Source organism: Anopheles marshallii, chromosome 2, assembly GCF_943734725.1.
Source record: "Anopheles marshallii chromosome 2, idAnoMarsDA_429_01, whole genome shotgun sequence".
Taxonomy (NCBI): domain Eukaryota; kingdom Metazoa; phylum Arthropoda; class Insecta; order Diptera; family Culicidae; genus Anopheles; species Anopheles marshallii.
The window spans coordinates 58016951-58089039 of record NC_071326.1 but is presented as its reverse complement, the minus strand read 5'-3'; the positions used below and the strand labels follow the sequence as shown (position 1 = coordinate 58089039).

Below are 72089 nucleotides of genomic sequence, written 5' to 3'. Positions count from 1 at the left end.
GAACGTCCGTTCCTTATACTTCTCGATCTCTGGCTTACTCATGGTACAGCAATCATCGTTCGTAATGAGAACGTCATAACCATACTGACGGGAAGCCAGCAAATAATTCGTCCAGCTCTTATCAATCTATTAGCATTATAGGCTGCTTCGATGGTCAATCACTGTTTAAAAAAGTTTTTTTAGTGCATGACGCACCATGACCGTCATGATCTGGATTATATTCTTCGAGTCCGGCCGTATCAGTGTCTTCCACTTGCCATGTTCTTCATCGTTGATACAGTAAAATGCTTCGGATATATTCGCAACGTCGTTCTAAGGATCATGCTTCAAACTCGAACGTTTGTCAGTTAACACACTGAACTCTCGAAAATGCGACATGCATGTGATTTCTCCTTTTATTTATACACCAGATTTAGCTACATACGGATCGCATACCAACTACACCGCCTACTTTGAAGGTTTTTGAACCGGCTTTTCTTGTTGAGACGGCTCAATTGACTGAGATATAAATAAGGTTAATTATTATAAGTATCTATGTATATAAAAAATGTAGATACAATTTTAAACTAAAATAAAAAAATAAATATCCTGAAAATCTCGGTACAGAATACCTAATGTCATTCTTAATGTCAAAAATCTATGTCCATATGTGATTGATGCAACCCGTTACCGCTTCGCCGCTCGAAATCTGCTCGATTATTTGACACATACCGGCTTAAGCTTAAGCTTTCTAACTTTTGGGATGATCTACCTCAATGTTAGTGGAAACTACCTCCTGAATCGGAAACCGTCCAGTCGGTACTATAGCTGCTGTCTTGTCATCGCTATACAAGTAGTTTCCGTTCCCGCAAGATCCATAATACGGGTCCGCTACAAGTAAAGCCTCGGCTTGTTGCTCTGCTGACAGCTGCCACAGCAATTGCCTTGCTGTGGCACAATGGTTCTGGTTTAGTTGCAGAACCTTAAGCATTCAAAGCCCCACGAGTTGTCTTCACACGCCGGTTGGGACAACGGATTGACCCGGTGGCATGATTCGACGCGTTTGGACCTTTACAGTCCAAACACTTCGCAGGGTTAGGGCACTGTCCACGCTTGTGCCCTTCGCTGCCGCAGTTACTACACAGTTTGCTCCGATCGGGGCCTGTGCAGTATTTCGCCACATGTCCCACGCGCAAGCACTTGAAACATGATGGCGATTGCTCCACCGCGTGAAGTTGGCAAATACACCAACCGATGCGGATTTTCCCGGAATGCAGCAGAGAGTTGGCCGAGGAAAGCGGGACACGGAACCTCGCGTTCTGTGTACCCGGAGAGAATCCCTTTCTCACCTTGACGGTGGAAGGGCAGATCGACACGTCGAACTGCTCCTTAAGTGCTTCACAGACCTCATCCGGCGTTGATACCTCATCGAGGTATTTGCACTCAAACATTGCTGTCGGTGCCAACGCCTTCGCCGTCCCTTTGGTGCCGAGGGTCTCACACACCGACTCGAGGTGTTCGCTGGCCTTGCGGCCAGGAACGAGTTCGATGATCAGCGACCCTTTTAGCGTCCGCCGGATGCGCTTGACACTTTTGCCGAATTCTTTCAGGGAATCCGCCCCGCGGAGACCCTTCAGAATGTCGGCATATGTCTGCCCCTCAGATCCTGCACTGATCAGAATTGCTTCTGGGCGGGGCTTTGGGATGCGCTTGGGTTGCTGGGTCTGTTGACTGTTAGAGGCAGTCGGTCGACCCCTTGGCCCAGCAGCTGTAGACTGCTTCGGCGGCGCCGTACCCTTCGAGGTCCCGGCCATTTTCACTGCCTTGACGGCGGTTTCCGGCTTGGACTTGGGTTTCCGGCCCTTCTTCGTCTGGACTGCGAACCCCTGTTCCGCAGATGGCTCAGCGCTTGCTTGGCCTGCTTTTTTGCGGGTGTCAGCTGCCACCCTAACAGACGGCGTAGCACCATTGCTCTGTTGAGCGCCTGTCTTACTGGCCTTGCCTGTTGTTGGCTGGGTTACAGCTTTAACCCCAACAGGTGGCTTTCGGGACGTCTGTGGTGCCACTGCCTTTTTCACGGTCTTCTGCTTTTTGGGAGCGGTCGCCGGGAGTGGTGCTATTTGTGTGCAAGCACACACGGCCTCCATCCTTTTATCGACCCCCTCAGACCGCTTAGATAAAAGCTCGCTTCCCGCTTCTGTCTGTGTCTCCTCTGAGACCACGACAGTGGGTCTAGCAAGCTGCTGTTTGAGGTTATTTATCTCCTCAAACAGCGCCTCCATCACGGTGAGGGTTTCACGCAGAAATATAGCGTCGGCAATGGCGAGGGAATCATCCTTGGCGGACTCCACGTAAGTCCGAAACAGCTCAAGGTAAGACACCTCGTGTGTCTGCCCCTGAGGTTCGGCCTCAACCTCGCAGCTCAGAACCTCCTGACCCTCCTCCGCCGGAGCGGGGGAGGCCGGCTCACTAGACTCGATCGCCCGAGAGGCGGACCGAGTCATCGGTTTTTGGATTGGAGGAATTTGGTCACTCATTAATGAATGGGTCCAAACTGCAATCCGCTATCACTGCCTGTAAGTTAAAGTTCCCATAATGACCTCGTGGTTATCTATGCAAGCAGGGAGGCCACGCGAGGGTTGTCGTGCTGCCCTCATGAGGCAGCACGATCAGAGCCAGGTCGGGATAAAGAGGGCGTGAGCACACCTACACCTTCAGCTTGGCCGAGCGGTCATTCCCGGCGACAGAACAGTGAGCGCTATTGCAGACTTGCTAAGTTTTAATAGGACGGAGACGGACGCACCATTAGCCTTCACGCCGTTTCAATTGGGTATCACCCCAATTTACTAAGGGATCAGATTGGATTGTCCGCCAGCCCCGAGAACAAACAACGAACGTGCGAGCCTTGTCGATATCGGTTTGGAGCAACGTGATCGCGTGGACAACCACGTTAACTCCGGACTGCCACTACCCAATTTAGTATGCAAACTCTAGATAAATCTAGATGGATCTAGAGTGTAGCTCCGCCCGGGGCCGCGAGGAGGTATGGGATTGGTCTTTCCCCGGGCAAAGGTCTTTTAGTGCTTGAGTTTTACAAGTGGTGTATGAAGTCGCAGAGTGTGTTCGACGGGGTACATTTAAGATTAACCGTAGCAATCTGTTTAACGCTATTTGTAATCGATGAATGTTGGTTTTGGCGCAGGTACTCCATACAGGCATTGCGTAGGTGGCAACTGGCAACACAATCTGCTTGTAGATGGCTATTTTGTTGCTAGTGCATAGCCTAGATTTTTTGTTGATTAGTGGGAACAGCATTCTCAGCAGGACTGCAATTCGATCGGTGATTTTTTGAAGATGGTGATGGAACAGCATTTTGTTGTCGAAGGTGATGCCCAGGTAGCGTGCATTCGATAGCCAGGGTATGGATGCTTTTACTATCTTAATGTGATGTCCCTGAGGCTTTAGGAGGTGCTTCGAGAGTCGGTGCGGGAAGATAACAGCTTGTGTTTTGGCCTCATTGATTTTGATTTTCCAATCCGAGGCAAATTTAAGGATAACATCCAGGGAACGCTGAGCACAGGCCCTGATGTGTATCATAGTTCTCCCTTTTGTGGCGATCGCTGTGTCATCAGCATACAGGAATAGTTGAGCTCCCGTCGGCAGACGCGGAAGGTCAGCAGTGTACAGCAGGTACAGCAATGGTCCCAGTATGCTACCTTGGGGGACACCTGCAGGAATGTTGTGGACGATCGAAGATGTAGTTCCAAGGACGACGCGGAATGTTCGGCACTGCAGGTAGTTTTGCAGGAGTTTCACCAGATGTGCTGGAAGACCGGACAAGAGAAGCTTGTGGACAAGGCCATCATGCCATACGTTGTCAAACGCCTTCGCTACATCAAGCAGGACAACAGCAGTAGACGACGATAACTGCTTGTTGCTATTGATGGTTTTCACTAGTCGTAGGAGCTGGGTGGTGGTGGAGTGTCCGGAACGGAAACCAAACTGGTCAGGTGGCAGAAGCTGAAGATCCTCAACTGCATCTCGCAATCTCAAGTAAGTTAGTTTTTCGAACAATTTGCCTAATGCACTGAGCAGGCTAATTGGTCGATAGCTGGAGGATGATGTCGGATCCTTACCCGGTTTGAGAATCGGAATCACCTTAGCGCATTTCCATGCCTGTGGGAAGTAAAGCTCCATGCAGCGATTGATGATGTTAACTAAAAGTTCTAGTGCCCGATGTCCAAGGTGTTTGATGAGAATGTTGAGGATGCAGTCAAAACCCGGAGCCTTCATGTTTTTTAGGTATCTCAGTGCATCCTTTAGTTGTCCAGCGGTGAAACGGTCATCAGCAGTCATGGAAGAATGACAACTTTTGAGCCGATTGATGTTCGCAGTCACCGTGGCGTCAAAAGGGCTGTTCATGGAGAGCCCAATTTTGTGTGCATCCGCAAACTGCTGGGCAAGAGTGTTGGCCTTCTCTGCTGGAGTAAACATCAGCGCGTTGTCAGTTGATTTTAATGGTGGTACGGGCCTGGGCTTCTTACGAAGCACTTTAGCCACCTTCCAGAAGGAGCTTTCGTATGGATGTAATCGCTGCACCATCTCATTGAACGTGTTGTTGCGAATTTCCTGGACACGCTCATGGATGACACGAGAGGTGTGTGCTGCTTCGGCTTTCAGTTGTGGATCTCTGGAACGATGGTATTGGCGTCTAAGCTGGTTACGATGCGAGATGAGTTGTCGGGTGTGGTCATCCAGGACGAGCACCTGATCGCGTACAATCACCTCAGGGACACAAGCAGCTTCAGCAGAAATGATGGCTCCTTCAAGTCTGGCAATAGCTGCATCGATGCTATCTCGGGATGGTTCCACATCGCTGGTGATGATGAGCTCGTCGACCATACGGCCAAAGCGATTCCAATCGACAAGGTGGTAGTTCTTTTTCCTCGCAGGAGGAACCAAGATGGTGTTCAGGTTTACTTTCGTAACCACGGGAAAGTGATCGGAGTTCAGCTCTTCAATGGTGGCGGGTTTCTCGATCATCACGTTGGTGAGGAACAGATCGATGGTGGAAGAGCCATGACGATGGATACACGTAGGTCTATCTGGGAATTCGACAATAAAATTGCCGTGTTGAGCGACGTTTGCAAGTGATATGCCATTGGTGTTGCTTCGCATGTTGCTCCATAGTATGTGTCGAGCGTTGAAGTCAACCCCGATCACCGTACGAGTAGTGCTGTTTAAGATGGTTTTTACATCATGTCGAAATAGAGCTGCATCTGAGCGGGTGCACATGCATTAAGCTGCAAAGAGGTTCAACAGTCCAATACTGGGGTAGATCACGCTCTAAGCCAGTTTTTTGTATGCGTTTTGACGTTTCCAGGCTTATCCGCTTACAGCTTGCCATACAAATAGCAAGCCAAGTTAAGCCTAGGAAAGAAGGATTAGAATGGTTTCTCAATGAAAGTACCCAAGTACCTAAAACCCAAACTCGACAAATGTCAAAACAAAGAATTTTGCTAGCTGGTCTAAGCCAGGTTAGGCCATGTTTCCCGTGTGCGAAAAAGGTAAACAAATTTTTTTTAACGAAAACAACTGAAAAAGGATTATTTTAATAATCAGGCTTATGTATTATTTCAAATTAATTGAATTTGAAATTAAATTTCTAAACTTAAATCGATTTTTCTCAAATTTTATTTTCACAAAAATGATCCCTTGTGTCATTCTTTATGTCAAAATGCTATGTCCTTTACGAATTTGTACAGAATGATACAGCCCGGTACCTGGATTATTTGGCAGATACAGGCTTAAAGCTTAAGCTTTCTAACTTTTGGGATGATCTACCCCACCGGAAGAAAGCTGGACTCCAATTGTCTCTGTAACGGAAGTGTTATAATGTTGGAGCAGTGAGTGCTGAATCCGTTTACGAACAGCAACACCACCACCGCGGTTGTTAGAGCAGTGTCTACCCTGTCAGAGCTTAGGGCATGGCATTATTATTAATTATTAGTTATTTTACGCAGAAAGGTATATACTGTTTTAGGGGGATTTTCCGTTGTTCGGAGCCCTTCTTTTATTCCTCCTTCCTTCTTTGTTGGGACTTAGCCACTCTTCGGTCCTCCTTGGGGTTGCAGCGAGATCTTCGTCGGTTGACGGGGAAACGATAACTACTTTTCGTTCGGACATGCTACCGCTTTTATACTGTGCTGGCCATGTCTCGAACTTTCCTGTCTTCTTACAATTCGTGTTTGATCCTGTCTGTTTTTCGTTTGTTCGCCTATTCTTTCGTTTCTCGATCCTTTGTTCTAGTCTTGGTGATTCTCCTACAAACAAGGATCTTATTGTTCTTTTTCGCACACGGTAGCTGTCTTGCACCATATGTTATCCAATTAACGATTTTGTTCGTTTTCCCTAACCCCCTAGATTAGACCCCCTAGGTTAAAACCCTAGATGGCGCTTCTCTGTGTCCTGACTTTTTGCCTAGGACGCCACACTGTATTTCGATTGATATTCAATGTTACAGAAATACCTGTTACAATTGAACCTCGTTCGTAGTTCGCTACTACTCTTATCCGGTCTTCGGTACTTATTGTAGTACGTTTCAGCCGTGAAATCGTATCTCGTCCTCCTCCACAACGTTTTTATAAGGTACATTTTCTTCTGCCATTCTTTTAAGAAGCATAACATTTTTAGATGCCATTGAGGACATTTTAGAGGAACATTGAGGAGTTAATGATTACCTGTACTTTAAATTTGTTTCCAAACTTTAAACTTAACTTTTAAAATTTTAGAAAATGTAAAAAAACCACTGCTTATTTCTTTTCTTTTAGTTGCTCGTATACTCGTATCGCAAAAATGGCCAAAACGTCAGAGCTTTGCGTACGTTTATGTAAGTGGTACATTTCTTGACATGTTCTTGAACTTCATTCAGAAACAAACTTTTCATAAAGCTCAATGAGCAATAACGAAATCGAAGTATTCACCTTGGCACCATAAACACTGCAAAGCGGTGTAGACATGATTGTGTGCATAACATAATTGTGGCAACTAAATCAAACCGAGCAGAATGTGACGTTTGTTCAAGCCAATGTGACAGTTGTTTTATTGAAATGGACACTTTGGCATGGTTTACGGCGAACGATTGCTCACGAGCTATCGTTCGTGATGAACTCACATCCCAGTTTGCATGCTATATAGCATACCCTAAGGTTTGTGTTCCACAATTTTAAACGAACGTCAATACAACGGTTGCAAATCATTCAATGTGTTATATGATGTGCAAAAATTGTTTTCTTGCATAGAAGTCGGTAGTGTTTTATAATGAATCAAATTGCTCAGGTATTTAATATTTTTCTAAGTTATAAATATATTAAATCCCCTCAGCTGTCAACGCATATCATCCCTAACTTGGAACAATAACAAAACAAACCAATCGATCGATCGATCGGTACTCTCCAGTTACTCTTGGAGTAACTGGAGAGCTCCATACAAACCTGTATCGATCGATCGTGGTACACTGTAAAAAACAAACATAAAAAGAATACCAACTGTTCTGGTAGAACAGTTTTCATTTCAGTTTTTTACCTTAACAGTGTTTTATTGCATGCAACTTGAATGAGTTACGTAGCAGATCCAAATGACACAAAATGAACGAAAAATGAGCTCTGATGAACCAAACAACTGACCCAATCGACAAAATTTATACAATTCTGAGGCCAAACCAATTCATTTTTAAAGGGCTTCACATAACGAACGATAACTCGTTCAGCAATAGTTCGCCGTAAACCATGTCTTTATCTTGAACGGCTAAACTTGTGTTCAAATCGTGGACTGTTGTGTTGTTCAAACCGAGCATTGTGTTCAAGAATCGCTTGTTTTCTTAGCTGATAAACTCTGTATCGCGACGGCAAACAATGCCTAACGCAGTGTCTACGCTGTCAGAGATTAGGGCATGGCACCCACCACTGCCACATGAAGCCGCGATGCGCGCTGTGGTCTTCCAATTATCAATCGAACTCCAGTCTAACCTTAGCACAGAAGGAGGTTCCGCAGTTCAAATGTTTAATGTTTATTAAATAATTCGTAATTCGGTTTAACGAGGATCGTACAGAACATTAACGAGGAACTTACAATAAACGCAAAGAACTTTTAAATTGAGACATAGACATCGTAAAATCGAACTGACACGAACATTGATTGAATCGCCTAATCATGGCTATAATTGGAGCGTTAGTACCGTACACTGTGTTAGCGCGAGGTTCATGCAACATTTGTCGGTGTCTAGATACCGATCGCGGGACAGCAAACGAAATGCTACTTACTAACGACGGATCATCTATGGTGCCTAGTAGTAGCCCTGCGGTAAAGATAACCTGAGCTCTATTGCGCAATCTATCTATCTATCTATCTACCGCATATCTATCTAAATGCGTTAATTGTGACGGACCCCACCGTACTAACGATCGTAACTGATTCCCGCAGTACTGGGGGGACGAACACACACGGGAAGTCCACGTCCTGCCCACGTCCACATCGAACTTCGTGCAAAGCCGAACATAAACGCCTATCCTTTACCGTACGTACAAGCGAGACAGCGTTTGTCGTACGATCAGCCCGTATGTTCCGTACGCGTCATTCTAATAGAAGCATATGTAAAGTTCAGAGAGGATCTAGGATCTTTCTCCCTAGTTCCTTTCATAAACATTTTCGTTGCGTTTTGAACTAAACGAATACGTTAATATGCTGACGTTAGACAAAAAAGAGTTGTAGAAATCGATAAACATTTTTCTGCGAAACTAATGGTTGTTTTGGAAATGGTTTATGATAATGAACAAATCTAAACCTTCTATTTCTGCCGGTACATAATATACGTTCATAATTTGTTCATATACAGGTTCATATTTTGCTTTCGGCAGGACCCAATTTTTTGGAATTTTTGTAAGACTTCGTGAATTTCGGACGTACGTGTGTGTCCAGCCATAAAGTTGTGGCGACCAGAGCGTCGTAATTAGCCAAGACACAAAAAAGCGCCACCTAGCCAAAAAAGAGGGTACTAAACAAATTGCTAGTTGGTAAGTTTTACCTGGACAAGACGAATACAATGAGCTATTTGTTCCTAGGTAAACCCAAACTAGACAACCGGTAAAGCTAGGACAATACGACAGGGAATCGAAACGAATATGTCAAGGAAAACAAAAAGAACACATACCAAAACATACGGACGAAAATTGGAATAAAAACGGCACCATGTCCGTACCAAATATCAGTTATCGTTCAGCACTCCGACGAGAAAGTCCTTCTGCTAGTTATCGTTCAGCACTCCGACGCGGAGTAACCGTTCAATCGTCGATCGAACACCGCAGTGGTAAAGCAGTGGTACCGCTGTGCACGGTATCCAACAACCAGGAAGGATCAATAAAAATAGGACCCAACTCCCGTTGGAAACTCTAAAAAGTCAAGCATATAGCAAGTCGTGTCGATATAACAATGGGGATCTTGACATTTTTGGATGTCATCTATCAACATCAACTGACGACGGCCATGGCGATCGCAAACGATTGTGCGCTACCTGGAATTGTTATCGTCTAGTCCTCTCCAACATCGCAGCCAACTTGCTCCTGCATTAGACTGCCGCGGTTGGCTGTGGATCAAGCTCGAGCGGCGACGGTACGGAAGCATAAACACGTTCTCATTTCATACTACGTAGGTGTCGTTTGTTTTTGTGCTCTTACTCCAGCGTTATCGACACTGTTATTGTAATAGAAACGGGCAATAAACCTGCTTTGTTACGAACGTTATCGTAACAGAACGGCTCATAAAACGCGGTGTAGTTTTTAATAGCTTTATTTTCCTCGAGAGAGGGCTAAAAAATTCACTATCGCAATTCGCAATAAATAATGAGCGCTTTTTTCCCTTCGTCGGTCCCCTTTATGCCTTTTTTCTCGTCCTGGCCAGCCAATGACCTCTAATCGAAACGTCATTCGGCCCGATCGACTCCACTTCGTGCTGGGTTAACATCGATGTTAACAACATAAATAATGAACACATTTTTTTAGTGAAGTAAAAAGGCGATTTTCGGCGAAAAGATGAAAGGTGAGGTTGGAGCGGTGAAGGAAAAACCCAATTTGCTATCGGGTCCTTCCACGAACCTTCTCTGATTCCTTCACTGGTACGATCAAGTAAAGATTGTCCATTCCGATTAACATATCCGGTATCGCTCTGTTATAGTCTGTTATGGGTAACTCACTTAAATTGGGAAACTTATTAACCAATTCTGCCTAGCACAAAGACTGCTCGAGAAGATGTAACTGTTTAACCGTTCTCACATCTTTTACATAATATTTTTATTAAGTTGTCTGTATCTTGCCCATTTATCAATATGCATCGATTGTTTTTCGGTTTTCGACTCCTGTCTTGTCCACGTCATGCTCAGCTCCACTTGCTGTCCACTAACGTTTAAATGTTTGACTACGTCCAGATCCAGTAGCATTAAATCAGAACCTTCATCCAAAAAGGCTAACACAGTACCCACTTAGTCCTTATGTTCTAGAGTCACAAGAATTATTCGGAACAGTGATACATTTGTCGATCCAACCCTAGAATGTGACACACAAAATCCTTCATTTGCCGCCACAGGCAACAACAACCACAGTGGTGGTTGTTGAATTTACTAAATGCAATAACGTATGAAGATGAAGGGGACAGTTTGCTATTTCACAGCTCTCGGTTTTTTTTACACGACTGTGCTCTGTGTCTATTAAGACATATTTAACACCAACCAAATTTGTCTGCGGCATCTGATATGCTGGGGCAACTTTTACACCAATTCATCCAATAAGGTTGGATTATTGTTATATTATTATAGCTCACGTTAGGAAGGCCTTCTGTGGTAGCACAGATCCGAAAAACTATCCGAATCCGAATTAAGCGTGTACAGTTAGTGGAGGAGAACCAAAGTAGTAATAAATTAAAATAATATCTTCTTGAGATCCTAGTCAGGCGAACTACATAAGGAACGCGGGCCAAAGAGTCCAGTACATTATGAGTTCACAAAAAAAAATCATTTTTGTAATGTTTATCAGACATTCGCCATCACCAATTCTTTTTGCAATCGGATGGTTTTTTTCGGAAGGTCAAAATTGTGTGTGAATATATACAGGCAGTCCCCGAGATACGCTATTATAGCGGACCACTATAACCCGGGAAAAATCCGCGTATCTCGAATTTCTGCGTAACCTGCACACCCAACACTAAACTAAGTCAAATTTGTTTTTACATGTAATACAATACGAAGACGTAAAAACACAGCTAACAACAGACAATATCACAGATGTAAACCGTTTTACAAAAAAAGCGAAAGGTAAAATAATCCCGACAAATGCGCATGTCGTCACAATGCTATCAACAAAAATCCCGGAATTCATTTATATTGGATTTGGGAAAGTGAATATCCGCGTTTATTACCCGTGATCAATGCGCTGCAATAAATGTTTGCAATTCGGGCACACAACAAAAATTATAAATGAAGTAAAATTTGTGCAACATGTGGTAATAGTTCACATGGACCCTGCACCAAATCACCAAAATGGGCGAATTGCAAAGAAAACCACAATACTTTTGACAAGAATTACCCAGTACATCAAACAATCAGGAATAATAAAAATAAAATTGACAACAACTACTCGTTGCGTGACGCCAGACAAGTTTACAAGCAAAACGATCAAAAACAAACTTCAAATAGCTTTGCACAACAGAGAATCGCCGCAGCACAAGTAGCATATCAAAAAGACAAAATCAGCGAAAATCTTACCCAAACAGTCACATCACAGCTACGTTTTACCAATGTCCAAACTACAAAAATCGCAGTTTGAAGTCAGCTATTACCGACTGTTTACGCTTGGCACGTCACACACTGTTTGTTTTTGCTGTAACGTCTTTTGTTGACTGCCCGCGCACCTGGGTTTAATCTATGAATATTTTCACTGGGGCAGCGTTATCGTTATTTTGGCTGCGTTAGTGCTACGGCCGTTTCGGATGCGTGTATTTATAACTGTACAAACAACCACAAAATAGAGCCACACGTACGCCGAACGGGCAACCCGGAACACTCGTTTAATCACTTTCACTGGTTCGAAAGAAACACAAAACACAACGTAGGGATCGATCGCGAACACCAACCTAGATTTTTATAATACTGTATAAGCAAAATTTTGATATGATTGGTAAATAGAAGGTGTAGGGTACGGCCTACTCCGGAGAGAATTTTTGGTATCGGAAGAGGATGGGAGAGGTAAGAGGAGTGGTCGTTGGACACGCCGAACTGACCGCTCTGGAAAGAGAGGAAATAAGGATGGCCGTTGGACACGCCGAACTGACCGTCCTGGGAAGAATGAAGGAGAAAAAGGGATACGAGAGTGGTTGTTGGACACGCCGAACTAACCAAACCGAACTAACCAAACCAAATATAAATACACCGGGGAACGTGTATGAGTGTCTGTAAGTCGCTACCCGCCAAGGACTCCTTACAGATTCAAACACTAGGTGTTTTAAAGGATGTAGAATTCAAAAAACTCACAAATCTTTGCTTAATCTCTCTATCTCTCTGTATTTTATTCAATTCGCATGGTCTACCCACTGGCCATGGTGGTGCTTTAATAGCGATACATTACATGAAATTCTCTCATTTGTCGTTTTTAAGCCCAACTAGCAATTCTTAATTTAAAACCTTAAAACTGTTTTCTTTAAAAGGTGTCGACGCCGACACCTAGATGGCGCAACTGTATGAATACGAATCCTGAACAGAAGGTTTACCTATGAACTAGAAAGCAGAAAATTAATACATTCAAATCAACATGCATTCAGAGGCGTACATGGTACAGAAACATATTTTGCAAAATTAGACAACATTATTTCAATAGCTAACGAAAATTATAAACACACTAACCTTGCCATAGTAGATCTTGCCAAAGCATACGATTTGACCTGGCACCATGGCGTTTTACAGCAGCTTAAAAAATGTAAATTCAAAGGAAATCGACCATTCATACAAAACTTTTTACAAAACCGGACTTTCACAATTACTTTAGGCAACGTTTTCTCTCAAACCAAAATAGTTGATAATGGAGTCCCACAAGGCGCAATCCATTTCCCTACACTTTTCCTTTTTTAGTATCGAATTCATTTTCGTTTTCATACTCCAGAATATAACCGTATATTACATTAATATACGCAGACGACATAGTCTTAATATCCAACGAATCCTTGGCCGAAGAATCAAGAAAAAATATACAAAAAGGTATGGATAAAATACAACAATGGTGTAGCATTACCGAATTTAAAGTGGCACCGGATAAGTGTAAAATATTACACATTTTTTAACCGTATTAATTTTAACCCGCATAGGAAAATAACAATAGATAACCATCAGATTCCAAATGTAAATAAAGCAAAAATCCTAGGTGTGTTTTTTGATACTAAGTTGTTTTTCAAAGCTCAGATGATACTGAGCCGACGGCTAATGAAAACTTACCGGTCGGCTCCAATGCAGTTTCCTGTGACTGCTGATGGGGATGATGATTCTGTCTCTGATGCTCACGATGAGGACGCTGTTTCTGAAGCTCCTGATGCTCCTGATACTGCACTAGCTACTTTTATTGTTGTTGACCTTTCTGCTGGCTAGTGTTGCTCGGGCAGCCATGACAAGCACAGACATGACTACCGACGTTCTAGGATGACTGGCCAATTCAACGCAGGGTTTTTTTTTCCACGCCGATGTCGATGGGAGTGGAGCTGGAACGAACACTGGTTGTTTCGGTCGCGGGGCTTTGGTCACACTATGCTTATTCCTATAAGCAATTCGCGCAGGGCAGCGCTTATTGTAAGGGCTGTGGTTTTGGTTGCAATTTGCACAAATGCGCTGGTCTTCAAGCTCAACGGCGCATTGTTGAGCTCGGTGCTTTCTGCCGCACTTCGTACAGCGAGGGGTCATCGCGCAATTAATAGCTCTATGCCCAAACTGCAGACAATTTAAGCATTGGAATACATCGCGGCGTCTGGGATAGAACTTTTCCCATTTTACACTAGTGTAGTTGAGGTGCTTGATTTCCTGCACCTGTTCCAGAGCAACAGCACCTTTCGGGAAGGATAGCACAAATAGCTTTGAAGATAGCACCCGGCTATCTCCTCCTTTTTTCTCGCGAACGAGTGTTGGATGCATCTTCAGCATATGGATGACATGCTCTGAGTTACTTTAATCACCTAAAATCCTCTACTAAATCTCACACAAATCTTTTTAAAATGTTAGGATCCCAAAAAATCAAATGAGAGAAATTATGATCCGTTTAATAAATAGCTGGCTCCTTCCCAAAATCCTATTACGTATCCCTAATTATCTTATGCTAACTATTCTATGTTAATAATGTCTATCCCTATCTTTAAGTAACCTATCCCATTCTATCCTATTTCATTATACAACTACCAAGCTCGATCTTCTCTATCAAATATAATCAGAATAACAAATACAGACGAACAACTGCCTAGCTATAATTATTTTACTATAATCTAACATATCGTAATATTCATACATTTCGCATGTGATACAATTGCAGTAACGTAGGCACCACAGGACATTCGATCACGGAGCATCAATATTCACGTTTCTGTCTATGATGCGCTGAAAATTCAGCCACTTCGCTGCACGATAGTTAAGTCGTTCTCTTTTGGCTTAAGTTCCCGATCCATCAAAACACATTAGCACTGGAAGGTGGTGACAGTGCCGTTACTGTGACAGGTTCATCTGCTTCCACGTTGGTTAAAAGAAATCAAGGGTTGAGTAGCTCCCGTCGCTGTAATACGTCGGATGTGGTAGGTATGCTGCTTTATAGTACCCCGCATGCATGTCACTCCAAAGTATAGTACTATTCTTATTGGCAACAGCATTGTCCCAATGGCGATGTCTCACATTTAGGTTCCCAGCTACAATGAAGTGTCCCGGTGACCGAGTGAGAATAGAGCAGGATTAAGCTGGGTCTCTGACAGTGCAATATGGTCGAAGTTGCAAGCTTTAGGATGTTTTGGTGTAATATCTTTAACAGCCTCGATTATGGTGAGAGACGTTCAAAATTTATTACTGCGTTTTTACTAATCTGCAATAGGAATAGGGCTCGATCCTCGAAATGCGCCCCTTTTTATCCCCACTGACTATAGCGAACTGTTCCGTGAATCGTGCGAACAGGTTGTGTCAAAAACTTTGATAGTCGATATTTTCATTTTTGAGAAAATCAATCAGCTCAACAGTGCGATAGAGCGGGTGTTCCACGTAACGCAAACAATCATTGCAAGGCCGTGGCGAGGAAGTCGACCGATGAAGTCGAAAGAATCTGATCTTTGGGGCTTGGTAATGCGTTTAAACTCCAGCCAGAGCTGCACGATCACACAAAACAGCTCTCTTTCATCTTTTTCCACTTCAGCGCTGAGATCATCACGTAGCTGGTTTGTGTTGTGTCTTGTCTTGTGCAGGCTGCCGGTGCATTTTAGTAGTGCCTTCTTGACAAGCAATCTCCATAGGCACATACATTTACTTAGGGATGTGTTGATCGGCTTGACGAGGTTGTTCACTGTTCGCCTGTTGTTGCACTTGCTACTACTGTTGAAGCGGTTGCCGGTTTTGTTGCACGGTCTGATGACGTAGAGTGTATGCCAGTTTGTGTTGTGATGTATGCAGCTACGCAGTGTTGCTAGGGCAGCCGGGACACGAGCAGTTGTGTTGGGCTGGGTTTTGATGAAGCATTTAAGTGGAAGCTTTTTATGCGTGTGCTCATTGTAAAGGTTTTTTCCCAAGCAGATTGCTTCGGAGGAGGGACGGGTACAAAGCGTTGCTTTGTTGGTTGACTTGTGGATGCTTCCCGTTTGCGAATATACGCAATGCGAGTTGGACAGTTTGCATTATGTGGGCTATGGTTTCCCAAGCAATTGCGCATTTACGTTGCCCTTCAACGCATCTTACAATGCTTACATTGTTTTGACGTTGTTGCTCCTCGGCGCAAGGTCTGTGTAGGAACGAGGTCGAGTAAAATAGAGCGATTTGACAAGTAGCCAAATGTTCGTTGGACGTGATTTAACGTTTGGACGCTCTTTTCCATTCGAATGTTTCATGTGTAGTTCTGTTGATTAAACTGGGCGGAAACAAACATGGAAGGACACTAATCAAACGGAAAGCAAATTTGCGTTCCAGTAATGTGGTTATTAGACGGGTCCGATTTTGCCAAAAGATTTTGTCGTCTAGCTGTCAAATCGCCCTTGACAGATAGATGCGGTCCGAAAAATCGGAATTGAGCATGCTCGATTCCGATTTGATTTTGATTTGTGACAATAATTCATGCAATAAAAATTCATCTCAAATAACTTAAACTAATCTAACAACTAAGATAGTGACAATAACTCATGCAATAAAAATTCAACTCAAATTATTTGATTTTAATTTTATTTAACCTAAACTAACTAATAATTAATTAAGTCTGCGAAATTTTTGATCATCCATTATGATTGTTTTTTGTGAATGGCAGCATATGGGGTGGAACATTAGCTAACTCCATGTCCACAAACGTTCCAAACGTTGGAGATGGAGGCATCGGCTGTGCGCTTGGTTGGTTGGTTGGTTGAGGGTTCTCCAACCTTTCCACAACCAAGCGCATTACTTTTTGACGTAAGTTTTTCTCGTTCACCGGTTCTCGACTCCTCTTTTGCGTTTGAGATGTCGACGGAATATCTTCACCATAAGGGTGTTCATCATCCAACACTTCTAAAATTTCCTCTTCGATGATCTAAAAACAAAGTAGATACCATAAACGTTTAGAATCATGTATAACGGACTCTAATTTGTACTTCAGTACCTCTTACCTCTTCGTCGCTCTGCATATTAGAAACGCGAGGAACGTCGGAGCTGGCACGTAGAAATTCCATTTGTTCGTAGTACCAAAGCTTTGGCACACAGCTTTCGTGGCTACCAGTTCCACTCCGTGCTGCCTTTTCTACTTTACCCTTTTCGGTGGCGTAGCCTTTTTTAATTGTTGCTATTTTTTTTCACATCTGCAACCGTCGCACTCGGGATATATTCGTTCATCACTCTTAGTAAATCTTCATAAGCGGATTGCTTAACAAAAATGTTTTTAAAATTAGAATCATCCTTATCCCACAAACAGGGCTTCAATCAGGTCACAGATGAAACTGAAGATGAAACTGAAAAAATAGTTCTGTTGACGGTTGTGTAGCAATACACCTCCGGTACGGGACAGGATCCGACACCTCTCGAAGGTTACATAGGCTCTCCTGCCCCTACTCTTACTCAAATACGTCCCCGTCGTACAGAACGGTAACAGTCTCTATTCTATAGCCGAGCTTGGGTATACGGGGAAACCCAACCCCTTGGGAGGTGGGAAAAGCTGGCTAAATTTGAGAAGGGGAGGGGGTAGGCTGGTCAAGCAGGCATCCCCCTTGTCCTGGCATCCTACAGGACGTTAAACAGCTAGGGTGCGTCGGCCCACCGACGAGACAGGTGGCAGGGGGAGAGGCCTTGCAAGCCACCCCCTGTATTACCGCAACGAACAGCCATCAATATAAAATACCGATTGGACCAAACGATGACCGACCTACGCTACGAAAACGGACTAACGATTGGAAACTCGGGACATGGAACTGCCGATCCCTCACGTCCGCTGGGAGTACCCGAATACTCGCGGACGTGGTGAGGGCCCGTGGCTTCGAAATAGTAGCACTTCAAGAGGTGCGCTGGAAGGGAGTGATGGAGCGTCCGTATCGCAGCGATTGTATGATCTACCAGAGTGGTGGAGATAAGCACGAGCTCGGTACGGCGTTCCTCGTCTTAGGTGAGATGCGCAAGAGGGTGATCGGGTGGTGGCCGATCACTAACAGAATGTGCAGGTTGAGGATACGTGGCCGTTTCTTCAACATTAGCATCATCAACGTGCACAGTCCGCACCTTGGGAGCACTGATGACGATAAGGACGATTTCTACGGGCAGCTTGAGAGGGAGTATGATCGCTGCCCCAAACACGATCGTCATCGAGGACTTTAATGCTCAGGTCGGACGGGAGGAGGTGTATAAACCAGCGATAGGCAACTTCAGCGTCCACCAGCTGTCGAACGACAACGGCCAGCGCCTTGCCAATTTCGCCTCCTCCAAGCACATCATTATCCGCAGCAGCTACTTCCAGCACAAACCTCGCTTCAGCTACACCTGGAGATCACCGCAGAACACATATTCCCAGATTGACCACGTTATGATCGACGGACGACACTTCTCGGACATCATCGACGTCAAAACCCTCAGGGGTGCAATCGTCGAATCGGACCTTTTCCTACTCATGGTTAAGCTTCGCCAAAAACTGTCCGTGGCTAACAAGTCACGGTCACAGCCTACCCCGCGGCTAAACACGGACCGGCTGAAACTAGCTGATGTGGCTGGGGATTACGCGGCAGCCCTCGGGGAGGCTCTGCCGGACGTGGAGCGTGCCATCAGCAAAGCAGCGGAACGACATGTCGGCTACGTGACGCACAGCCAGAGAAAGGAGTGGTTCGATGATGAGTGCAGGCGAGCACTATCCGAGAAGAATGCAGCACGCACCCGCATGCTGCAACGGGAAACTCGTCAGAACGTGGAGAACTACAGACGGCTGAGGAGGCAGCAGACCCGACTGTTTCAGCCCGACTGGAAGAGCAGCAGATGGACCGGCTTACTCAGTCGGAGGAAACTCGTAAGTTCCACAGGGGAGGGAGGGAGGGAGGGGAGTATTCTGGTGGACAAACGAGAGGTGATCGACAGGTGGAAGTGCCTCTTCGACGGACACCTTAACCGAGCACAGGCAGGAGACCTAGAATTGGGGGTGGAATGCAGAATCGAGCAGCACATAAGTCTGGGGGCAGGTGACGAGGTGCCCACGCCATCTTTGGAAGAGGTAATTAGTGCCATCAAGCAGCTGAAGAACAACAAATCTACAGGCAGCGATGGCCTAGCTGCCGAGCTCTTCAAGATGGGGCCGGAGAGGCTTGCCGTCAGTATGCACCAGATGATCGTGAAAGTTTGGGAACAGGAAGAACTACCGGAGGAATGGAGGCTGGGCATCATCCACCCAGTCTACAAAGGGCGACAGGCTGGACTGTGGGAACTACCGTGCCATTACAGTCCCGAACGCTGCCTACAAGATCCTGTCCCGAATTCTCTTCTGCAGACTTGCCCCACTTGCCTCAGATTTCGTCGGGAGCTATCAAGCCGTTTTTGTTGGAGGAAAATCGACGACCGACCAAATCTTTACTCTCAGGCAGATCCTCCAAAAATGCCGAGAGCACCAAATCCCCACGCACCACCTGTTCATCGACTTTAAGGCGGCCTACGACACCATAGATCGGATGCAGCTATGGAACACCATGCAGCGGTACGGCTTTCCGGGAAAGCTGGTGCGGCTGTTGAGGGCCACCATGGACAGGGTGCAGTGCAAGGTGAGAGTATCGAGCATGCTGTCGGATGCGTTCGAGTCTCACCGGGGATTGAGGCAAGGTGACGGACTCTCCTGTCTGCTGTTCAACATCGCTCTGGAAGGTGTTATGAGAAGCGCGGGCTTCGATATGCGGGGCACGATTTTCACCCGTTCCATCCAATTCCTTGGCTTCGCGGATGACATCGACATCATCGGAAGGACATCTGCGGCGGTGTGCGAGGCGTACACCAGACTGAAGCGCGAAGCCTCAAGGATTGGATTGCTGATCAATGCGACGAAGACAAAGTACCTGCTTGCCGGAGGCTCTGACCGTAATAGGGCCATGCTGGGAAGCAGCGTATCGGTCGACGGCGATGATCTCGAGGTAGTAGAGGAGTTCTGCCTGGAGTTTTTGAACGCCATGTGCTAAGGAAGATCTTTGGCGGTATCTTGGAGCACGACGGGTGTAGGAGGAGAATGAACCACGAGCTTGCTGAGCTGTTTGGGGGACCTGACATCCTCACGGTGGCGAAGGCCGGAAGGATACGCTGGTTGGGGCACGTCATGAGGATGCCAACAAAAAGGTCCTCGTCGGCGACCCGTTCGGCACGAGACGCAGAAGAGCGCAGCGAGCCCGTTGGCTGGATCAGGTGGAGCAGAACCTGTCGGTGATCGGGTGCAGCAGAGGATGGAGAGCGGCAGCCCTGGATCGAGTCTCCTGGAAACGTATTGGTGACCAGGCCATGTCAGCACGACGTGCTCAACAATAAGAGCGGACCAAAAAAGAAGAAGAAGAAGATGAAACTGAAGTCCTTTGGCATTTTGATGTGGTAAAATCAAATTGGAGTGACTTGGCTGAACGACACTTTTGAAATGAGCGTGTTATAGCCATCAACTTAAAGGAGGGTTTCATTCCTCATTCCTGTATTATTGAGAAATGCATTGTCTCATATCAGTAATTATCAAGTTGATGTCTCATGCAGTTGCTTCCCAGTAATTCAGTGTCGTTAAAACAGCTAGTATTGAGAAATGGATGTCCCTTGTGTAAAGAACCTAACGAACACATGAACAGGAATCGGTTTGCATATTGGAACACTTTGTAGTCAGTTTAACACGTTGAGCGTCGCGTCAGTCAGACAGTGCAACTTTGATGAGGGTTTTTACCGTCACTGCTTTGTTATTGCGTAAAAAGTCGGTGCGAAGAACTATTGTTCTGGAGGAGTAGCTTTCGATACAGAACAATACTGTCTGGTTTTGCCTTAGTTTTTTGCTTCGCATTTCTACTTTCTTCGTTTCTTTGCAATGCTCTATTTTTTGTGATATATTTGAGCGTCGCTGTGCGCTAGCCGATTGCGACAAATTGCGGGCCGAACGGCAAACAGAATAAAATCGCCTTGGCGCTCAACGTATTAATTGTTCATTATCCACAAAAATACAAATGCTGTTTGTTCTCATCAGTTATTAAGCTTTGCTTTCGGATTGGATAAGTAAATCGTTTTAATACAATTAAATTCCATAATATTTGGTTACAAACATGTCGCCTGCAAGTAGCTCAATTTATATCAGTTTAATATTTTGCAATTTGTATAATCATTCCATTAAACAACGTAATATTTCAATTTATTCTTCATGGATGACAGTGGAAATCACATTTATACATTCCGATATTGATTTCCATCGGGTCGACATTACTACACTGGGAGATGGCATCTATCTGTCTAACACCCTCAGGCCTATTATCTCTTACAAACGGAAAAGTCTCAAGACAAGCTTATCAACACAAACGGAAAAAAAAATTTGCATTATGAAACCATTCTTGTGACAGGCAAGATTCGTTGAGTTATTTTTTTCGTTAAAACTTCAAAATCAATCTGTCAAAGTGATGAAACCAACAAAAACAAAACCAAAAGTGTAAACAACTGTGATTGTTGTGAAGTTGTTTTGTCTTGTAGCTGATTTTAAGATAATCAATATGATTTTCTCGTACTATGTAAGCGATGATAGTAGTGACGATGAAAGAACGGAAGATCTGGCGAAACAACGCCGATTCCTTCGTAGTATTTTCAACCCTTTGGAACTTTCCAGTCAAGCGTGAGTTTAGCCTGTGAAGTTTTAGTGGAAAACATTTTTGATATGTTCTCGTGGTTATTCTTTTCAGATTTAAGAAGAATTTTCGTGTGTCGAAGGAGATCTTCCTCGATATTCTCAATGAGATTGAGCCAAAGTTTCCGCCGGTAAGGGCAAAAGGGCTTACCCCAAAGGAAATGTTGGCTGCTACGCTGCGGTTTCTAGCAGAGGGTAGCTACCAAAATGGAACTGGAAAAGATTTTAATTTAGCTTTTGCTCAGCCAACATTCTCCGTTGCATTTGCTAAATGTTTGACAATTTTGGAAGAAACTTTGGCTCCCAAATATATTTCTTTGCAAATGGAACCAAACGAGCAGCAAGATGCAAGACGATACTTTTTCTCCAAAAGTGGCATCCCTGGTGTTGTGATGTGTGTCGATGGTACACACATCAAAATTATTGCACCAGTGGACAGTAGGGATCAACATTTCAACCGTAAGGGATTTTACAGCTTAAACTTGACGATTGTAAGTAAAGCAAACGTTTTGACCCTTCTTATTCATACTTCAGTGACATTTTTGTGCATTTTGATTTGAAGATTTGCGACCATCTGATGAAAATTCGGTACGTCAATGCCAAATACGCCGGAGCCAATCACGACTCGCATGTTTGGAGTGTGTGCGGAATAGATGACTTTTTCGCTGAAAAACATCACCGTGGAGAAGATGGGTTTAAAGTATTAGGTAAAATACAACAGCAATACCACCGTATTTGACAATGTTTATATCGTATATTTACTTTATAGCCGATGCTGCTTACCCATCAAAGCCATGGTTAGTTACACCAAAACGTAACCCGGCTCCAGACACACCAGAGGCTGCCTTCAATAAAAACCATGCAATGGGCAGGGAAATAGTGGAGCGTACAATCGGCTTACTGAAAAACAGATTTCGATGCTTATTAGGTGCTCGACAGCTGCACTACACACCGATAAAAGCAGCTCAAATCACAAACGTGTGTTGTGCTTTACACAACATGTGCATTGCGCATAACTTAGATGGACCTAGTGAATAAATTGAACAAAAACAATAAGTATTCTTTAGAGTATCTGGATATTTTATTATCGATATCACAATAGTTGCGTAATTCACAGTTCAGTTCAATTCAGTTTTTCAGTTCAATTAATAAGATATTCATGAAATCATAATTCTAAATCACTAATGTATAATACATCTATGGACTAATTCATGTGCATATATGTTAGTCCCTGTTTGCTAGTGCCGCGTTAAAAGCTTTAGTCGCTTCTTTTAATGCTGCCGTTGATTGTTGTTGTGCCTAAATTTGAGCCTTAGAAGCTATAGTAGCTTCTTTCAATGCTGCCGTTGATTCTTTCTGCACCTCTATTTGGATTTTTATCAGGTTAAGTAGCTCCTGATTTTGACGCAGCACTTCTTCCGTATTTTTACGCTTGATGCGTCTTTTTTTAGCTTGGGGCACTGTCGCGATCTGCTCCTCGGGTTGTTCCTCGGTGTTCGTTTGTTGTTGCTCGCTACTGTTATCGAAGGCTTGGTCGATGCTGGGGGCTGGTATTATGCCAAATGAACGGGCCGAGTTGCCTTCTACAGTTGCATTGAGATTGGTAAGGTTGGCTACTCTCTCTTCTACGTCGTTTAGCGGTTTCTCTTGGAATTTGCCACCTGTCGCCAACAACGACGCTTTATTTGCACGCAGCTTCTTTTTTACCGCGCACTTATAGTCGAACCATACCTTTAAAACAGAAAAAGAATGTTAAAAGCAAACTATAATATTTTTTTTTTTGCACTGTTAAGCTTACCCGTTTCCACGTTGCGCCCGATCTAATCGGCGGTCCAAGAGCATTAAGATGCTCGGCCATATCTTCCCAGAATTTAGTTTGGTCTCCCTTGGACATGGCCCTAGCGATGTCCGGAACACCCTCCAAAAGTTCTACCATTTTATGGTATTGCACCCTGGATGTACGTATTTCTTGTTGTTCCTGTAAAATTGTATGTACATAAGGGTTCATTGAACTATACTGTTCCGATCTCGCAAAGCAATTGCAAGATGCATTCCGCTGATGTTGGTTGACTGCTGTTGCTGTTGGAATAGGATTGGATGTACATGGCCATGCGGCCACAACATTCACAGCTAAGTTTTAAAACACCAACTGCCGTTTCGCACTAGCAACCAGTACAGTTATATATTTATATATATAAAAACATATATATTGTATAAAAACACTTCATTACTTCCTTCAGATCCATTCTGAAGTAAAATACTCACATTTTGGTTGGAACTGCACAAGAAAACGAACTGGAAACACACAGGACCGAGTGAGTTTGGCGCCTTTCCGTTGCGAATAGGTGACGGAAAACAGTTTGACAAATACGAGTCTCCGTTTGTGTTAAAGAATACAAATTCTTGACAGTGGGTTTGTGAGTTTGTGTTTCGTTAAATTTTATTTTTCCAACAGACAACACAAACGGCTGTCATAATTCGAATCTTCCGTTTTTGACAACTTGTCTTGTCAATTTGTATGTGATAATCAGGCCTCCTGTCAGAGCACGACAAGACACAGATAGACGACAAGATCTTTTTGATAAATTCGGACTCGTCTAATAACCACATAACCCGTTAAAGCCATGCTACAAGGAGCGCAAACGCGAAGCGCAAATCCAAGCGTTGTCCCAAAATGTATTAATTTTTTTTTGTGCTTCGTTTGGTCACGATATATTTGTGCACGAATTTACGCTTTCTTTACGATACGATACGAATTTACGATAATGGTTAGCTTATGGTCATGTTCAGTCAAGATTGCATGGCCGTGTGAATTAACACTGTCCTGCGTCACTGTCATTGAATATTTTGTAAACGTTCTTCCCGCACATTTCTTACCAGCGGGTATTGAGATACACTTGCGTCACTGTAAACGTGCTTACCTGCACAGTTCTTACCAACGGGTAACGGGGAACACTCGCATCACACTTTCCGGTGTCTTGGTCAGTTACGCTGACATCGTACGATCGGACGAAAGAACTTCGATCGTTAGGGTGGTTCGTCAGAACTCTACTGTTGGAGACATTGAGGCCTTACCTTGGGTAGGGGGACACTCAAAGCTCTTGAAATGAGAAGACGTAAGGTTTAGCTTTATAAGTGCGGTAACAACTCAACAACCCTTTCCATTGATGCTTTGCATCATCGATAGATAGCTGTAGCTATCTGGAAATTTTCCTCCATGCCGTACATTGCACGGTTTTGTTTTTAAGGTCTTTCTCATCATACATAGAACATTTTTACTCCGTTAAGCCTCGTCCTGTCCAACTGCACTTCTTTAAAAAATCCCGTTCGAAAAATAGGTTAAAAGCAAAGTTCAAGCGTCGTTCAATATCGGTTACTCGCGAAAGCATATAGATAACTTGACAAATAACATCCCCCATATAAGTTGCTTCTTGCAATGCATCGTTGTAACGGATGAGGGTTTCTTCACTGTCAATTTTGTCCATTTGAAAATTACGTGGAGTTGTAAATTCATTTTTGTATACTTGACTTAAAATTACTTCTATCTTAGGCGATACTTTCTCCAGCATTTTCAATACAATATCAACCTTCCTTTCTATTATATCACCTTGCGTTAGTCCTGCATAGAATTTACTCTGTACTGAAGCCAGGTTGGTTGGTTTAGGAGGAAGTGGAGGCTTGGTTGTTACAACAGGTTTGATGGAAATCGGAGGTCGATATGGCAGAAGGGTTTTGAGAGAAGTTGGAGGTTTGGAAATAATTTTCGGTTTAGGTGGAATTGCAGGCTTATCGGAATGGATTGGTGATGGAGAACCAGGTGATATGGATGGTAGATAATGAGCATTCTTTAGATTACAAGGGGCGGGGACACATAGGGTACTGATCGGGATGTGAATGATTGTTCAGATCTGCCTGGAGCTATCAACTTATTTTCCAAAACTCTTATAGATGAGCTGGGTTGTGGAGTCAGTACTGGGAAATTTGATTGTTGGGTGTCTGAAATTTTGTTGTTGTTGTTGTCCTCCATTGCCTGAAATACACAAATGTATCCATCGTTATTATTAGGCAGCAGCAGCTATGCTGGCCCGACACCCGTATAACCGTGAGACAAGCATGCGAGTACCACTCAGTATATAAAAAGCCAGAGTTCTACGCTAAATCTACCTACCCAGCTTCTTATTTGTTCACAGAGCCCCGAAGTAATGAGATGATGCGATGATGATGATTAATGACGCACAACCATACCAGAAAGAAAAGGAGAGGAAAACAAATACGTGAAACTGCCTCCACGAGCAGTCCTATGTTGTGATGCAGGAGTAGCGAAGGAAGAAAGAGAGCAAACATCAACATGCAAGAAAAAAAAACAAATAAATTTGAGCGCGCTTTTTTTCCCTATGACATTCTAAATTCAGAAAGGCTGCTTCACGTTACCTAACGTTTTTGGCCGCCATGACAGTTTTTATTATCGTTATTTTGAAATTTGACATTTTGCGCGGTACCTTTGCATGCATGGTCCAACCATGGCTTAAATAATTTCCTCATAGCTGTTGAGGTGAATTTGGCCGTGGTGAATTGTTACTTGTGTAAAGGATTTTTATAGTCCCCCCCCATAGGGTTCGAAGCTACCCTGAAACGTTTCACGCACATCAAAGGGTGGTTCGGTCATGCGATGTGACAAATTAAATGTCAACATGGTTTGTTTACATTTACGTTTTAATAAATATCGGCGGTTTAAAGCGGAAATTTAAAAGCAACAGAGTGTATTACTTATGAAAATTTTTTGCGTGCCACAAATTACGAGAGGTATTTTATTTTCAAATTGCATGCTCAATTAACGCGGCTTGTGGTGAAAATAAGTGACTCGTTTTTAAGATTGTCGCAGTTCTAACAAAGCAGTAGGACGACCATAATCAACTGTAGTCGGCTAACACTTTTGTAAGTTCAGTACCTGGCCATTCGATTTGAGATGCCAAAACAGAATTATAACATGCTCCTTTTCAGTGGAGGAAGCAAACATCATCAACAAACACCACCAGAACATTGAGATTTGCTAATATACCGTCCATGAAGCGCTCAAATGGCTGGGTTGCGTCGCACAATCCAAATTGTATCATCGTGAATTCGGAAATCCTGAACGGAGTAATACCGGCAATCTTGAGATGGACACTTTCTTCGACCGGAACGAAGTGGTATGTAAATCATGGGTATTTGCAACGGGTCTCGAGTTATTTTTAAGCGTTTTCCAGCGATTGATGGACCAGTGGTTTCAATGTGATGCAGCCTGATGATGTGGCCTAGCATTGGAAATTATTTACTTATCGTAATTCGATTACACACTTCCAGGTTAACGGATGATTCATGCTAGGTTCAAATCTTGCCTGTTTCATATTCCGCATGCACAGGGGACATATACACACAGTAACACTTATTTATACTCTATATGAAGACAGGTCTTTTCGCTTTAGATCGGTCCTCCGATGGCCGACAGGCATCTTATAGCTTGCGTCGGTGTTCCGCCATTTCGCATTGCTCCAAAAAACAGTTGCTGTTTGCTCCAAAAAGAAAACAAACTCGCAAAAAACAAATAATACTCCTTTGCTGTAGGAAACTGATGAAAAACTGTACGCTTGGTTGGAAAATCTTAGAAGGTGTTTTAAAAATTAAAAGTCATAAATGCACGCAAATGGAAGAAAAAGTGATCGCAGTAGTGGTACAATGGTTTACGAAATTGAAGGATGTTTATTATTAGCGTAGTACATGTTTTACTTTTTTTCTCTAAGTGTTCCAAAGCTACAATCTTACTGCTTTATGTTAGCACTAATCTCTTTCGACAATTACAGGTATTACAAATAACAAATATTACATGGCGTAACATCACATTTTTCCTGAAGTGTACCGAGTATCCTTTTTCATTTCATTTCATTCATTCATTTTTTATTCGATCTAGCCATTTGACAGCATAAGGATGTCCAGGGAAGTATCAAAATTGGTCTTGTCCTCAGGAGTGTAAATCAAAGTCAAAGGAAAAAAGGTAAGGAAACACGATTACTCGTTCGGAATGTTGAATAATACTAATTCTTTATTCATGGTTATAAGTAGCCACGCGGTTTAGCTGCGTCGATACTACTGATACGCTGATGGAGAAGAACGGTCTCGACCTTAATCCGATACGATGTACTGGTGCTGCGGATCTTCAACTTGATCTCGATTTCATCTCCATTATCACTTCGTTTATGAATGTCGAAGTATAGCTTTAAAACGGTAGGAAGCTGCTGCTATGTATCTATAGCGTGTAATGTGTTTAAACTATCAGCTACTGCTTGTCTGTAATGTATTGTATTGTATGGACTGTCTTTCCTTGGGATGAAGTTAATAATTAAGCTAAATCTTTAATTGCATTATCAAAAGACAATTTGTAACATGATAATTTGATTTGACCGTTTTTTACCATTTAAATATTAATTTAACAATATTTGAATATATATTTAGCTTGTAGCTATCACTCTCGTGGCTTTGGTACAATGAAATTATTTTTGATATAATCCATAATTCGAATTTGCATTTTACATCCGAAATATTCTAAACTCACGCAATCTTCCATACCATCCTTGATGTAAATTTTTAATCAAAGAGCATATGCAGAATACTACGCAGAGTATAATTTTGCAAATAACATTCATGATGACATGCATTGCAGCCCTGGTTATTCCATCCTTTAGTACTGTCTGGTATGGGAAACATTGTTAGATTTTAAGGATTGAATGTCTTATTTTCAAACTCTACCGCTACATATGGTCCGTCATCGAATAATATGTCTGATATCTCTGGATTGTGCAAATATTGTTATATAAGCGTTTTTTTCTTCATATATCGGCTTGGTTGATAGTGTCACTTATCCGCCCAGTTACCTTGCTCTCTATCGATTGATAGTCCATCGGAAATGCTGCGTCCGCGTGCGTGCTTACATACGTCTACTTTATGGGGATAGCAAACTAGTTCATATGATATTATATGATAGGATTGCAAAATTCTCATACTAGGACTGGTAGTTTCAAACGAACAGTATTGTATTATTGTGTGCCAACAGGGCAAGCTAAGATCGGTTGTAATATGTTCAATTAGACTATGAAACTATGACAAAATATGAGAAGAAAATAAATTTAAAAAAACATAAATTATTTCCCTTAATTTTCTGAACTAATGTCGCATCCCCAACCATAGGCCCGGCGGAGTTATTGATCTTTACTTTCAAATGTGATAGGTGAATCTCGTCGCTAGTTGTTCTTTGCTGCATATAATATATTCCGCAAGATGGAGTACTCAGATGTAATGTTGTGTTTTCTATATTTTATTACGCTTTTTTACGAAAAGCTACGAACAGCTGAAAGGCATTCCCATTGACAAGTGGTATTATCTTAAGCTTCATTCTTCCTATTGATAAACGCTATGTACCGTAAAAAAAACCCGTTTTGGCTAGACACAGCCCGCGTACTGCGGACGTCCACAATTTAAATGCCTGGAAGTTCAGTTTATGTTTTGCCAACGCATGGAAATTCGTACCTCGTCAACCGATGAATGCTCTCGCGGAGAGCACACGTGAGTGCTTGGTTGCATAACGCATCCAACAACAAGGTGTGGTACCGCTCCTTAATAGGATCAATACGCATCCGATTCGATGTTCGATTCGAACCAGATACCGCCTTTTGGAATTGTACGCTACCGGAATTGCTGTGCTGCTAACTTCTTGTTATCTGTAAGTATTTTTTAATTTGCAAATAAAAAAAGACTTAAGGGAAATATATACGGTACGTTGAATTTAATGATAACTGTGAAAATATATACAATTTGCGTTATTGGTCTACATTATAAGTACCTGCATAGCTATATGGCCTGGACGTCTTTCTAAAAGTAAAAAACAATCTTCACAAGTAGGTAGGATTAAAATTTAAAAGTGTTGATAAACAAACAGATAAGACCATGGTACTTGTTTGAATATGTGTAGCAACCTGTGGAACTATTGAACTGTGCTTGAAGCCTGTAAAGAGCAGATAAATAGAAAAAGTACAAAAATAAAATCGTTTTCCCCCGATCCTGTTAGTATATGATGGCCGGTAGCACACATCATATTCCAGCCAGCACCACGAGGAGGTAGGATACGGAGTTCCAAGATAGCGGATGTATTACATGTAAACGCTAAGGCATGTAGAATACATTCGCTCTTGGCATTAGCTAGCCACCTTGAAGATAGTTGATGTATTAAAAATGTTTACGGAAGAGTAAATGAACAATTGATGGAAAACTTACACATGTTCCTGTGTGACCGACGGTTGGATGGATGAGCACATTATCTGAAGAGAAATAGAAACATACAAATTACAAACATCTCTCTGGCATTCGGTAATCAGATAATCGGCATTTACAGAAAACTTACCCAAAGTCCTGGACAGCTTTGATTGCGCGCAACACACTCAGGAAGCCGTTCTGGTTCCGCCGCTTCATTTGGTACTCCCGTAGGTACGCGATAAGGGCTCCTCGGTTGGTGCCCTTAGATCTTAAAAAGGGCTTTACCCAACGCCACAGGTTTTCGATATTTTGTGTGTGCACAAAGCCATCGTCCGGATCCACGAAATTTTCGGAGTGATTGACCGCTACGTGAACATATCCGTACTGTTCGATGCCGTTGTAGGCCCTCCAACCATCAGTCACTAACATTGTTCCCGGAGCCACATGCTGCACAATGATGCCATGCAATGTGCCAGCATCCCGTTGCTGCACCAGCTCCAGAAACACTTCCCGTGTCTCGCGGCAGATACCGCCGACCAACCAGACTTGGTTGCCTTCCGCGAAGCGTCCGCGGTTATACTTCCGCTTGGTGACGACAGATTCGTCAATCTCGACGGTCATTCCATCGCCACCAATTGGAGCCTGGTTAGTTTCGATGTATTCCGCGGATACTGCTCGAAGTATAGCGTACCATTTCGATATGGCACTTTTGCCGGCACTGCACTCCAATGCTGCGTCCGTCCGCTTCGCATCCCGCGACCACTCGAAGGTTATTTCTATCAGCTTCGATAGGGGTAGATGCGAGTTCTTGAATATACTGTCCGTACGGACAGTACACTCCCACCCGGTACAGCTGGTCGTCGGCTTGCATATCCATTTATACGAATTAGCTTTTTTGGTCGCTTTCATCTTCATGCGCCGGTTACACTTGTTGCACATTTGCTCCGACGGCAATATACCGGCTTCCTGCAACAATAGCACCAAACGCTGCTCATCCTCGGTGATTTTCTTCAATTCACTCAAACTTCGCACTGCACCCAAAGTTTCCATCGTTTTAGCTTCAAACTCGCTTGTTGGAAAATCTCGGTCTCGATCCGATATTGGTGTATGTAACTACTAATTTGCGCGCCAATTGGGTACAGTGGGTACATTGGGTTTCATTGATGGTAGGTGTGCCCATCGTCTTCATTGTATTCCAACGGACAAATGTCATGCCTTCTTGCTTTGCCAATTGGCGCGCAAACTAGTAGTTAGAGGCCGTTCAATTATTACGTAACGCAAAAATGTCCCAAATCTTCATCATCGGAACCCAAACATATATCCTCCTGATCCTTGATCGTAATCACCTTCTTTTTACTTTTATTTACGTCGTGTTTGGACACTGACGACGATTCTAACAACCGATCCTTTGTGGAATAAATTTGGTTACGGTTCAGCAAAACTTGTGAAGCAAAATATATTTCGCAAATTTTACAAACTTTGCTTTGTAACGCCTTTTGTAATGAAGGGCAATATAGGTCATATGGCAGCTCTTTGTATGATGGAAGAGATTTAGGTAGGATCTTTGCAGTGTTAATCGAGCTATTAAGGAAGAGTGAAACAAACGATCCACTCGTTTTGGACAAACTTGGGTACTCGGCTTTAATCCCATCTGCAGTTTGATTGATGCGAATCGGAGCAGACATAAATTGCGTTGGCATTATATCGAAATAGCTGCTTCTGGGTGTGCTGCAACATTTGCGATTTGAACATTTCACTATCTGCTGAAAGTACTGTGAAGTGCGTACATGTGCTGAACACCATTCTGCATCACAGCTAAGTATGGAATCAAACGATAACTCGGAGGAACTTGGGTCAATATAATCCGAAACTACGGGGAATCCATCGAATGTTATATCGTTCCATATTTCTGTAGCCGTTTCACCTGCATAAAATTCTTTCGAAAAGAATTAAAATTCTTTTTCTCTAATTCCAAATCAATAGTTCGAAGTCTTTCATCATGATGCGTTCCGTAATGATCATGAGGTAGAACAAGGCCTGACAATTCTCGAGACAATGGCGCCATTCTTCTTTCCAAATACAAATTCAAACAATAATGATATAAAATGAAGAATCTGAGACTAAATTTATAGAGGAATTTATACTTAATGTATAATGTATAAAGGTGCGAATACAAATCACACAACTAAAATAGACCCAACCAGTGAGGTCGAAACTATGCAGCAGTGGCAATGATGAATGACGAAAAATAGAATCATCAATAATTTAGCCATCTGAACAACTTATTCTATGTTACGTAATATAAATTGAATCCCCCCCCCCCCCCCCCCCTCCCCCAATGTAACAAACCGTAACGTTTGAAGGAACCCCCTCCCCCTCCTAACAGCGTTACGTAATAATTGAATGAACCCTTACATACACCAATATCGGATCGAGACCGAGATTTTCCAACAAGCGAGTTTGAAGCTAAAACGATGGAAACTTTGGGTGCAGTGCGAAGTTTGAGTGAATTGAAGAAAATCACCGAGGATGAGCAGCGTTTGGTGCTATTGTTGCAGGAAGCCGGTATATTGCCGTCGGAGCAAATGTGCAACAAGTGTAACCGGCGCATGAAGATGAAAGCGACCAAAAAAGCTAATTCGTATAAATGGATATGCAAGCCGACGACCAGCTGTACCGGGTGGGAGTGTACTGTCCGTACGGACAGTATATTCAAGAACTCGCATCTACCCCTATCGAAGCTGATAGAAATAACCTTCGAGTGGTCGCGGGATGCGAAGCGGACGGACGCAGCATTGGAGTGCAGTGCCGGCAAAAGTGCCATATCGAAATGGTACGCTATACTTCGAGCAGTATCCGCGGAATACATCGAAACTAACCAGGCTCCAATTGGTGGCGATGGAATGACCGTCGAGATTGACGAATCTGTCGTCACCAAGCGGAAGTATAACCGCGGACGCTTCGCGGAAGGCAACCAAGTCTGGTTGGTCGGCGGTATCTGCCGCGAGACACGGGAAGTGTTTCTGGAGCTGGTGCAGCAACGGGATGCTGGCACATTGCATGGCATCATTGTGCATGTGGCTCCGGGAACAACGTTAGTGACTGATGGTTGGAGGGCCTACAACGGCATCGAACAGTACGGATATGTTCACGTAGCGGTCAATCACTCCGAAAATTTCGTGGATCCGGACGATGGCTTTGTGCACACACAAAATATCGAAAACCTGTGGCGTTGGGTAAAGCCCTTTTTAAGATCTAAGGACACCAACCGAGGAGCCCTTATCGCGTACCTACGGGAGTACCAAATGAAGCGGCGGAACCAGAACGGCTTCCTGAGTGTGTTGCGCGCAATCAAAGCTGTCCAGGACTTTGGGTAAGTTTTCTGTTAATGCCGATTATCTGATTACCGAATGCCAGAGAGATGTTTGTAATTTGTATGTTTCTATTTCTCTTCAGATAATGTGCTCATCCATCCAACCGTCGGTCACACAGGAACATGGGTAAGTTTTCCATCCATTGTTCATTTACTCTTCCGTAAACATTTTTAATACATCAACTATCTTCAAGGTGGCTAGCTAATGCCAAGAGCGAATGTATTCTACATGCCTTAGCGTTTACATGTAATACATCCGCTATCTTGGAACTCCGTATCCTACCTCCTCGTGGTGCTGGCTGGAATATGATGTGTGCTACCGGCCATCATATACTAACAGGATCGGGGGAAAACGATTTTATTTTTGTACTTTTTCTATTTATCTGCTCTTTACAGGCTTCAAGCACAGTTCAATAGTTCCACAGGTTGCAACACATATTCAAACAAGTACCATGGTCTTATCTGTTTGTTTATCAACACTTTTAAATTTTAATCCTACCTACTTGTGAAGATTCTTTTTTACTTTTAGAAAGACGTCCAGGCCATATAGCTATGCAGGTACTTATAATGTAGACCAATAACGCAAATTGTATATATTTTCACAGTTATCATTAAATTCAACGGACCGTGTATATTTCCCTTAAGTTGTTTTTTATTTGCAAATTAAAAAATACTTACAGATAACAAGAAGTTAGCAGCACAGCAAATCCGGTAGCGTACAATTCCAAAAGGCGGTATCTGGTTCGAATCGAACATCGAATCGGATGCGTATTGATCCTATTAAGGAGCGGTACCACACCTTGTTGTTGGATGCGTTATGCAACCAAGCACTCACGTGTGCTCTCCGCGAGAGCATTCATCGGTTGACGAGGTACGAATTTCCATGCGTTGGCAAAACAAAAACTGAACATCCAGGTATTTAAATTGTGGACATCCGCAGTACACGGGCTGTGTCTAGCCAAAACGGGTTTTTTTACGGTACATAGCGTTTATCAATAGGAAGAATTAAGCTTAAGATAATACCATTTGTCAATGGGAATGCCTTTCAGCTGTTCGTAGCTTTTCGTAAAAAAGCGTAATAAAATATTGAAAACACAACATTACATCTGAGTACTCCATCTTGCGGAATATATTATATGCAGCAAAGAACAACTAGCGACGAGATTCACCTATCACATTTGAAAGTAAAGATCAATAACTCCGCCGGGCCTATGGTTGGGGATGCGACATTAGTTCAGAAAATTAAGGGAAATAATTTATGTTTTTTTAAATTTATTTTCTTCTCATATTTTGTCATAGTTTCATAGTCTAATTGAACATATTACAACCGATCCTAGCTTGCCCTGTTGGCACACCCTAATACAATACTGTTCGTTTGAAACTACCAGTCCTAGTATGAGAATTTTGCAATCCTATCATATCATATCATATGAACTAGTTTGCTATCCCCATAAAGTAGACGTATGTAAGCACGCACGCGGACGCAGCATTTCCGATGTACTATCAATCGATAGAGAGCAAGGTAACTGGGCGGATAAGTGACACTATCAACCAAGACGATATATGAAGAAAAAAACGCTTATATAACAATATTTGCACAATCCAGAGATATCAGACATATTATTCGATGACGGACCATATGTAGCGGTAGAGTTTGAAATTAATTCATTCAATCCTTAAAATCTAACAATGTTTCCCGTACCAGACAGTACTAAAGGATGGAATACCCAGGGCTACAATGCATGTCATCATGAATGTTATTTGCAAAATTATACTCTGCATAGTATTCTGCATATGCTCTTTGATTAAAAATTTACATCAAGGATGGTATGGAAGATTGCGTGAGTTTAGAATATTTCGGATGTAAAATGCAAATTCGAATTATGGATTATATCAAAAATAATTTCATTGTACCAAAACCACGAGAGTGATAGCTACAAGCTAAATATATATTCAAATATTGTTAAATTAACATTTAAATGGTAAAAAACGGTCAAATCAAATTATCATGTTACAAATTGTCTTTTGATAATGCAATTAAAGATTTAGCTTAATTATTAACTTCATCCCAAGGAAAGACAGTCCATACAATACAATACATTACAGACAAACAGTAGCTGATAGTTTAAACACATTACACGCTATAAATACATAGCAGCAGCTTCCTACCGTTTTAAAGCTATACTTCGACATTCATAAACGAAGTGATAATGGAGATGAAATCGAGATCAAGTTGAAGATCTGCAGCACCAGTACATCGTATCGGATTAAGCTCGAGACCGCTCTTCTCCATCAGCGTATCAGTAGTATCGACGCAGCTAAACCTGCATCGCACCCGCGTGGCTACGTATAACCATGAATAAAGAATTAGTATTATTCAACATTCCGAACGAGTAATCGTGTTTCCTTACCTTTTTTCCTTTGACTTTGATTTACACTCCTAAGGACAAGACCAATTTTGATACTTCCCAGGACATCCTTATGCTCATCAAATGGCTAGATCGAATAAAAAATGAATGAATGAAATGAAATGAAAAAGGATACTCGGTACACTTCAGGAAAAATGTGATGTTACGCCATGTAATATTTGTAATTTGTAATACCTGTAATTGTCGAAAGAGATTAGTGCTAACATAAAGCAGTAAGATTGTAGCTTTGGAACACTTAGAGAAAAAAAGTAAAACAAGTACTACGCTAATAATAAACATCCTTCAATTTCGTAAACCATTGTACCACTACTGCGATCACTTTTTCTTCCATTAGTGTGCATTTATGACTTCTAATTTTTAAAACACCTTCTAAGATTTTCCAACCAAGCGTACAGTTTTTCATCAGTTTCCTACAGTAAAGGAGTATTAACTGTTTTTTGCGAGTTTGTTTTTTTTTTTGGAGCAAACAGCAACTGTTTTTTTGAGCAATGCGAAATGGCGGAACACCGACGCAAGCTATAAGATGCCTGTCGGCCATCGGAGTACCGATCTAAAGCGAAAAGACCTGTCTTCATATAGAGTATAAATAAGTGTTACTCTGTGTATATGTCCCCTGTGCATGCGGAATATGAAACAGGCAAGATTTGAACCTAGCCTGAATCATCCGTTAACCTGGAAGTGTATAATCGAATTACGATAAGTAAATAATTTCCAATGCTAGGCCACATCATCAGGCTGCATCACATTGAAACCACTGGTCCACCAATCGCTGGAAAACGCTTAAAAATAACTCGAGACCCGTTGCAAATACCCATGATTTACATACCACTTCGTTCCGGTCGAAGAAAGTGTCCATTTCAAGGTTGCCGGTATTACTCCGTTCAGGATTTTCGAATTCACGATGATACAATTTGGATTGTGCGACGCAACCCAGCCATTTGAGCGCTTCATGGACGGTATATTAGCAAATCTCAATGTTCTGGTGGTGTTTGTTGATGATGTTTGCTTCCTCCACTGAAAAGGAGCATGTTATAATTCTGTTTTGGCATCTCAAATCGAACGGCCATGTACTGAACTTACAAAAGTGTTAGCCGACTACAGTTGATTATGGTCGTCCTGCATTGTTAGAACTGCGACGATTTTCCGCCGCACTTGTCTTCATTCGCAACGCATTCTTTTTTAAACAACTGCGTGCTGTGTCTGTTTAGTGCGTCGAAATTTAAAAAAATAAAACGTTATACGTAAACTTCACCGGATGCAAGGAAAATTTGGCTAAAGCTCTTATCCGTGTCAACTTACCTTAATTTGTCCAAACGAATGTGGCTTGTAGCGGAACGGATCCGTTAAAGAACTCCAAAGGCTTATTTCCGGCTCATCGGATATCGCGGTAGGGGCATTTCTACAGCAGTACAATAGCGATCGATCGATCGGTGCTGGTCTGGTGACCATCAACCGCTAGGATCCTTCACGCAGAACTTTTCAGTTTAATTTTTTCACAGATTCAGCAGCATCCCGTCGTCGAGTGTTGGCTAACAGCCGGTGACCTGAAGCTATATCTCTTCCTGATATGTTAGCATAAACATTAGCCAAGTCATTTTGCGCAAGCAGGTTTTCTCGGTTTGACCGTGCTCGGATATAAAACACATTGCTACACCCAATGCTGAAAGAAAATGCATTACATGCGTTAAAAACGAGTCACTTATTTTCACCACAAGCCGCGTTAATTGAGCATGCAATTTGAAAATAAAATACCTCTCGTAATTTGTGGCACGCAATAAATTTGCATAAGTAATACACTCTGTTGCTTTTAAATTTCCGCTTTAAACCGCCGATATTTATTAAAACGTAAATGTAAACAAACCATGTTGACATTTAATTTGTCATATCGCATGACCGAACCACCCTTTGATGTGCGTGAAACGTTTCAGGGTAGCTTCGAACCCTATGGGGGGGGACTATAAAAATCTTTTACCGAAATTTTTATTCATGAATCATGTTATTTGAATTACTTTCTTCGAGTTATTATGCGTTATGTTAGAATGAGACCTATGTTTCACGAATTTTGGAAATAAAATAAGCATGAATACAAAACAACAAGCAACAAATATCGTGATAAAACCGATTTATCCATACTTATCATGACTATTTTTAAGACTATATGAAAATCATAAAATTTGATGTTGATGAATAACATCAGTTTGAATTTTTGGTAAAAGATTTTTATAGTCCCCCCCCATAGGGTTCGAAGCTACCCTGAAACGTTTCACGCACATCAAAGGGTGGTTCGGTCATGCGATATGACAAATTAAATGTCAACATGGTTTGTTTACATTTACGTTTTAATAAATATCGGCGGTTTAAAGCGGAAATTTAAAAGCAACAGAGTGTATTACTTATGCAAATTTATTGCGTGCCACAAATTACGAGAGGTATTTTATTTTCAAATTGCATGCTCAATTAACGCGGCTTGTGGTGAAAATAAGTGACTCGTTTTTAACGCATGTAATGCATTTTCTTTCAGCATTGGGTGTAGCAATGTGTTTTATATCCGAGCACGGTCAAACCGAGAAAACCTGCTTGCGCAAAATAACTTGGCTAATGTTTATGCTAACATATCAGGAAGAGATATAGCTTCAGGTCACCGGCTGTTAGCCAACGCTCGACGACGGGATGCTGCTGAATCTGTGAAGAAATTAAACTGAAAAGTTCTGCGTGAAGGATCCTAGCGGTTGATGGTCACCAGACCAGCACCGATCGATCGATCGCTATTGTACTGCTGTAGAAATGCCCCTACCGCGATATCCGATGAGCCGGAAATAAGCCTTTGGAGTTCTTTAACGGATCCGTTCCGCTACAAGCCACATTCGTTTGGACAAATTAAGGTAAGTTAACACGGATAAGAGCTTTAGCCAAATTTTCCTTGCATCCGGTGAAGTTTACGTATAACGTTTTATTTTTTTAAATTTCGACAGACACAGCACGCAGTTGTTTCAAAGAGAATGCATTGCGAATGAAGACAAGTGCGGCGGAAAATCGTCGCAGTTCTAACAATGCAGGACGACCATAATCAACTGTAGTCGGCTAACACTTTTGTAAGTTCAGTACATGGCCGTTCGATTTGAGATGCCAAAACAGAATTATAACAAGTTTCGATGCTCATTTTCAGTGGAGGAAGCAAACATCATCAACAAACACCACCAGAACATTGAGATTTGCTAATATACCGTCCATGAAGCGCTCAAATGGCTGGGTTGCGTCGCACAATCCAAATTGTATCATCGTGAATTCGAAAATCCTGAACGGAGTAATACCGGCAACCTTGAAATGGACACTTTCTTCGACCGGAACGAAGTGGTATGTAAATCATGGGTATTTGCAACGGGTCTCGAGTTATTTTTAAGCGTTTTCCAGCGATTGGTGGACCAATGTGATGCAGCCTGATGATGTGGCCTAGCATTGGAAATTATTTACTTACCGTAATTCGATTACACACTTCCAGGTTAACGGATGATTCAGGCTTGGTTCAAATCTTGCCTGTTTCATATTCCGCATGCACAGGGGACATATACACAGAGTAACACTTATTTATACTCTATATGAAGACAGGTCTTTTCGCTTTAGATCGGTCCTCCGATGGCCGACAGGCATCTTATAGCTTGCGTCGGTGTTTCGCCATTTCGCATTGCTCAAAAAAACAGTTGCTGTTTGCTCCAAAAAGAAAACAAACTCGCAAAAAACATTTAATACTCCTTTACTGTAGGAAACTGATGAAAAACTGTATGCTTGGTTGGAAAATCTTAGAAGGTGTTTTAAAAATTAGAAGTCATAAATGCACACTAATGGAAGAAAAAGTGATCGCAGTAGTGGTACAATGGTTCACGAAATTGAAGGATGTTTATTATTAGCGTAGTACTTGTTTTACTTTTTTTCTCTAAGTGTTCCAAAGCTACAATCTTACTGCTTTATGTTAGCACTAATCTCTTACGACAATTACAGGTATTACAAATTACAAATATTACATGGCGTAACATCACATTTTTCCTGAAGTGTACCGAGTATCCTTTTTCATTTCATTTCATTCATTCATTTTTTATTCGATCTAGCCATTTGATGAGCATAAGGATGTCCTGGGAAGTATCAAAATTGGTCTTGTCCTTAGGAGTGTAAATCAAAGTCAAAGGAAAAAAGGTAAGGAAACACGATTACTCGTTCGGAATGTTGAATAATACTAATTCTTTATTCATGGTTATACGTAGCCACGCGGGTGCGATGCAGGTTTAGCTGCGTCGATACTACTGATACGCTGATGGAGAAGAGCGGTCTCGAGCTTAATCCGATACGATGTACTGGTGCTGCAGATCTTCAACTTGATCTCGATTTCATCTCCATTATTACTTCGTTTATGAATGTCGAAGTATAGCTTTAAAACGGTAGGAAGCTGCTGCTATGTATTTATAGCGTGTAATGTGTTTAAACTATCAGCTACTGTTTGTCTGTAATGTATTGTATTGTATGGACTGTCTTTCCTTGGGATGAAGTTAATAATTAAGCTAAATCTTTAATTGCATTATCAAAAGACAATTTGTAACATGATAATTTGATTTGACCGTTTTTTACCATTTAAATGTTAATTTAACAATATTTGAATATATATTTAGCTTGTAGCTATCACTCTCGTGGTTTTGGTACAATGAAATTATTTTTGATATAATCCATAATTCGAATTTGCATTTTACATCCGAAATATTCTAAACTCACGCAATCTTCCATACCATCCTTGATGTAAATTTTTAATCAAAGAGCATGTGCAGAATACTATGCAGAGTATAATTTTGCAAATAACATTCATGATGACATGCATTGTAGCCCTGGGTATTCCATCCTTTAGTACTGTCTGGTACGGGAAACATTGTTAGATTTTAAGGATTGAATGAATTAATTTCAAACTCTACCGCTACATATGGTCCGTCATCGAATAATATGTCTGATATCTCTGGATTGTGCAAATATTGTTATATAAGCGTTTTTTTCTTCATATATCGTCTTGGTTGATAGTGTCACTTATCCGCCCAGTTACCTTGCTCTCTATCGATTGATAGTACATCGGAAATGCTGCGTCCGCGTGCGTGCTTACATACGTCTACTTTATGGGGATAGCAAACTAGTTCATATGATATGATATGATAGGATTGCAAAATTCTCATACTAGGACTGGTAGTGTCAAACGAACAGTATTGTATTAGGGTGTGCCAACAGGGCAAGCTAGGATCGGTTGTAATATGTTCAATTAGACTATGAAACTATGACAAAATATGAGAAGAAAATAAATTTAAAAAAACATAAATTATTTCCCTTAATTTTCTGAACTAATGTCGCATCCCCAACCATAGGCCCGGCGGAGTTATTGATCTTTACTTTCAAATGTGATAGGTGAATCTCGTCGCTAGTTGTTCTTTGCTGCATATAATATATTCCGCAAGATGGAGTACTCAGATGTAATGTTGTGTTTTCAATATTTTATTACGCTTTTTTACGAAAAGCTACGAACAGCTGAAAGGCATTCCCATTGACAAGTGGTATTATCTTAAGCTTAATTCTTCCTATTGATAAACGCTATGTACCGTAAAAAAAACCCGTTTTGGCTAGACACAGCCCGCGTACTGCGGACGTCCACAATTTAAATACCTGGATGTTCAGTTTTTGTTTTGCCAACGCATGGAAATTCGTACCTCGTCAACCGATGAATGCTCTCGCGGAGAGCACACGTGAGTGCTTGGTTGCATAACGCATCCAACAACAAGGTGTGGTACCGCTCCTTAATAGGATCAATACGCATCCGATTCGATGTTCGATTCGAACCAGATACCGCCTTTTGGAATTGTACGCTACCGGAATTGCTGTGCTGCTAACTTCTTGTTATCTGTAAGTATTTTTTAATTTGCAAATAAAAAACAACTTAAGGGAAATATACACGGTCCGTTGAATTTAATGATAACTGTGAAAATATATACAATTTGCGTTATTGGTCTACATTATAAGTACCTGCATAGCTATATGGCCTGGACGTCTTTCTAAAAGTAAAAAAGAATCTTCACAAGTAGGTAGGATTAAAATTTAAAAGTGTTGATAAACAAACAGATAAGACCATGGTACTTGTTTGAATATGTGTTGCAACCTGTGGAACTATTGAACTGTGCTTGAAGCCTGTAAAGAGCAGATAAATAGAAAAAGTACAAAAATAAAATCGTTTTCCCCCGATCCTGTTAGTATATGATGGCCGGTAGCACACATCATATTCCAGCCAGCACCACGAGGAGGTAGGATACGGAGTTCCAAGATAGCGGATGTATTACATGTAAACGCTAAGGCATGTAGAATACATTCGCTCTTGGCATTAGCTAGCCACCTTGAAGATAGTTGATGTATTAAAAATGTTTACGGAAGAGTAAATGAACAATGGATGGAAAACTTACCCATGTTCCTGTGTGACCGACGGTTGGATGGATGAGCACATTATCTGAAGAGAAATAGAAACATACAAATTACAAACATCTCTCTGGCATTCGGTAATCAGATAATCGGCATTAACAGAAAACTTACCCAAAGTCCTGGACAGCTTTGATTGCGCGCAACACACTCAGGAAGCCGTTCTGGTTCCGCCGCTTCATTTGGTACTCCCGTAGGTACGCGATAAGGGCTCCTCGGTTGGTGCCCTTAGATCTTAAAAAGGGCTTTACCCAACGCCACAGGTTTTCGATATTTTGTGTGTGCACAAAGCCATCGTCCGGATCCACGAAATTTTCGGAGTGATTGACCGCTACGTGAACATATCCGTACTGTTCGATGCCGTTGTAGGCCCTCCAACCATCAGTCACTAACGTTGTTCCCGGAGCCACATGCTGCACAATGATGCCATGCAATGTGCCAGCATCCCGTTGCTGCACCAGCTCCAGAAACACTTCCCGTGTCTCGCGGCAGATACCGCCGACCAACCAGACTTGGTTGCCTTCCGCGAAGCGTCCGCGGTTATACTTCCGCTTGGTGACGACAGATTCGTCAATCTCGACGGTCATTCCATCGCCACCAATTGGAGCCTGGTTAGTCTCGATGTATTCCGCGGATACTGCTCGAAGTATAGCGTACCATTTCGATATGGCACTTTTGCCGGCACTGCACTCCAATGCTGCGTCCGTCCGCTTCGCATCCCGCGACCACTCGAAGGTTATTTCTATCAGCTTCGATAGGGGTAGATGCGAGTTCTTGAATATACTGTCCGTACGGACAGTACACTCCCACCCGGTACAGCTGGTCGTCGGCTTGCATATCCATTTATACGAATTAGCTTTTTTGGTCGCTTTCATCTTCATGCGCCGGTTACACTTGTTGCACATTTGCTCCGACGGCAATATACCGGCTTCCTGCAACAATAGCACCAAACGCTGCTCATCCTCGGTGATTTTCTTCAATTCACTCAAACTTCGCACTGCACCCAAAGTTTCCATCGTTTTAGCTTCAAACTCGCTTGTTGGAAAATCTTGGTCTCGATCCGATATTGGTGTATGTAAGGGTTCATTCAATTATTACGTAACGCTGTTAGGAGGGGGAGGGGGTTCCTTCAAACGTTACGGTTTGTTACATTGGGGGAGGGGGGGGGGGGGGGGGGGGTTCAATTTATATTACGTAACATAGAATAAGTTGTTCAGATGGCTAAATTATTGATGATTCTATTTTTCGTCATTCATCATTGCCACTGCTGCATAGTTTCGACCTCACTGGTTGGGTCTATTTTAGTTGTGTGATTTGTATTCGCACCTTTATACATTATACATTAAGTATAAATTCCTCTATAAATTTAGTCTCAGATTCTTCATTTAATATCATTATTGTTTGAATTTGTATTTGGAAAGAAGAATGGCGCCATTGTCTCGAGAATTGTCAGGCCTTGTTCTACCTCATGATCATTACGGAACGCATCATGATGAAAGACTTCGAACTATTGATTTGGAATTAGAGAAAAAGAATTTTAATTCTTTTCGAAAGAATTTTATGCAGGTGAAACGGCTACAGAAATATGGAACGATATAACATTCGATGGATTCCCCGTAGTTTCGGATTATATTGACCCAAGTTCCTCCGAGTTATCGTTTGATTCCATACTTAGCTGTGATGCAGAATGGTGTTCAGCACATGTACGCACTTCACAGTACTTTCAGCAGATAGTGAAATGTTCAAATCGCAAATGTTGCAGCACACCCAGAAGCAGCTATTTCGATATAATGCCAACGCAATTTATGTCTGCTCCGATTCGCATCAATCAAACTGCAGATGGGATTAAAGCCGAGTACCCAAGTTTGTCCAAAACGAGTGGATCGTTTGTTTCACTCTTCCTTAATAGCTCGATTAACACTGCAAAGATCCTACCTAAATCTCTTCCATCATACAAAGAGCTGCCATATGACCTATATTGCCCTTCATTACAAAAGGCGTTACAAAGCAGAGTTTGTAAAATTTGCGAAATATATTTTGCTTCACAAGTTTTGCTGAACCGTAACCAAATTTATTCCACAAAGGATCGGTTGTTAGAATCGTCGTCAGTGTCCAAACACGACGTAAATAAAAGTAAAAAGAAGGTGATTACGATCAAGGATCAGGAGGATATATGTTTGGGTTCCGATGATGAAGATTTGGGACATTTTTGCGTTACGTAATAATTGAACGGCCTCTAACTACTAGTTTGCGCGCCAATTGGCAAAGCAAGAAGGCATGACATTTGTCCGTTGGAATACAATGAAGACGATGGGCACACCTACCATCAATGAAACCCAATGTACCCACTGTACCCAATTGGCGCGCAAATTAGTAGTTACATACACCAATATCGGATCGAGACCAAGATTTTCCAACAAGCGAGTTTGAAGCTAAAACGATGGAAACTTTGGGTGCAGTGCGAAGTTTGAGTGAATTGAAGAAAATCACCGAGGATGAGCAGCGTTTGGTGCTATTGTTGCAGGAAGCCGGTATATTGCCGTCGGAGCAAATGTGCAACAAGTGTAACCGGCGCATGAAGATGAAAGCGACCAAAAAAGCTAATTCGTATAAATGGATATGCAAGCCGACGACCAGCTGTACCGGGTGGGAGTGTACTGTCCGTACGGACAGTATATTCAAGAACTCGCATCTACCCCTATCGAAGCTGATAGAAATAACCTTCGAGTGGTCGCGGGATGCGAAGCGGACGGACGCAGCATTGGAGTGCAGTGCCGGCAAAAGTGCCATATCGAAATGGTACGCTATACTTCGAGCAGTATCCGCGGAATACATCGAGACTAACCAGGCTCCAATTGGTGGCGATGGAATGACCGTCGAGATTGACGAATCTGTCGTCACCAAGCGGAAGTATAACCGCGGACGCTTCGCGGAAGGCAACCAAGTCTGGTTGGTCGGCGGTATCTGCCGCGAGACACGGGAAGTGTTTCTGGAGCTGGTGCAGCAACGGGATGCTGGCACATTGCATGGCATCATTGTGCAGCATGTGGCTCCGGGAACAACGTTAGTGACTGATGGTTGGAGGGCCTACAACGGCATCGAACAGTACGGATATGTTCACGTAGCGGTCAATCACTCCGAAAATTTCGTGGATCCGGACGATGGCTTTGTGCACACACAAAATATCGAAAACCTGTGGCGTTGGGTAAAGCCCTTTTTAAGATCTAAGGGCACCAACCGAGGAGCCCTTATCGCGTACCTACGGGAGTACCAAATGAAGCGGCGGAACCAGAACGGCTTCCTGAGTGTGTTGCGCGCAATCAAAGCTGTCCAGGACTTTGGGTAAGTTTTCTGTTAATGCCGATTATCTGATTACCGAATGCCAGAGAGATGTTTGTAATTTGTATGTTTCTATTTCTCTTCAGATAATGTGCTCATCCATCCAACCGTCGGTCACACAGGAACATGGGTAAGTTTTCCATCCATTGTTCATTTACTCTTCCGTAAACATTTTTAATACATCAACTATCTTCAAGGTGGCTAGCTAATGCCAAGAGCGAATGTATTCTACATGCCTTAGCGTTTACATGTAATACATCCGCTATCTTGGAACTCCGTATCCTACCTCCTCGTGGTGCTGGCTGGAATATGATGTGTGCTACCGGCCATCATATACTAACAGGATCGGGGGAAAACGATTTTATTTTTGTACTTTTTCTATTTATCTGCTCTTTACAGGCTTCAAGCACAGTTCAATAGTTCCACAGGTTGCAACACATATTCAAACAAGTACCATGGTCTTATCTGTTTGTTTATCAACACTTTTAAATTTTAATCCTACCTACTTGTGAAGATTCTTTTTTACTTTTAGAAAGACGTCCAGGCCATATAGCTATGCAGGTACTTATAATGTAGACCAATAACGCAAATTGTATATATTTTCACAGTTATCATTAAATTCAACGGACCGTGTATATTTCCCTTAAGTTGTTTTTTATTTGCAAATTAAAAAATACTTACAGATAACAAGAAGTTAGCAGCACAGCAATTCCGGTAGCGTACAATTCCAAAAGGCGGTATCTGGTTCGAATCGAACATCGAATCGGATGCGTATTGATCCTATTAAGGAGCGGTACCACACCTTGTTGTTGGATGCGTTATGCAACCAAGCACTCACGTGTGCTCTCCGCGAGAGCATTCATCGGTTGACGAGGTACGAATTTCCATGCGTTGGCAAAACAAAAACTGAACATCCAGGTATTTAAATTGTGGACGTCCGCAGTACGCGGGCTGTGTCTAGCCAAAACGGGTTTTTTTTACGGTACATAGCGTTTATCAATAGGAAGAATTAAGCTTAAGATAATACCACTTGTCAATGGGAATGCCTTTCAGCTGTTCGTAGCTTTTCGTAAAAAAGCGTAATAAAATATTGAAAACACAACATTACATCTGAGTACTCCATCTTGCGGAATATATTATATGCAGCAAAGAACAACTAGCGACGAGATTCACCTATCACATTTGAAAGTAAAGATCAATAACTCCGCCGGGCCTATGGTTGGGGATGCGACATTAGTTCAGAAAATTAAGGGAAATAATTTATGTTTTTTTAAATTTATTTTCTTCTCATATTTTGTCATAGTTTCATAGTCTAATTGAACATATTACAACCGATCCTAGCTTGCCCTGTTGGCACACCCTAATACAATACTGTTCGTTTGACACTACCAGTCCTAGTATGAGAATTTTGCAATCCTATCATATCATATCATATGAACTAGTTTGCTATCCCCATAAAGTAGACGTATGTAAGCACGCACGCGGACGCAGCATTTCCGATGTACTATCAATCGATAGAGAGCAAGGTAACTGGGCGGATAAGTGACACTATCAACCAAGACGATATATGAAGAAAAAAACGCTTATATAACAATATTTGCACAATCCAGAGATATCAGACATATTATTCGATGACGGACCATATGTAGCGGTAGAGTTTGAAATTAATTCATTCAATCCTTAAAATCTAACAATGTTTCCCGTACCAGACAGTACTAAAGGATGGAATACCCAGGGCTACAATGCATGTCATCATGAATGTTATTTGCAAAATTATACTCTGCATAGTATTCTGCACATGCTCTTTGATTAAAAATTTACATCAAGGATGGTATGGAAGATTGCGTGAGTTTAGAATATTTCGGATGTAAAATGCAAATTCGAATTATGGATTATATCAAAAATAATTTCATTGTACCAAAACCACGAGAGTGATAGCTACAAGCTAAATATATATTCAAATATTGTTAAATTAACATTTAAATGGTAAAAAACGGTCAAATCAAATTATCATGTTACAAATTGTCTTTTGATAATGCAATTAAAGATTTAGCTTAATTATTAACTTCATCCCAAGGAAAGACAGTCCATACAATACAATACATTACAGACAAACAGTAGCTGATAGTTTAAACACATTACACGCTATAAATACATAGCAGCAGCTTCCTACCGTTTTAAAGCTATACTTCGACATTCATAAACGAAGTAATAATGGAGATGAAATCGAGATCAAGTTGAAGATCTGCAGCACCAGTACATCGTATCGGATTAAGTTCGAGACCGCTCTTCTCCATCAGCGTATCAGTAGTATCGACGCAGCTAAACCTGCATCGCACCCGCGTGGCTACGTATAACCATGAATAAAGAATTAGTATTATTCAACATTCCGAACGAGTAATCGTGTTTCCTTACCTTTTTTCCTTTGACTTTGATTTACACTCCTAAGGACAAGACCAATTTTGATACTTCCCAGGACATCCTTATGCTCATCAAATGGCTAGATCGAATAAAAAATGAATGAATGAAATGAAATGAAAAAGGATACTCGGTACACTTCAGGAAAAATGTGATGTTACGCCATGTAATATTTGTAATTTGTAATACCTGTAATTGTCGTAAGAGATTAGTGCTAACATAAAGCAGTAAGATTGTAGCTTTGGAACACTTAGAGAAAAAAAGTAAAACAAGTACTACGCTAATAATAAACATCCTTCAATTTCGTGAACCATTGTACCACTACTGCGATCACTTTTTCTTCCATTAGTGTGCATTTATGACTTCTAATTTTTAAAACACCTTCTAAGATTTTCCAACCAAGCATACAGTTTTTCATCAGTTTCCTACAGTAAAGGAGTATTAAATGTTTTTTGCGAGTTTGTTTTCTTTTTGGAGCAAACAGCAACTGTTTTTTTGAGCAATGCGAAATGGCGAAACACCGACGCAAGCTATAAGATGCCTGTCGGCCATCGGAGGACCGATCTAAAGCGAAAAGACCTGTCTTCATATAGAGTATAAATAAGTGTTACTCTGTGTATATGTCCCCTGTGCATGCGGAATATGAAACAGGCAAGATTTGAACCAAGCCTGAATCATCCGTTAACCTGGAAGTGTGTAATCGAATTACGGTAAGTAAATAATTTCCAATGCTAGGCCACATCATCAGGCTGCATCACATTGGTCCACCAATCGCTGGAAAACGCTTAAAAATAACTCGAGACCCGTTGCAAATACCCATGATTTACATACCACTTCGTTCCGGTCGAAGAAAGTGTCCATTTCAAGGTTGCCGGTATTACTCCGTTCAGGATTTTCGAATTCACGATGATACAATTTGGATTGTGCGACGCAACCCAGCCATTTGAGCGCTTCATGGACGGTATATTAGCAAATCTCAATGTTCTGGTGGTGTTTGTTGATGATGTTTGCTTCCTCCACTGAAAATGAGCATCGAAACTTGTTATAATTCTGTTTTGGCATCTCAAATCGAACGGCCATGTACTGAACTTACAAAAGTGTTAGCCGACTACAGTTGATTATGGTCGTCCTGCATTGTTAGAACTGCGACGATTTTCCGCCGCACTTGTCTTCATTCGCAATGCATTCTCTTTGAAACAACTGCGTGCTGTGTCTGTCGAAATTTAAAAAAATAAAACGTTATACGTAAACTTCACCGGATGCAAGGAAAATTTGGCTAAAGCTCTTATCCGTGTTAACTTACCTTAATTTGTCCAAACGAATGTGGCTTGTAGCGGAACGGATCCGTTAAAGAACTCCAAAGGCTTATTTCCGGCTCATCGGATATCGCGGTAGGGGCATTTCTACAGCAGTACAATAGCGATCGATCGATCGGTGCTGGTCTGGTGACCATCAACCGCTAGGATCCTTCACGCAGAACTTTTCAGTTTAATTTCTTCACAGATTCAGCAGCATCCCGTCGTCGAGCGTTGGCTAACAGCCGGTGACCTGAAGCTATATCTCTTCCTGATATGTTAGCATAAACATTAGCCAAGTTATTTTGCGCAAGCAGGTTTTCTCGGTTTGACCGTGCTCGGATATAAAACACATTGCTACACCCAATGCTGAAAGAAAATGCATTACATGCGTTAAAAACGAGTCACTTATTTTCACCACAAGCCGCGTTAATTGAGCATGCAATTTGAAAATAAAATACCTCTCGTAATTTGTGGCACGCAATAAATTTTCACAAGTAATACACTCTGTTGCTTTTAAATTTCCGCTTTAAACCGCCGATATTTATTAAAACGTAAATGTAAACAAACCATGTTGACATTTAATTTGTCACATCGCATGACCGAACCACCCTTTGATGTGCGTGAAACGTTTCAGGGTAGCTTCGAACCCTATGGGGGGGGACTATAAAAATCTTTTACCGAAATTTTTATTCATGAATCATGTTATTTGAATTACTTTCTTCGAGTTATTATGCGTTATGTTAGAATGAGACCTATGTTTCACGAATTTTGGAAATAAAATAAGCATGAATACAAAACAACAAGCAACAAATATCGTGATAAAACCGATTTATCCATACTTATCATGACTATTTTTAAGACTATATGAAAATCATAAAATTTGATGTTGATGAATAACATCAGTTTGAATTTTTGGTAAAAGATTTTTATAGTTCCTCCCCATAGGGTTCGGAACTACCCTGAAACGTTTCACGCACATCAAAGGGTGGTTCGGTCATGCGATGTGACAAATTAAATGTCAACATGGTTTGTTTACATTTACGTTTTAATAAATATCGGCGGTTTAAAGCGGAAATTTAAAAGCAACAGAGTGTATTACTTATGAAAATTTTTTGCGTGCCACAAATTACGAGAGGTATTTTATTTTCAAATTGCATGCTCAATTAACGCGGCTTGTGGTGAAAATAAGTGACTCGTTTTTAAGATTGTCGCAGTTCTAACAAAGCAGTAGGACGACCATAATCAACTGTAGTCGGCTAACACTTTTGTAAGTTCAGTACCTGGCCATTCGATTTGAGATGCCAAAACAGAATTATAACATGCTCCTTTTCAGTGGAGGAAGCAAACATCATCAACAAACACCACCAGAACATTGAGATTTGCTAATATACCGTCCATGAAGCGCTCAAATGGCTGGGTTGCGTCGCACAATCCAAATTGTATCATCGTGAATTCGGAAATCCTGAACGGAGTAATACCGGCAACCTTGAAATGGACACTTTCTTCGACCGGAACGAAGTGGTATGTAAATCATGGGTATTTGCAACGGGTCTCGAGTTATTTTTAAGCGTTTTCTGTTGGAGATAGGCAATTCCTACCCCTCAACAGATCCTAGTTGAACAGACAGCTATGACACTTCTGGTCCAGGAAGGCAAACATTGCCCAACCTTATGAACTATATTGTTATAATTATTCCGCCAATAGACGTACAAGAAAAAGCATGTGTTGTTCTCTTCATTGTGCTTATGTATTCAGTCCGAACTAAATCCAACACTTTATGTGTAAAAACTGCGTAACCTCCAACAGGTTATGGGCCCAGACAGGATATAATTATCCTGGGAAAGTTCGATTGTACAGTGAAGAAAGGCTAGTTTTGCTAAAGGAACGTGCGCGTCGGTTTTGTGTGTTGTACGGTATAGTGTGCGAAATAAAATGGCGGAACCAGGAAAACTCTCGTTTGCAAAATTGAACAATTCGAACTACAGTACTTGGAAGTTTCGAATGGAGATGCTTCTGATTCGAGAAGAAATATGGTATGTGATCGCTGATCCGAAACCGGAATCACCACCGGAGAAATGGGTCAAGGATGACCGCAAGGCGCGTGCCACGATGGGGCTTTGCATAGAGGATAATCAAGTCAATCTGGTAAAAGACATACCTTCGGCAAAAGAGTTTTGGGAAAAATTACGTGCGTTTCACGAGAAGACGACAGCAACGTCGCGAGTGTCGGTCCTAGGCAAAATATGTGACATGAAGCTGATCGAGGGTGGCGACATGGAAAACCATTTAATGGAACTCGAGAGTTTATTCGATAAACTCACAATAGCGGGTCTGGTGCTTCAGCCAGAGCTACGAGTTGCAATGATTCACCGGAGCTTGCCGGAGTCATATGGTGGGCTGGTGACTGCATTGGAGAGTCGTCCGGATTCCGAGTTAACGGTGGAAGTCGTTAAGTCGAAGCTGCTCGACGAAAGCGAGCGACGAAAAGATCGGTCAGGCAACACTAGCGAACCAAAAGCCATGAAAGGTTACGTGAAACAAAGCCACAAAACAGTGTGCTATAAGTGCGGTAAGCCGGGTCATTTGAAACGAAACTGCCGTTTCAAGGAACTGAAACAAAATGGTTCCCGCGCTCAGTTTAACAGTATGTGTTTCTTGTCTGGTTCATATCAGACAAATGGGTGGCTGATCGATAGTGGTGCCAGTTGTCACATGACCAGTGATAGGAAATTCTTCGAAAAGTTCTTTCAACAAAAGGGACCTAGCGTCGCTTTGGCCGACGGGAACATTATCGAAGCAAGTGGTATTGGTTATGGAACGGTGCGTTGTGTTGGTGCAAATGGTGGCGTCATGAACATTACGTTGAAAGACGTCTTATATGTTCCGTCGTTGGCAACAGGTCTCATTTCAGTACACAAAATGGTTGCCAATGGGTATACAGTGGTCTTCAAATCCAATGGATGTGAAATCAGTGATAAGAATAATAAGCCAATGCTCAGATGTAAGCGTACAGATTGCTTGTATGCGCTGAGATTAGTTGAAGTATCCAAAATGGCGGAGAAAAAGGCGCACAACACAAATTGCAAGCACATGTGGCATCGTCGATTTGGTCATCGTGACTCGTCCGTCATCTCGAAGATATCGAATGAAGAATTGGCTACCGGAATGAAAATCGCGGACTGCGGTATTCAGGAATCCTGTGAAATTTGCATCCAGGGCAAATCAGCGAGAAATCCATTTCCAAAGAAATCGGAAATAAAATCGACAAAAGTGTTGTATTTAGTTCACACAGATCTCTGTGGTCCGATGCGGACAACAACACCAGGAGGGAAGCGGTATGTCATGACTATGATAGATGATGTTTCCCGTTTTACTGTCGTTTATTTGCTAGAGAAGAAGTCTGACGCTGCAGAGAAAATCAAAGAGTATGTTCGATTTGTGGAGAATCTTTTTGCTCGAAAACCGAGAATAATACGATCCGATGGTGGAGGCGAGTACGTTAACGACAATTTACGTACTTTCTACGCAAAGCAAGGGATAAAGGCACAATACACAACAGCTCATTCACCGCAACAGAATGGTGTGGCAGAGAGGAAGAATCGATCTCTAGAGGAAATGGCAACAACTATGCACCTTGGCGCAGGGCTTGACAAGCGATACTGGGGTGAAGCGATTATGACAGCAGCATACTTACAGAACAGATTGCCTACGCGCTCTATAAGTATGACCCCGTACAAGAAGTGGTTTGGAAGGAAGCCGGATTTGGGACATCTAAAGGTGTATGGTTGCCCAGCATACGTGCACATTCCAAGTGTCAACAGAGGAAAATTTGACAGTAAGGCAAGAAAGTTGATTTTTATTGGATATTCTGATAAGCACAAAGGTTATCGTTTCGTGGACACAGAAACGAATAGGATCACAATTAGCCGGGACGCAAAATTCCTGGAGGGTGATGGTGCTATGATCAATAAGAAATCAATCAAAAGAGAAGTCAAGAAAACGCCTGTAAAATCAGTAAAAGTAGATAGCCGAGATGATTCTCTTTTGGATAGTATTGTGGAATACTATATTACGTCGCATCCAAGAAACGAAACCATAAAGGAAGAAGCTGCGGATGCGAGCGCAGATAGTCTATATTTCGATACGACTGACGTTAATGAAGCCGAGGATCAATTGGTTTCATTGGAAACGGATAACACCGATCAACTAGGAGACGGTGATGTGACCTCGTTAAGGCGTTCCAGTCGTGTAAATCGAGGTATACTGCCGAGTAAATTGACTGACTTCGTAGTAAGTGTTGCAGCACACACGGCAGAGGAGCCAATACCACGGTTTATCGTCAGTCTTGACGTTGTCTCAGACGTCGAAGCTGGAGTGGGTGGTAATCTATGAGCGGCTTCTGCTGGTTGAGGCACTAAGGAACTGGAATTTGGGTAAAGTGCGTTTTCTTCGTGGATGATAGTATGGTGTCGTCGTTGGCACTTACGACAATTCACTGTTGATGGACATTCTCGAGCACGATGACCCTTTCTCAGACAATTAAAACTAACTCCAGCGGTTCGAATTCGTTCAATTTTCTGAGATGTTGTCAGATTATTGAGTTCAGTGCAATGGTGATTGCGATGCGAACCACTGCAAATTTCACATAACGGTGGAGTGGTAGTGGCCGCTGCATGGCTTTTCTGTGATAGCTTCCCTTGCGTGGTGTTCTGTGGCGCACGAGGGTTAGGCTGTGGCTTACCATTAGTTGTAACCGGAAATGCTGTTTCACAATACTCCAAGATTCCACACCGAGATTTTAAGAACTCTATGGTTTGTTCATACTTGGGTAATACGGTTTTCTTCTGTGAGGCTTCCCAAGCTTTCCGGGTAGATTTGTCGAGTGCTGACACTAACAAATGCACAATCATGAGGTCTGAAATTCCTAGAAGCTCTTTTCACTGATATTTCAAACTCTCCACATGACGTGACGTTTCTTGGACCAAGTTGCGTAACTCGATGTGAGTTTCTGATGTCATCTTCTTCAGGGAGAATAAACCACGAATATGGTTTTCGATGATGATTCGTTTGTTCTCATATCTCTCGGTTAATATGTTCCATGCCTGCTCGTAGTTGCCCTCGTTAATCACTTTTGCATCTAATATTCCAGCCGCTTCTCCGATGAGTGCCTTATCCAAATGATACAGCTTTACGGCCTCACTGTCTCCAGAATTGGCCATCAAATCTTGGAAAATCGCTTTGAACTTAGGCCATGCTGTATAAGGAAAGTGATTGGGTGGCAGCCAAGCGTGCCGTTAGGTATCTTAAGGGTACCAGAGATTGGAAGTTAAAGCTAGGTAGTGAGCCCGACAGAATCGACTGCAGTGATTTGGTCGCATTTTCTGATGCAGACTGGGCAGGAAATTCTTCAACGCGAAAATCTACTAATAATCGATCTCTAGAGGAAATGGCAACAACTATGCTCCTTGGCGCAGGGCTTGACAAGCGATACTGGGGTGAAGCGATTATGACAGCAGCATACTTACAGAACAGATTGCCTACGCGCTCTATAAGTATGACCCCGTACATGAAGTGGTTTGGAAGGAAGTCGGATTTGGGACATCTAAAGGTGTATGGTTGCCCAGCATACGTGCACATTCCAAGTGTCAACAGAGGAAAATTTGACAGTAAGGCAAGAAAGTTGATTTTTATTGGATATTCTGATATGCACAAAGGTTATCGTTTCGTGGACACAGAAACGAATAGGATCACAATTAGCCGGGACGCAAAATTCCTGGAGGGTGATGGTGCTATGATCAATAAGAAATCAATCAAAAGAGAAGTCAAGAAAACGCCTGTAAAATCAGTAAAAGTAGATAGCCGAGATGATTCTCTTTTGGATAGTATTGTGGAATACTATATTACGTCGCATCCAAGAAACGAAACCATAAAGGAAGAAGCTGCGGATGCGAGCGCAGATAGTCTATATTTCGATACGACTGACGTTAATGAAGCCGAGGATCAATTGGTTTCATTGGAAACGGATAACACCGATCAACTAGGAGACGGTGATGTGACCTCGTTAAGGCGTTCCAGTCGTGTAAATCGAGGTATACTGCCGAGTAAATTGACTGACTTCGTAGTAAGTGTTGCAGCACACACGGCAGAGGAGCCAATACCACGGTTTATCGTCAGTCTTGACGTTGTCTCAGACGTCGAAGCTGGAGTGGGTGGTAATCTATGAGCGGCTTCTGCTGGTTGAGGCACTAAGGAACTGGAATTTGGGTAAAGTGCGTTTTCTTCGTGGATGATAGTATGGTGTCGTCGTTGGCACTTACGACAATTCACTGTTGATGGACATTCTCGAGCACGATGACCCTTTCTCAGACAATTAAAACTAACTCCAGCGGTTCGAATTCGTTCAATTTTCTGAGATGTTGTCAGATTATTGAGTTCAGTGCAATGGTGATTGCGATGCGAACCACTGCAAATTTCACATAACGGTGGAGTGGTAGTGGCCGCTGCATGGCTTTTCTGTGATAGCTTCCCTTGCGTGGTGTTCTGTGGCGCACGAGGGTTAGGCTGTGGCTTACCATTAGTTGTAACCGGAAATGCTGTTTCACAATACTCCAAGATTCCACACCGAGATTTTAAGAACTCTATGGTTTGTTCATACTTGGGTAATACGGTTTTCTTCTGTGAGGCTTCCCAAGCTTTCCGGGTAGATTTGTCGAGTGCTGACACTAACAAATGCACAATCATGAGGTCTGAAATTCCTAGAAGCTCTTTTCACTGATATTTCAAACTCTCCACATGACGTGACGTTTCTTGGACCAAGTTGCGTAACTCGATGTGAGTTTCTGATGTCATCTTCTTCAGGGAGAATAAACCACGAATATGGTTTTCGATGATGATTCGTTTGTTCTCATATCTCTCGGTTAATATGTTCCATGCCTGCTCGTAGTTGCCCTCGTTAATCACTTTTGCATCTAATATTCCAGCCGCTTCTCCGATGAGTGCCTTATCCAAATGATACAGCTTTACGGCCTCACTGTCTCCAGAATTGGCCATCAAATCTTGGAAAATCGCTTTGAACTTAGGCCATGCTGTATAAGGAAAGTGATTGGGTGGCAGCCAAGCGTGCCGTTAGGTATCTTAAGGGTACCAGAGATTGGAAGTTAAAGCTAGGTAGTGAGCCCGACAGAATCGACTGCAGTGATTTGGTCGCATTTTCTGATGCAGACTGGGCAGGAAATTCTTCAACGCGAAAATCTACTAATAATCGATCTCTAGAGGAAATGGCAACAACTATGCTCCTTGGCGCAGGGCTTGACAAGCGATACTGGGGTGAAGCGATTATGACAGCAGCATACTTACATAACAGATTGCCTACGCGCTCTATAAGTATGACCCCGTACATGAAGTGGTTTGGAAGGAAGTCGGATTTGGGACATCTAAAGGTGTATGGTTGCCCAGCATACGTGCACATTCCAAGTGTCAACAGAGGAAAATTTGACAGTAAGGCAAGAAAGTTGATTTTTATTGGATATTCTGATATGCACAAAGGTTATCGTTTCGTGGACACAGAAACGAATAGGATCACAATTAGCCGGGACGCAAAATTCCTGGAGGGTGATGGTGCTATGATCAATAAGAAATCAATCAAAAGAGAAGTCAAGAAAACGCCTGTAAAATCAGTAAAAGTAGATAGCCGAGATGATTCTCTTTTGGATAGTATTGTGGAATACTATATTACGTCGCATCCAAGAAACGAAACCATAAAGGAAGAAGCTGCGGATGCGAGCGCAGATAGTCTATATTTCGATACGACTGACGTTAATGAAGCCGAGGATCAATTGGTTTCATTGGAAACGGATAACACCGATCAACTAGGAGACGGTGATGTGACCTCGTTAAGGCGTTCCAGTCGTGTAAATCGAGGTATACTGCCGAGTAAATTGACTGACTTCGTAGTAAGTGTTGCAGCACACACGGCAGAGGAGCCAATACCACGGTTTATCGTCAGTCTTGACGTTGTCTCAGACGTCGAAGCTGGAGTGGGTGGTAATCTATGAGCGGCTTCTGCTGGTTGAGGCACTAAGGAACTGGAATTTGGGTAAAGTGCGTTTTCTTCGTGGATGATAGTATGGTGTCGTCGTTGGCACTTACGACAATTCACTGTTGATGGACATTCTCGAGCACGATGACCCTTTCTCAGACAATTAAAACTAACTCCAGCGGTTCGAATTCGTTCAATTTTCTGAGATGTTGTCAGATTATTGAGTTCAGTGCAATGGTGATTGCGATGCGAACCACTGCAAATTTCACATAACGGTGGAGTGGTAGTGGCCGCTGCATGGCTTTTCTGTGATAGCTTCCCTTGCGTGGTGTTCTGTGGCGCACGAGGGTTAGGCTGTGGCTTACCATTAGTTGTAACCGGAAATGCTGTTTCACAATACTCCAAGATTCCACACCGAGATTTTAAGAACTCTATGGTTTGTTCATACTTGGGTAATACGGTTTTCTTCTGTGAGGCTTCCCAAGCTTTCCGGGTAGATTTGTCGAGTGCTGACACTAACAAATGCACAATCATGAGGTCTGAAATTCCTAGAAGCTCTTTTCACTGATATTTCAAACTCTCCACATGACGTGACGTTTCTTGGACCAAGTTGCGTAACTCGATGTGAGTTTCTGATGTCATCTTCTTCAGGGAGAATAAACCACGAATATGGTTTTCGATGATGATTCGTTTGTTCTCATATCTCTCGGTTAATATGTTCCATGCCTGCTCGTAGTTGCCCTCGTTAATCACTTTTGCATCTAATATTCCAGCCGCTTCTCCGATGAGTGCCTTATCCAAATGATACAGCTTTACGGCCTCACTGTCTCCAGAATTGGCCATCAAATCTTGGAAAATCGCTTTGAACTTAGGCCATGCTGTATAAGGAAAGTGATTGGGTGGCAGCCAAGCGTGCCGTTAGGTATCTTAAGGGTACCAGAGATTGGAAGTTAAAGCTAGGTAGTGAGCCCGACAGAATCGACTGCAGTGATTTGGTCGCATTTTCTGATGCAGACTGGGCAGGAAATTCTTCAACGCGAAAATCTACTAATAATCGATCTCTAGAGGAAATGGCAACAACTATGCTCCTTGGCGCAGGGCTTGACAAGCGATACTGGGGTGAAGCGATTATGACAGCAGCATACTTACAGAACAGATTGCCTACGCGCTCTATAAGTATGACCCCGTACATGAAGTGGTTTGGAAGGAAGTCGGATTTGGGACATCTAAAGGTGTATGGTTGCCCAGCATACGTGCACATTCCAAGTGTCAACAGAGGAAAATTTGACAGTAAGGCAAGAAAGTTGATTTTTATTGGATATTCTGATATGCACAAAGGTTATCGTTTCGTGGACACAGAAACGAATAGGATCACAATTAGCCGGGACGCAAAATTCCTGGAGGGTGATGGTGCTATGATCAATAAGAAATCAATCAAAAGAGAAGTCAAGAAAACGCCTGTAAAATCAGTAAAAGTAGATAGCCGAGATGATTCTCTTTTGGATAGTATTGTGGAATACTATATTACGTCGCATCCAAGAAACGAAACCATAAAGGAAGAAGCTGCGGATGCGAGCGCAGATAGTCTATATTTCGATACGACTGACGTTAATGAAGCCGAGGATCAATTGGTTTCATTGGAAACGGATAACACCGATCAACTAGGAGACGGTGATGTGACCTCGTTAAGGCGTTCCAGTCGTGTAAATCGAGGTATACTGCCGAGTAAATTGACTGACTTCGTAGTAAGTGTTGCAGCGCACACGGCAGAGGAGCCAATACCACGGTTTATCGTCAGTCTTGACGTTGTCTCAGACGTCGAAGCTGGAGTGGGTGGTAATCTATGAGCGGCTTCTGCTGGTTGAGGCACTAAGGAACTGGAATTTGGGTAAAGTGCGTTTTCTTCGTGGATGATAGTATGGTGTCGTCGTTGGCACTTACGACAATTCACTGTTGATGGACATTCTCGAGCACGATGACCCTTTCTCAGACAATTAAAACTAACTCCAGCGGTTCGAATTCGTTCAATTTTCTGAGATGTTGTCAGATTATTGAGTTCAGTGCAATGGTGATTGCGATGCGAACCACTGCAAATTTCACATAACGGTGGAGTGGTAGTGGCCGCTGCATGGCTTTTCTGTGATAGCTTCCCTTGCGTGGTGTTCTGTGGCGCACGAGGGTTAGGCTGTGGCTTACCATTAGTTGTAACCGGAAATGCTGTTTCACAATACTCCAAGATTCCACACCGAGATTTTAAGAACTCTATGGTTTGTTCATACTTGGGTAATACGGTTTTCTTCTGTGAGGCTTCCCAAGCTTTCCGGGTAGATTTGTCGAGTGCTGACACTAACAAATGCACAATCATGAGGTCTGAAATTCCTAGAAGCTCTTGTCACTGATATTTCAAACTCTCCACATGACGTGACGTTTCTTGGACCAAGTTGCGTAACTCGATGTGAGTTTCTGATGTCATCTTCTTCAGGGAGAATAAACCACGAATATGGTTTTCGATGATGATTCGTTTGTTCTCATATCTCTCGGTTAATATGTTCCATGCCTGCTCGTAGTTGCCCTCGTTAATCACTTTTGCATCTAATATTCCAGCCGCTTCTCCGATGAGTGCCTTATCCAAATGATACAGCTTTACGGCCTCACTGTCTCCAGAATTGGCCATCAAATCTTGGAAAATCGCTTTGAACTTAGGCCATGCTGTATAAGGAAAGTGATTGGGTGGCAGCCAAGCGTGCCGTTAGGTATCTTAAGGGTACCAGAGATTGGAAGTTAAAGCTAGGTAGTGAGCCCGACAGAATCGACTGCAGTGATTTGGTCGCATTTTCTGATGCAGACTGGGCAGGAAATTCTTCAACGCGAAAATCTACTAAGAATCGATCTCTAGAGGAAATGGCAACAACTATGCTCCTTGGCGCAGGGCTTGACAAGCGATACTGGGGTGAAGCGATTATGACAGCAGCATACTTACAGAACAGATTGCCTACGCGCTCTATAAGTATGACCCCGTACATGAAGTGGTTTGGAAGGAAGTCGGATTTGGGACATCTAAAGGTGTATGGTTGCCCAGCATACGTGCACATTCCAAGTGTCAACAGAGGAAAATTTGACAGTAAGGCAAGAAAGTTGATTTTTATTGGATATTCTGATATGCACAAAGGTTGTCGTTTCGTGGACACAGAAACGAATAGGATCACAATTAGCCGGGACGCAAAATTCCTGGAGGGTGATGGTGCTATGATCAATAAGAAATCAATCAAAAGAGAAGTCAAGAAAACGCCTGTAAAATCAGTAAAAGTAGATAGCCGAGATGATTCTCTTTTGGATAGTATTGTGGAATACTATATTACGTCGCATCCAAGAAACGAAACCATAAAGGAAGAAGCTGCGGATGCGAGCGCAGATAGTCTATATTTCGATACGACTGACGTTAATGAAGCCGAGGATCAATTGGTTTCATTGGAAACGGATAACACCGATCAACTAGGAGACGGTGATGTGACCTCGTTAAGGCGTTCCAGTCGTGTAAATCGAGGTATACTGCCGAGTAAATTGACTGACTTCGTAGTAAGTGTTGCAGCGCACACGGCAGAGGAGCCAATACCACGGTTTATCGTCAGTCTTGACGTTGTCTCAGACGTCGAAGCTGGAGTGGGTGGTAATCTATGAGCGGCTTCTGCTGGTTGAGGCACTAAGGAACTGGAATTTGGGTAAAGTGCGTTTTCTTCGTGGATGATAGTATTGTTGGATTTCTAGGGTTTAGCTAGTTTGTAAATATGTCAAGTTATAGTTTTGTTTTGTTTATCTATCTTCGCACTTGACAACTCTAGGAGCTATATATGTAAACAGGACGCAACATGTTAGGAATATGAACTATGGTAGAATTAAGTTGCATGAACGCATGAATTGTAAAATGAACTCAAAGAGACAGTTGAATAAACAGTAGCAAAGAGAAAGCCAAACTTATCACATCGCAAATAGTACAAATTAGAATTACTTTCGCCACTAGTGAAAAATCATACATTTTTGGTCCTTCGAACCGGATTGGGTGAAAGTAACCAGCTGATTGTGATATTTCAATTTCACTACGTGAATTGAGGGATAAGTGATTTGGCATTGCTATAGTTGTGTGAGCACGGTGAAACACAACGATCGTCGCCTAGCACCACAGGCACGAATTTAGTTCAAACGTGTATTACGTAGGCGTTTGTGAGAGACACTCTGTTCCTGTTCCGCAATTGTGCACGTTTAGTTCACGTGTCGTGAAGGTTGTGAGTTGATGCGCCGCATCAACGAAAAGGCGTAATTGGTTTAGCGTTCTGAAGAGCGTAGCGTCACTTTACCATCGCCATCGCGAAACATGACCATCTTTTCGAACAGTCGTTCCCGCCATCATTTGAAGGACTTGCATGCAAGATAGCAAGTTGTAACGATCGTCGACCCTACAGCCGTATCTAAGTATTAGTGAAGTGCGTTAAGATGGAAAAGAAAATTAAAGCCGCGCAGTTAAAAAAGCGCCAAGCTCAAACGCTGATCAAGAACATTGAGCAGTTCAAATTGAACTATTCTGATAGTGATGTGAATGAAATTCCCGTGTGTTTGGAACAGTTGGAGCAACATAATGCCAATTTTATGGATGCAATCTCCAAACTCGAGGAGTTGGATGAGTCCGCGGAATCTCTAGAAACGTATTTGCAAGAAAGGTGCGAAATGGACAATGTGTATCGCAAATTAAAGGGATTCTTGCTTCAGAAGCAGCCATGTGAAGCAAATCCGCTAAATGCTTCAGTGTTGTTTGCGAACACGAGTGTTGGTTCGTCGGGTCATTCGGGACCAAGCTTACGACTCCCGAAAATCGGATTACCATCCTTCGATGGTGATTCAACGAAGTGGCTCTCCTTCCGTGATCGATTTGTATCGATGATCGATTCGTCAGCAGAGATTCCTCCGATCATGAAACTTCAGTACCTGTTGTCTTCACTGAAGGGGGAAGCCGCTTTGCTCTTCGAGCACACCACGCTGATAGCAGACAATTACGCTGGCACCTGGGCCGCAATGTTGAAAACCTACGACAACCCGCGTATGTTGATCCGGCAATATCTGCGGAAAATTCACCATCTCCCAGCGGTAAAATCGGAATCTGCGGATGAATTGGCACACCTGGTCGTCGAGTTTAAGCGTCATGTAGACGGCTTAGAAAAGCTGAAGGAACCTGTCGACAGTTGGGACGCTCCGCTCACCACCTTGATTTTCTTCAAGCTGCATCCCTCGACTATGCTGGCTTGGGAAAAGCATTCGTCGCAAGCACCTCGAGATAAGTATAAGGATCTCATCGAGTTCTTACAAAGTCGTGTAATAATTCTCAGGTCAACTCGGGAATTCTCGGAAGACATAAAGGTCAATGCGGCAATGGGGGCCGGCGGCGAGCGAAAGGTTGGATCCAGACCGAAATCTGCCGTGAATGCAGCGACAACACAGCAATCGACGCATGGCCAGTCCAACCGCATGCAGCTACCTTGCCCGTTGGGTTGCGAAGAGGCGCACAATCTTCGCAGCTGTCCTGAGTTCCTGAAAGGGGATGTCCAGCGTCGTCGAGAAGTGGTGGCGAAGGAGCAGCTATGCTTCAACTGCCTGAACCAAAACCACCAAGTGAGATCATGTAAGTCACTTAATCGTTGCATTACGTGCAACGCCAGACATCATAGCTTACTACATGACAACACACGTCCGAAAGTGTCGATGGCGGCAAAGGCCGATCAAGAGATGTCATTTCTTGAGACGGCATTGCTTTGGGTGGTCGATGACCATGGTATTCGGCATGAAGCACGAGCGCTCTTGGATTCAGGATCCATGTGCAACTTCATTTCGGAATCCTTAGCGCAAAAGTTGCTTACCACGCGATCAAAGGTTAGTGTTTCGATCATAGGTATCGGTCAAGCGGTACAACAGGTTAACCGATCCGTCGTTGCTGCAGTGCAATCGAAGTCAGGGCAGTTTGCATCCACTATGGAATTTCTGATTTTGAAATCACCGTCTGCTGAGATTCCAATAACACCGATCGACACAACATCATGGAAGATTCCGACTGTCACGTTAGCAGACCCATCATTCCACATCCCAGGGAAGATCGATATCGTCATCGGTAGTGATGCATATTGGGAAATGCATACTGGAAAAAAGCGTGCACTAGGTAGAGGCAGACCATGGTTGGTAGAGACGCCCTTCGGTTGGACAGTCTCTGGGAATACTTCCCACACATCGGCTTCGAGCCATCGGTCCTGCCTCACCACCGTCAGTCAAGCTTCACTTGACACTATGCTGCAACGCTTCTGGGAAACAGAAAGCATCCTAGAAGGTCCCGCGTTGTCCATAGAAGAGGACCAATGCGAGAAGCATTATGCGGCCACTACAACGCGTGATAGCCAAGGTCGATACGTAGTAAGCTTGCCGCAGAAGACCGATTCTGATATTGTACTGGGACAATCTAGAGCGATAGCCGATCGACGGCTCGTTGCCGTTGAACGACGATTGTTGAACAATCCTGAAATGGACAGAGAATATAAAAGGTTTATGTCCGAATACGAAACATTGGGACACATGAGAAAACTCACCGAACCTGTTGATGATAGTGCTCCGCACTATTACATCCCTCACCATGCGGTGGTGAAGGAAACGAGTACGACCACGAAGGTACGTGTTGTCTTCGATGCATCCTGCAAGACAACATCTGGGTACTCGTTAAACGATACGCTGCTCATAGGCCCTACGGTACAAGATGATTTGTTTACGATCATCTTAAGGTTCAGAAAGCACGCCATAGCCCTAGTAGCAGATGTCGAAAAGATGTATCGACAAGTTCGTCATTGTGAAAGTGATCACAAACTGCTACGAATTCGGTACCGAGAAAGATTCACCGACCCGATAGCAACGTACGAGTTGCAAACAGTTACCTACGGTACTGCCTCAGCGCCATTTTTGGCCACACGCACGTTGCAACAGATTGCACACGACCACAAGGGCCAGTACCCCAAAGCGATAGATCCAGTTCTACACGACTTCTATGTGGATGATTTATTGACCGGTGCAGCGGACCTGGCAGATGCCATCGAAGTGCGCAAGCAAATTTCGCAAATGCTGGATTCAGCCGGCTTTGCATTGAAGAAGTGGGCGTCAAATGTTCCTGCTGCACTACGAGATGTCCCACTAGAGGATCTTGCGATCAAAACGATGCACGAATGGCAGGATGGCCAAGCAGTATCAACGCTAGGGTTGGTTTGGGAACCAGCCAATGATATGTTCTGCTTCAAAGTCAATCTTCCACCACCTGCTGAAGTATTAACGAGAAGTCTGGTCTTGTCGTATACGGCAAGTATATTCGACCCTCTTGGGCTATTGGGTCCGACCATCATCCTGGCTAAGATGTTCCTGCAGCGATTATGGAGTCTGAGGCATGATGGAAATGCTTGGGATTGGGATCGTGCATTACCGGGCGAGCTTCAGGAAGAGTGGAGAAGTTTCCACTCAACGCTACATTTGCTACGCAAAGTACGTGTGCCTCGTTTTGTGTCCCAGGCTGAAATGGTTAGCCTACAATTGCATGTATTTGCTGATGCATCGCAAATTGCATATGGAGCTTGCTGCTATGTGAGAGCAGAATCCATGGGGTCAACTACGGTGCGGCTATTAGCTGCCAAATCAAAGGTCGTTTCTCGGGCAAACACCCATTCGATTGGCAGGTTGGAGCTGTGCGCCGCACGATTAGCGACGCAATTGTTCCAGAAAGTGAGTCGAGTGCTAACGACATCTACGATGACTATCTGTTGGACCGACTCGATGACAGTCATGTACTGGCTGAAGTCTCCTCCTCGTCGATGGAAACCATTTGTGGCCAACAGGGTGGCCCAAATACAGGAGGAAACGAGGATATCATGCTGGCGTCATGTTCCGGGGTGTCATAACCCGGCAGATGACATTTCACGGGGACTAAAGCCAGACGAGTTGCTGAAGTGTGATCGGTGGTGGCATGGACCACATTGGTTGGTTCTCGGCGAAGATGAATGGCCACAATCGGTACCACTACCCATGAAGGATGACGGTGACATCGAAGAACGAGCAAAGGTGTCACTAATTGTCATAGCGAAGTGTGAAATCCGTGACAAACTCTTTGAACGGTTCTCGTCATACAGCAAACTGAGACGAGTAATGGGTTACTGCTTGCGATTCATCGAATGCAGCCGAGCAAGCAAGGTATCAACGAGCAAGTCCAACAAGCCGACTTCTATCAAGGAGTTGGAAAATGCTGTTCCTTCGCTTACAGCGACGGAACTGCGCAGTGCGGAACTGAGGTTGTGCCAGCTAGCACAACGGGATTCATTCGCGAAAGAGCTGGACGACCTGCAACGAGGGAAACGTGTTGGTGAAACATCGAAGCTAAAGTGGTTGTCACCGTACCTTGATGAAGGAGGTATGCTACGCATCGGTGGCCGGCTGGGAAATGCAAACATTTCCAAGGATGTTAAGCACCCCATCATCCTTGCGGCATCACATCACCTATCTACACTGTTAGTATCAGCATATCATCTGCAGTTACTACATGCTGGTCCGCAGTTGATGTTGGCAACGATTCGACAACGTTTCTGGTTGATTGGTGGTCGAAATCTTGCAAGGAGCGTTTACCATCGATGTCACACTTGTTTTAAGAACAAGCCGGTATTGGTGAAGCAGGCAGTAGCTGATTTGCCTGAATCACGAGTGACACCGACGAGACCATTTGCAGTAAGCGGTGTGGACTATTGCGGACCATTTCTTCTGAAATCAACGATCCGGAACCGGAGTCCAACAAAGGCATACATCGCGATCTTCGTGTGCTTCTCAACGCGGGCAGTTCACATCGAGTTGGTGAGCGATCTCACCACGACAGCGTTTTTGGCAGCATTACGTCGTTTTGTCGCACGCAGGGGCAAGGTATCTGAGTTACACTCAGATAATGCGACCACGTTTAAGGGAGCAGCCCACGAATTGAACCGCATTTATAAAATGTTGAAAGCTGATGATAGTGATAGGAGATTAATCTTTGATTGGTGTGCGGAAAATGAAATGCGATGGAAGTTCATTCCCCCACGGGCGCCTCATTTTGGAGGACTTTGGGAGGCAGCAGTGAAATCAGCGAAAAGGCACATAGCTAAAACGATAGGAGTTAGTAGGATTACGCAAGAAAACATGCTTACCCTTCTCGCGCAAGTGGAACAATGCCTCAATTCACGTCCGTTAGTACCATTGTCGAATGAACCGGCCGATTTAGAAGTCTTAACTCCAGGCCATTTCCTAGTAGGGTCCAATATGCAAGCGGTACCAGAGGTTGACTTTAGTAATCGTCAAGACAACCGATTGACAGAATACCAGCTCGTGCAGAAACATGTACAAACGATTTGGGCACGATGGTACCCAGAGTACTTACAGCAACTCCAGGCTAGAGCAAAACACTCTAACGCGTCACCGATACAGTTAGAAGTGAACCAATTGGTGATTATAAAGGAAGATAACGTGCCACCTAGTGTGTGGCCGAAAGGGCGAATAATAGCACTGCACCCAGGTAAAGACGGCGTAGTAAGAGTTGTAACGTTACGCACTGGGTCAGGAAAGGAAATTGTTAGAGCAGTGAGTAGACTTGCGCTTTTACCAAATCCTATAGAGGATCAGTCTGCTCACAACCAAACCACGTGCTAGAATGGAAGTAGGATCATTGTCACGACTGACATATGCAATGTTTACACTGCCGATCACATAGTAAACAATAGGAATTAGTTACACGAATTAAACGGCTACAGGAATTAAATCATTCAAGAATTGGAATTATAGAATTAGTACTAGATTAAAAGAATTCTCTTTTGGTGGCCGGAATGTTGGATTTCTAGGGTTTAGCTAGTTTGTAAATATGTCAAGTTATAGTTTTGTTTTGTTTATCTATCTTCGCACTTGACAACTCTAGGAGCTATATATGTAAACAGGACGCAACATGTTAGGAATATGAACTATGGTAGAATTAAGTTGCATGAACGCATGAATTGTAAAATGAACTCAAAGAGACAGTTGAATAAACAGTAGCAAAGAGAAAGCCAAACTTATCACATCGCAAATAGTACAAATTAGAATTACTTTCGCCACTAGTGAAAAATCATACAAGTATGGTGTCGTCGTTGGCACTTACGACAATTCACTGTTGATGGACATTCTCGAGCACGATGACCCTTTCTCAGACAATTAAAACTAACTCCAGCGGTTCGAATTCGTTCAATTTTCTGAGATGTTGTCAGATTATTGAGTTCAGTGCAATGGTGATTGCGATGCGAACCACTGCAAATTTCACATAACGGTGGAGTGGTAGTGGCCGCTGCATGGCTTTTCTGTGATAGCTTCCCTTGCGTGGTGTTCTGTGGCGCACGAGGGTTAGGCTGTGGCTTACCATTAGTTGTAACCGGAAATGCTGTTTCACAATACTCCAAGATTCCACACCGAGATTTTAAGAACTCTATGGTTTGTTCATACTTGGGTAATACGGTTTTCTTCTGTGAGGCTTCCCAAGCTTTCCGGGTAGATTTGTCGAGTGCTGACACTAACAAATGCACAATCATGAGGTCTGAAATTCCTAGAAGCTCTTGTCACTGATATTTCAAACTCTCCACATGACGTGACGTTTCTTGGACCAAGTTGCGTAACTCGATGTGAGTTTCTGATGTCATCTTCTTCAGGGAGAATAAACCACGAATATGGTTTTCGATGATGATTCGTTTGTTCTCATATCTCTCGGTTAATATGTTCCATGCCTGCTCGTAGTTGCCCTCGTTAATCACTTTTGCATCTAATATTCCAGCCGCTTCTCCGATGAGTGCCTTATCCAAATGATACAGCTTTACGGCCTCACTGTCTCCAGAATTGGCCATCAAATCTTGGAAAATCGCTTTGAACTTAGGCCATGCTGTATAAGGAAAGTGATTGGGTGGCAGCCAAGCGTGCCGTTAGGTATCTTAAGGGTACCAGAGATTGGAAGTTAAAGCTAGGTAGTGAGCCCGACAGAATCGACTGCAGTGATTTGGTCGCATTTTCTGATGCAGACTGGGCAGGAAATTCTTCAACGCGAAAATCTACTACTGGTTTCGTGGAATATTTCTCAGGAGGAGCAGTATCCTGGGCAAGTCGTCAACAGAGCAACGTTACGCTATCCACGATGGAAGCAGAGTACGTTGCATTAGCAGAGACTTGCCAGGAGGTGTTGTGGTTACGCCGTCTTCTTGGAGACCTTGGAGAGTGTTCCGTTCCCATCCGGAACGAAAAGAACTCAAATGACATTTCGTCATTTTCACATCCCTAGGCGGTGTGCTAGAAGGATGTGAGCGAGCGAGGTGAGAGAACGAATAGAGAAGTAGAGTGATCGCCAAAGGGAACGGACGTATCTTAAAATTGTAAAAGTTAAGTTTAAAATAAATGGTCCTTCGAAAAGAAAAGAGTTCAATTGTGTACAAGGATTGAACAGAGAGGTTCAACGTAACGCAACAATAGTGAATGGGGACAATCAAGCTTGTCTTTTGTTTGCTCGGTCAGAGAAATCTAGCAAACGCTCCAAGCATATAGAAACGAAACATCATTTCGTACGGGATCTGTGTCAACAGGGAGTTGTTGAACTAAAGTATTGTCCAACTGATGAAATGAACGCAGATATATTAACAAAGCCATTAGGTACGGTAAAACACCACAAGTTCGCGACTAATTTGGGGTTAAAAGAAACATAGTTGAGGACTAATAATTGAGGAGGAGTGTTGGAGATAGGCAATTCCTACCCCTCAACAGATCCTAGTTGAACAGACAGCTATGACACTTCTGGTCCAGGAAGGCAAACATTGCCCAACCTTATGAACTATATTGTTATAATTATTCCGCCAATAGACGTACAAGAAAAAGCATGTGTTGTTCTCTTCATTGTGCTTATGTATTCAGTCCGAACTAAATCCAACACTTTATGTGTAAAAACTGCGTAACCCCCAACATTTTCCAGCGATTGATGGACCAGTGGTTTGAATGTGATGCAGCCTGATGATGTGGCCTAGCATTGGAAATTATTTACTTATCGTAATTCGATTACACACTTCCAGGTTAACGGATGATTCAGGCTAGGTTCAAATCTTGCGTATAAAATCGTATCATATTCCGCATGCACTGGGGACATATACACACAGTAAAACTTATTTATACTCTATATGAAGACAGGTCTTTTCGCTTTAGATCGGTCCTCCGATGGCCGACAGGCATCTTATAGCTTGCGTCGGTGTTCCGCCATTTCGCATTGCTTTGGCTATGCTCGGAATCCCATGACATGCTGCATTGTATGGTTCAAACCTATTACCTCAAGCCGTGAAGGACTGGCAGTCGCCGTTATCGTTGATGACTTCTCCTTTATCCGGGATAGAAGCAACCCAACGACAAACCGTACTCGGGATTTCGTTTTGGATTATCCTAACTTAATCCGGGTTACTTAACGTGTCATGCTAGTCGTGTCATGCAATGACATTCTCGTGTGAGTTATATTCCATTTTCTGTCAGCAGTAGAACAAGTAACGTGTTGGGTAAAATATACAAGCAATTTGCTAAATTTCTTACCGCCACCTATTATGCTCCGTTTAGTGGATTGATTTTATAGTTGTTTATAAATGTTTGACCGTGGCCTATGGTGTGGTCTGGTTGTCCAATACTGGTTTCAGTATACCCATTTTTACAAGCCAGTTGGGATAATCAACACCTGGTACTATTCTCTCTCTAATCGATTCCAAATTGTCGAATCTACATTTTTCAAATCAATATTGTTGTTTAATATTGTAAATAGTTTTTCAGATTGTCCTTTTTGTTGTAGGTTCGCCGTAAAAATTTGAGTTTGTCGCAACGATGATATTTTAACCGATGCAATCTGCGAATGAAAACTGTGTTAGCAAAACTATTGTAGAAACCTATTACTTACTGTAACCCCCTTTCCAAATTGGGTTTTATCACAATCTTGGTTACCACGGGTAAAAAAACAGTGAATAATCCTTTACTGTAGGAAACTGATGAAAAACTGTACGCTTGGTTGGAAAATCTTAGAAGGTGTTTTAAAATGAGAAGTCATAAATGCACGCAAATGGAAGAAAAAGTGATCGCAGTAGTGGTACAATGGTTTACGAAATTGAAGGATGTTTATTATTAGCGTAGTACTTGTTTTACTTTTTTTCTCTAAGTGTTCCAAAGCTACAATCTTACAGCTTTATGTTAGCACTAATCTCTTTCGAAAATTACAGGTAACCACAAATATTACATGGCGTAACATCACATTTTTCCTGAAGTGTACCGAGTATCCTTTTTCATTTCATTTCATTCATTCAATTTTTTTTCGATCTAGCCATTTGATGAGCATAAGGATGTCCAGGGAAGTATCAAAATTGGTCTTGTCCTCAGGAGTGTAAATCAAAGTCAAAGGAAAAAAGGTAAGGAAACACGATTACTCGTTCGGAATGTTGAATAATACTAATTCTTTATTCATGGTTATACGTAGCCACGCGGGTGCGATGCAGGTTTAGCTGCGTCGATACTACTGATACGCTGATGGAGAAGAGCGGTCTCGAGCTTAATCCGATACGATGTACTGGTGCTGCAGATCTTCAACTTGATCTCGATTTCATCTCCATTATCACTTCGTTTATGAATGTCGAAGTATAGCTTTAAAACGGTAGGAAGCTGCTGCTATGTATTTATAGCGTGTAATGTGTTTAAACTATCAGCTACTGTTTGTCTGTAATGTATTGTATGGACTGTCTTTCCTTGAGATGAAGTTAATAATTAAGCTAAATCTTTAATTGCATTATCAAAAGACAATTTGTAACATGATAATTTGATTTGACCGTTTTTTACCATTTAAATATTAATTTAACAATATTTGAATATATATTTAGCTTGTAGCTATCACTCTCGTGGCTTTGGTACAATGAAATTATTTTTGATACAATCCATAATCGAATTTGCATTTTACATCCGAAATATTCTAAACTCACGCAATCTTCCATACCATCCTTGATGTAAATTTTTAATCAAAGAGCATATGCAGAATACTACGCATAGTATAATTTTGCAAATAACATTCATGATGACATGCATTGCAGCCCTGGGTATTCCATCCTTTAGTAACGTCTGGTATGGGAAACATTGTTAGATTTTAAGGATTGAATGTCTTAATTTCAAACTCTACCGCTACATATGGTCAGTCATCGAAAAATATCTCTGATATCTCTGGATGATCTGGATGATATCTCTGGATTGTGCAAACATTGTTATATAAGCGTTTTTTTCTTCCTATATCATCTTGGTTGATAGTGTCACTTATCCGCCCAGTTACCTTGCTCTCTATCGATTGATAGTCCATCGGAAATGCTGCGTCCGCGTGCGTGCTTACATACGTCTACTTTATGGGGATAGCAAACTAGTTCATATGATATGATATGATAGGATTGCAAAATTCTCATATTAGGACTGGTAGTTTCAAACGACCAGTATTGTATTAGGGTGTGCCAACAGGGCAAGCTAGGATCGGTTGTAATATGTTCAATTAGACTATGAAACTATGACAAAATATGAGAAGAAAATAAATTTAAAAAAACATAAATTATTTCCCTTAATTTTCTGAACTAATGTCGCATCCCCAACCATAGGCCCGGCAGAGTTATTGATCTGTATTGATTGTTGATGTTGATTGTTCTTTACTGCATATAATATATTCCGCAAGATGGAGTACTTAGATGTAATGTTCTGTTTTCTATATTTTATTAC

General features: G+C 42.6%; 7 protein-coding genes across 7 annotated transcripts; 4 read left to right on the top strand and 3 right to left on the bottom strand.

Annotated features, from left to right (window-relative positions):
• Positions 1-21441: 21441 nt before the first annotated feature.
• LOC128708344 (putative nuclease HARBI1) lies at positions 21442-22610 on the top strand. The gene is made up of 4 exons (XM_053803318.1): positions 21442-21560; positions 21628-22063; positions 22135-22279; positions 22342-22610. Exons 1-4 carry the CDS (start codon positions 21442-21444, stop codon positions 22608-22610), a joined length of 969 nt encoding a protein of 322 aa, XP_053659293.1.
• Positions 22611-22871: 261 nt separating this feature from the next.
• On the bottom strand, positions 22872-23508 carry LOC128718244 (uncharacterized). Its single transcript, XM_053811904.1, has 2 exons — positions 23371-23508; positions 22872-23303 (listed from the first exon to the last, which is right to left on the bottom strand). Exons 1-2 carry the CDS (start codon positions 23506-23508, stop codon positions 22872-22874), a joined length of 570 nt encoding a protein of 189 aa, XP_053667879.1.
• A 6408-nt stretch (positions 23509-29916) lies between these two features.
• Positions 29917-30905, bottom strand: LOC128718242 (uncharacterized). Its single transcript, XM_053811903.1, has 2 exons — positions 30004-30905; positions 29917-29920 (listed from the first exon to the last, which is right to left on the bottom strand). The coding sequence occupies exons 1-2, from the start codon at positions 30903-30905 to the stop codon at positions 29917-29919; spliced, it is 906 nt and encodes a 301-aa protein (XP_053667878.1).
• Positions 30906-32329: 1424 nt separating this feature from the next.
• Positions 32330-33430, top strand: LOC128718241 (uncharacterized). Its single transcript, XM_053811902.1, has 3 exons — positions 32330-33228; positions 33348-33355; positions 33423-33430. The coding sequence occupies exons 1-3, from the start codon at positions 32330-32332 to the stop codon at positions 33428-33430; spliced, it is 915 nt and encodes a 304-aa protein (XP_053667877.1).
• Positions 33431-35407: 1977 nt separating this feature from the next.
• On the bottom strand, positions 35408-43159 carry LOC128718240 (uncharacterized). Its single transcript, XM_053811901.1, has 3 exons — positions 42258-43159; positions 42131-42138; positions 35408-35571 (listed from the first exon to the last, which is right to left on the bottom strand). Exons 1-3 carry the CDS (start codon positions 43157-43159, stop codon positions 35408-35410), a joined length of 1074 nt encoding a protein of 357 aa, XP_053667876.1.
• A 1424-nt stretch (positions 43160-44583) lies between these two features.
• On the top strand, positions 44584-45687 carry LOC128718239 (uncharacterized). Its single transcript, XM_053811899.1, has 3 exons — positions 44584-45485; positions 45605-45612; positions 45680-45687. The coding sequence occupies exons 1-3, from the start codon at positions 44584-44586 to the stop codon at positions 45685-45687; spliced, it is 918 nt and encodes a 305-aa protein (XP_053667874.1).
• A 16037-nt stretch (positions 45688-61724) lies between these two features.
• On the top strand, positions 61725-70985 carry LOC128718238 (uncharacterized). Its single transcript, XM_053811898.1, has 2 exons — positions 61725-66300; positions 70822-70985. Exons 1-2 carry the CDS (start codon positions 61725-61727, stop codon positions 70983-70985), a joined length of 4740 nt encoding a protein of 1579 aa, XP_053667873.1.
• Positions 70986-72089: the final 1104 nt, after the last annotated feature.

Bases quoted from the DNA above. Each gene is read 5' to 3' on its own strand.
- LOC128708344 (XM_053803318.1), top strand. From the start codon at position 21,442: ATGATTTTCTCGTACTATGTAAGCGATGATAGTAGTGACGATGAAAGA. The intron at 22,064-22,134 runs GTAAGTAAAGCA...TTTGATTTGAAG, and splicing joins ACAGCTTAAACTTGACGATT to ATTTGCGACCATCTGATGAA. The intron at 22,280-22,341 runs GTAAAATACAAC...TTTACTTTATAG, and splicing joins AGATGGGTTTAAAGTATTAG to CCGATGCTGCTTACCCATCA.
- LOC128718244 (XM_053811904.1), bottom strand. From the start codon at position 23,508: ATGGTAGAACTTTTGGAGGGTGTTCCGGACATCGCTAGGGCCATGTCC. The intron at 23,304-23,370 runs GTAAGCTTAACA...TCTGTTTTAAAG, and splicing joins CGGGCGCAACGTGGAAACGG to GTATGGTTCGACTATAAGTG.
- LOC128718242 (XM_053811903.1), bottom strand. From the start codon at position 30,905: ATGGAAACTTTGGGTGCAGTGCGAAGTTTGAGTGAATTGAAGAAAATC.
- LOC128718241 (XM_053811902.1), top strand. From the start codon at position 32,330: ATGGAAACTTTGGGTGCAGTGCGAAGTTTGAGTGAATTGAAGAAAATC.
- LOC128718240 (XM_053811901.1), bottom strand. From the start codon at position 43,159: ATGGAAACTTTGGGTGCAGTGCGAAGTTTGAGTGAATTGAAGAAAATC.
- LOC128718239 (XM_053811899.1), top strand. From the start codon at position 44,584: ATGGAAACTTTGGGTGCAGTGCGAAGTTTGAGTGAATTGAAGAAAATC.
- LOC128718238 (XM_053811898.1), top strand. From the start codon at position 61,725: ATGGAAAAGAAAATTAAAGCCGCGCAGTTAAAAAAGCGCCAAGCTCAA. The intron at 66,301-70,821 runs GTGATAGGAGAT...GGTTATACGTAG, and splicing joins AATGTTGAAAGCTGATGATA to CCACGCGGGTGCGATGCAGG.